This window comes from Coregonus lavaretus (assembly GCF_964263955.1).
Source record: "Coregonus lavaretus genome assembly, contig: HAP1_SCAFFOLD_2004, whole genome shotgun sequence".
Lineage (NCBI taxonomy): Eukaryota > Metazoa > Chordata > Actinopteri > Salmoniformes > Salmonidae > Coregonus > Coregonus lavaretus.
The window spans coordinates 1-72,089 of NW_028161811.1; the positions used below are offsets into that span (position 1 = coordinate 1).

Below are 72,089 nucleotides of genomic sequence, written 5' to 3' on the forward strand. Positions count from 1 at the left end.
TAACAGCCTGCGTTGAGCTGATATTTCCATAACTCATTATAATGTCACTCAGTAAATTGTGCTTATAATATACAAATGATACAGAAACACATCAAAACATCCAATATAATATATGTGGCTAACCCAGATGCTCTATTATACAGTGGGGGAAAAAAGTATTTAGTCAGCCACCAATTGTGCACCAATTGTGCAAGTTCTCCCACGGCAGGTAGCTTAGTGGTTAAGAGCGTTGTGCCAGTAACCGAAAGGTCGCTGGTTCTAATCCCCGAGCCGACTAGGTGAAAAATCTGTCGATGTGCCCTTGAGCAAGGCACTTAACCCTAATTGCTCCTGTAAGTCGCTCTGGATAAGAGCGTCTGCTAAATGACCAATTATTTTATTATTAAAAAGATGAGAGAGGCCTGTAATTTTCATCATAGGTACACGTCAACTATGACAGACAAAATGAGAAAAAAAAATCCAGAAAATCACATTGTAGGATTTGTAATGAATTTATTTGCAAATTATGGTGGAAAATAAGTATTTGGTCAATAACAAAAGTTTCTCAATACTTTGTTATATACCCTTTGTTGGCAATGACACAGGTCAAACGTTTCTGTAAGTCTTCACAAGGTTTTCACACACTGTTGCTGGTATTTTGGCCCATTCCTCCATGCAGATCTCCTCTAGAGCAGTGATGATTTGGGGCTGTCGCTGGGCAACACGGACTTTCAACTCCCTCCAAAGATTTTCTATGGGGTAGGAGATCTGGAGACTGGCTAGGCCACGCCAGGACCTTGAAATGCTTCTTACGAAGACACTCCTTCGTTGCCCGGGCGGTGTGTTTGGGATCATTGTCATGCTGAAAGACCCAGCCACGTTTCATCTTCAATGCCCTTGCTGATGGAAGGAGGTTTTCACTCAAAATCTCACGATACATGGCCCCATTCATTCTTTCCTTTACACGGATCAGTCGTCCTGGCCCCTTTGCAGAAAAACAGCCCCAAAGCATGATGTTTCCACCCCCATGCTTCACAGTAGGTATGGTGTTCTTTGGATGCAACTCAGCATTCTTTGTCCTCCAAACACGACGAGTTGAGTTTTTACCAAAAAGTTATATTTTGGTTTCATCTGACCATATGACATTCTCCCAATCCTCTTCTGGATCATCCAAAAGCACTCTAGCAAACTTCAGACGGGCCTGGACATGTACTGGCTTAAGCAGGGGGACACGTCTGGCACTGCAGGATTTGAGTCCCTGGCGGCGTAGTGTGTTACTGATGGTAGGCTTTGTTACTTTGGTCCCAGCTCTCTGCAGGTCATTCACTAGGCCCCCCCGTGTGGTTCTGGGATTTTTGCTCACCATTCTTGTGATCATTTTGACCCCACGGGGTGAGATCTTGCATGGAGCCCCAGATCGAGGGAGATTATCAGTGGTCTTGTATGTCTTCCATTTCCTAATAATTGCTCCCACAGTTGATTTCTTCAAACCAAGCTGCTTACCTATTGCAGATTCAGTCTTCCCAGCCTGGTGCAGGTCTACACTTTTGTTTCTGGTGTCCTTTGACAGCTCTTTTGTCTTGGCCATAGTGGAGTTTGGAGTGTGACTGTTTGAGGTTGTGGACATGTGTCTTTTTTACTGATAACAAGTTCAAACAGGTGCCATTAATACAGGTAACGAGTGGAGGACAGAGGAGCCTCTTAAAGAAGAAGTTACAGGTCTGTGAGAGCCAGAAATCTTGCTTGTTTGTAGGTGACCAAATACTTATTTTCCACCATAATTTGCAAATAAATTTATAAAAAATCCTACAATGTGATTTTCTGGATTTGTTTCTTTTTAAGTGGGAGAACTTGCACAATTGGTGGCTCACTAAATACTTTTTTTCCCCACTGTACTCTATGGGCGAATCTGGAGAATCTCCATTGAAAATGCTTTTAGGCCAGACCTGCAGTAGCCTTCATCTGCTTGGGAAACCGGCCCTATATGCACTGAGTATGCACCAGTACACCATTTACAAACCATTCCCTACACATTACAAACTGTTCCAGGGACTTTTGAGTGACTTCATAACTTATTGCCACAACAGTTCATATCTGGGTGAATAGATCTTCTGGTGAATAACACAACAGTGTCAGTACCTGATGAAAGCTCACTGGCATACTCAAACAGGAAGTGAAACCTCTTTCCTACTGTGTGGTGTGTGTGTGTTTTCCTCTATGAGTTGCTCCATGTTGACAGGGCCCTGACACTCCCTATGATCTCCCTGTCAGGTGTCTCCTCTGCTGCGATCAGTAAGGACGAGAGGCCCCTCTCTTCCCAGACACCCACAGGACTGCCTGACTGGCATACTAATGAACCCCAATGGGTACAGAAAGGAGACCTGCACTGAAGACACACAGTGGCGATGCATCACGTGGGGGCAGGTGGGCCGAGGACCCACCAAAATGCCGGAGATTTGCATGCAATTCTGTTATTTAATGTCACAACAATATACTGCATCATATCAGTTAGCAAACAATTTATTTTATTTTTTAAATGGCTTGATCTAATAAAGCATATGCGGTTACTTTCCCATTGTATTATCACTTTCCCATTGTATTTTGGTTTTGGTACATTTTTGTTGAGTAAGGCAGCTCCAAAATGCAGCTATTTCAGTCTCGCTGAGAGGAGAGAGAGGAGAGAGAGGATAGAGAGAGAGGAGAGAGAGGAAAGAGAGGGAGAGAGAGGAACGAGAGAGAGAGGAGAGAGAGGAGAGAGAGAGGAGAGAGAGGAGAGAGAGAGAGAGGGAGGAGAGAGGAGAGAGAGGAGAGAGAGAGAGAGAGAGAGAGAGAGAGAGAGAGAGAGAGAGAGAGAGAGAGAGAGAGAGAGCAGAGAGAGAGAGAGCAGAGAGAGAGGAGGACCTGCACTAAACACACACAGCCAAAAGAGCAGAGAGAGAGGAGAGAGAGGAGAGTGGGGAGAGAGAGGAGAGAGAGGAAAGAGAGAGGAGAGAGGCGAGAGAGAGGTGAGAGAGAGGGGAGAGAGAGGAGAGAGGCGAGAGAGAGGGGAGAGAGAAGGACCTGCACTGAAGACACAGCCAAAAGAGGAGAGTATACTGTATATATAGAGAGGACATGTATCAAGCATCTCAGAGTCGGAGTACTGATCTAGGCTCAGTTTTTCCCTGTCCATGTAATCTTATTCTTTGTGATCTAAAAGGGAGAACTGATCCTTAATTAGCTCTCCTACTCTTAGGTGCTTGATAAATCCAGTCCCTGGACAGTACACTAAGGAGAGAGAAAATACACTCACCATAAGAATATCCTAAACTCCTAAAACATAACTATAACTAATTATAACTCCAATATAACAACAAACTCTAAGTGTCTGTGTTTATGGCTGTACAATAGACAGCTGATTGGTTATTTAGGAGGTCCCAGTGGTCCTCCACACCAGACAGTTAGACTGGGCTGGTCTCATAACAATGCATAGACTACCCTCATTAACATTTCATAGTCTTCTACTCAATTAACCACCAATAGGAATTGACAGAACACTTGGCTGACAGTTACAGTGTCATAACCAGGAAATGTTAATATAATAATAATAATAATAATGTTCTGGTCTGGGTGCTCTGCTATGAGGGTTGACACAGTTAGATGAGGGTAACTGGGAGTGGACACACATGGAAAGATACACACACGCGCACACGCGCGCACACACACACACGCACACACACACACGCACACGCACACACACCCACACACGCACACGCACACACACACACACACACACACACACACACACACACACACACACACACACACACACACACACACACACACACACACACACACACCAGTAATTAGGGCAGCAGACTCATCAAGTCTGTGTCCCAGATCCAAATGGCATCCTATTCCCTATGGAGTGCACTACTTTTGACTAGGGCCAATAGGGTAGTGCAAGTAGTGCACTATATAGGGAATAGTGTGCCATTTGGGATGCATGCCAAGCCTCATCCATATTCATGAGGTGTAGGGGTAACACATCACCTACCACACGTATTTTAATTGCAAATCCAGACGGACAAAGCAGACTTTAATTGAACTATTCTTCAGTGTGTCGCCGCAGATAATTTGTGACTAGACACAGTTTTCAGTAGGAGGGGAGGGCGTGTGTGTGTGTGTGTGTGTGTGTACTAATGTTGGAACGTTACTTTAGCTGAAACTGTACACTGAACAATGGGACTGTTTGGGTCCTCCAGAGATTGTATAGATTCTCCAGACAGACTCTATGTTCAGTATGTAGGACAGCAGCCAGCCCTGTTGACTCCAACACCAATCTTACACCAGACAGATAAGGATCTTGCTCTCTCAATTCAATGGGGCTTTACATTGTTTACATTGCCAAAGCAAGTGAAATAAACAATTAACAAAAGTGAGCAGACACAAAACAATATAAACCAAAAACGATTCAAATTGAACAGTAAATATTGGACTCAAAAAGGTTTAAATAAGACAGACAAGTGTTATATTATCAGCTATGTACAGTGTTTTAGAAATGTGCAACTCTCTCTCTCTCTCTCTATGTCTTACCGTCTTTGCCCTCATCTTTGTTGTGTTTCTTCAGCCACTCAATGTTCTTCCTGATGGCTTCCAAGTAGAGCTCAGACTTGCCTGGGTGATCTAAAAGAGAGAGGGAGGGAAGGAGAGAGAGAGAGATAGAGAGAAAGAGAGTGAGAGAAAGAGAGGGAGAGAGGGAGAAAGAAAAAAAGAAAGAGAGAAAGGAGAGAGAGAGAGAGAGATAGAGAGAGAGCGGGAGAGGCAGAGACAGAGACAGAGACAGAGGGACAGAGAGAGAGAGAGAAAGAGAAAAAGTGTTAGTGTGTTCTCAGATGACCTATCAGAGATGGTAGATTAGATCAGCACTGGCGAAGCAGAGCAGAGATTTAACTCTGCTGCACTTCCTGCATCGAACAGCAGCCATTTTGGGTCTATATTACAGTTTTAACCCTCCCGTTGTCCTAGGGTCAAAATGACCCGCCACTGTGTTGAACCAACTTTATTTAATTTTTATATTTTTGGGATTATTTGTGAGAAGGAGGCAGTGATACTTTCTTTAAAGTCTCACTGCCTCCTTCTCACAAATGATCCCCCAAAATTAAAAATTAAATAAAGTTGATTCAACACAGTGGCGGGTCATTTTGACCCTAGGACAACGGGAGGGTTAAAGCAGCCATTTTAGGTCCATATTACATTCTTATATAGGAGCCATTTTGGGTCTATATTACAGTCTTATAGCAGACATTTTGGGTCTATATTACAGTCTCATGTTGCCCTCAAATGCTCCTCGCAAGTGGGAAATACGAGGTTCCAACTGGGTTATAACCACTTGAACGACCCTCACAAGTTCGGCATTCAGTGTGTATATTACAGTCTTATAGCAGCCATTTTGTAGATATAGTAATGTACTAACTGAGGTGCGTTCAACAAGGGAAATAGTTTGCGAACGTTGGCTAATGTTAGCTAACATATTCCATTTGTTTTGTGTTAGGCACGACTGTTCGCTAACGTTAGCTAACAGTCTGAGAAGATAGTGTGCGGCGAACGTAAGTGTCTGTTTCGTGTCTTAACTGCCTCTAAAAATAATCAAGTGGCCATATAGACGTTCTACTATATTTAGTAGCAATAGCTAAGTCATTTTCAGTTTGAATATTGTCGCTAAAAGCCAGAGTAATCCTTACAAAAAGTAGCTGTTTGATGTTTCATGGTAACATTTTGAAATGTTCATTCAAATCATTCAACTGAAAGTGTTACTCTGGCAACATGTTCGCTGCAAACAGAAGCCTTGTTGAACTCGCCTCTGGTCTCGGTGGACGGCGCTTCTTCCTTGGTTGAGTCTTTCAGGTTCTCATACTCCTTCTGCATCTTGGCCGCCTCTGCCTTGGTGTTGTCATCGTCCTCTGGGGTCTTCCCTGCAACACAGACACAACAACAGTCAGTTACCACCAACCCAACTCAACCCGACTAAACCCAACCCAACTCAACCCCAACCCCACCACACCCGACCCAACCCCACCACACCCGACCCAACCCCACCAACCCCAACCCAATCCAACTCAACCCAACCCCACCACACCCAACTCAACCCAACCCCACTACATCCAACCCAACTCAACTCAACTCAACCCAACCCAACCCTAACCCCACCACACCCAACTCAACCATCCCAACCCAACCCCAACCCCACCACACCCAACTCAACCATCCCAACCCAACCACACCACACCCAACTCAGCCCAACCCCACCACACCTAACCCAACACAAACTTAAAGGGGAAGTTCAGTATTACACGACCTGCCTGAGCAAAGTACCCTTACCTTAACCTTACATTTACCTTAACCTTTCCCTTAACTATACATCAAAATAAAAAACAAAGAAGGGAATAATGAGAAGTACATCGACTGGGCAATATTTACCTGACACTAGTCACCGAGCCACCGTGAGGTCAATCAGGTGGAATGATATGAGGAGGACAGGTGACTGGGTGATATTTACCTGTAGGTGTGATGATGCCAGGTTTCCCCAGTGTTTTCCCCAGCTTGTTCTTGGTCTGCAGAGCGATCATAGCATCCAGGTTCTCTACAGGAGGATAGACATATAGAGGTTAGACAGGTCTCCACAACACCACTCATTCAGTACACAGTCTATATTCTCTATTTCTCCGTTCCTCTTTTTCCTTCCTTCTATTTCTCCCCTGCTCCACCTCTCTCCTCTCTTTCCACAGCACTACCCATTATTTCCTATCTTCTCTATTTCTGTTCCTCTCTGTCTTTCCTATCTCTTCTACACTCCCATTTCTCCTTTTCATTCCAGAACACCACTCATTATACTATGAGGGTCCTGATTCCAGAAACCCGCTCATTATACTATGAGGGTCCTGATTCCAGAACACTGCTCATTATACTATGAGGGACCTGATTCCAGAACCGCTCGTTATACTATGAGGGAGGGTCCTGATTCATCTATTCAACAGACACTCCACGTCTAGTAACCAGCTGAACTGTCCAGTTGATACTAAATACAGCTGTTCTGTGAAACGGCCAGTTCAGAGAGCGCTCTCTCTCTCTCTCTCTCTCTCTCTCTCTCTCTCTCTCTCTCTCTCTCCCTCTCTCTCTCTCTCTCTCTACTGTAGAGATGGCTCTGTGTCACAGCCCCCGTGTCCTGCTGTTAGTGACCTTTACCCCCCCCCTCTCTATCTCTCTCTCTCTCTCTCTCTCTCTATCTTTCTCTCTCTCCTTTATCTCCCTAAGGCATATCAGTTGTGTGTAACAGAGGTGACTCATCCCTATCCACAATCACGGGTCACTGCGGACACAATGGCCCGTTGCCTGGCAACCCATAATTCCATCCCCACGTCTCCACGGAACCTAAACATAATGTCGTCGGGGTTGCCAAGGAAACCCCCGTCTATTACGTAATGTATTCAATTTGGTCTTTATTATCAGTGTGTGTTATCTTTGTCCTGCTGTCTAAACGACACTAGTCACCGAGCCACCGTCAAGTCAATCAGCTGGAAGGATATGAAAAGGACACGTCACTCAATAGCAACGCACATAGATACACCGCAACATGACGCACCAGGGTAAAGTAGAGCCATATATAGCTGGAGATCTCAATACATGACTCTGGAGATTGTCTAACTAACATTACCGGTGTAATGTATGTAAGTGTCTCTAAAAGGGTCTCCAGAAATGTTGTGATGACAATAAATGAGGTGGTATCTGCTTTGTAGGGTATTGGTGATGTTGGTGTTGTGTGAGGTTCTCAGCAGGAAGCACAGCGCAGGAGATCAATAGGTCAATAACTGATCAGAGGTTATTACCGGAAGTATTGATTGGTTGTGTTAAATGTTGTATGTATGGACCTGGGTGGCTGGGATCTGTTATTGTGGTGGGGCACGCACACACACACATACACACACACACACACACACACACACAAATAGACACAAAAACATTCTCTCTCTGTTTCTCTCTACACAATCACTACTCCAGCACAACAGAATATCTAAAAAGGTTCCACTGCCTATCATTTCAATTCAATGACAGAAAACTTAAATACCTGTCTGTCTGTCTATTTGTCTGTCGGTTACTCACACTCAGCCAAAATGTCACAGAAAGATAAGAAAAAGATGCAAACAGAACATCACAGTGTGTGTGTGTGTGTGTGTGTGTGTGTGTGTGTGTGTGTGTGTGTGTGTGTGTGTGTGTGTGTGTGTGTGTGTGACCCTCATAAATCTGTAAAAGCGAGGGTCGTTCCTGTGACATTTATCTGTCTGAACAGAGGCACTATGCTCCACTGCACAAACAGATAACACACACACACACACACACACACACACACACACACACACACACACCCACTACCACCACCAACAGTCAAGTCACATCCTGGATATAAGCTGTGACATAGATAAAAATCTCTGATATATAGATGATTAACTGATATGTGTTTTACCAAGGTAGTATATAGATGTTATTATATAGATAATAATCTGTTTTACCAAGATAGGAGACTCCCTCTTCAGGTGTGATGGTTCCATATTTCACCATCATCTTGACAAAGTCAATCAGAGTCTTCATGATAGTGATCAGAGTCTCTCTCTCCTGGGCGTCTTGTTCTGGAAACATCACACACACACACACACACACACACACACACACACACACACACACACACACACACACACACACACACACACACACACACACACACACACACAGGTGTGTTTGTTTGTGTGTGCATGTGGTGTTTGTGTGTGAGAGAGAGCTGGCATGCTTGGGTATGTTTGTGTGTGCATGTGTGTGTATGTGTGTATGTGTGTGTGTGTGTGTGTATGTGTGTGTGTGTGTGTGTGTGTGTGTGTGTGTGTGTGTGTGTGTGTGTGTGTGTATCTGTATTCCTACCTGAGTCTAGACTCTTTAGCAGATGGTAGAAGTTGGGGAAGTACTGAAGGTCCTGAAGACCATCCTCTGGGCTCAACTCATTTCCCTCATTTCTCTCTCCCTCGCTCCTCTCCTCCTCCTCCCGTTCTCCCTCGCTCCTCTCCTCCTCCTCCCGTTCTCCCTCGTTAACTCTATCCCAGGTGTTATCCACTGTGTCATCAATGGCCGCCTGATCTTCATCATCTTCTTCATCGTACCGACGGTTGGGGGACCCAGTAACATCCTGGGAGGAGAGAGGAAGAGAGTTAGACAGCATCATCATCACCGTCACCATCACCACCGTCACCATCACCATCACCATCGTCACCATCACCATCACCATACCAGTGTCTGATGGGAGGCATTCTGAGAATCGAAAAATTCTCAAATGTTGTGCAACTAAATTGGCCTTGTATTTAATTGAATTTAGCCTTATCCCAGATCGTACCATGCTAGCGTCGGGATTATCGTCATCCTGGTCACCCCGGGTTATGGGATAGTCCACTCCCAGGTCCTCGATCTCATTGTTCTTTGCGTTCTTCGTGATGAGGTCCTGAAGAGCCTCGGCTACCTCGTATTCCAGACTGTCTGCCTGGCTGTCTGTTATCTGGTGGAGGAAAGGAGGTTGAGAGGGAGGGATCGAGAGAGCGAGAGCAGGAGAGGGAAAGAAAGATAGAGAGAGAGCAGAGAAAGAGAGAGCGAGAGAGAGAGAGAAAGCAGAGAGAGAGAGAGAGAGAGAGAGAGAGAGAGAGAGAGAGAGAGAGAGAGAGAGAGAGAGAGAGAGAGAGAGAGAGAGAGAGAGAGAGAGAGAGAGAGAGAGAGAGAGAGAGAGAGCAAGCTCTTCAGTAAGTGCATCACTCACTATAAGAGGGGGATTCCATGAATCAACCCCACTGTGAACTGTTAATCACAGTCTCTGATTCACACAACTACACACATACACCAGAAACAGGCTGGCCATAGGGAAGTTCAGGCAAATGCCAGATGGACTCGTCCATCTTTAGCCCAGTGGGCTGGTCTAAATTGGGTTTTGTTTTGGCAGAATTATCATTATTTGACCAATAATGGGGGCCTTGAGGGAAACAATGGGCTGTGTTAGTAATGCCCAGGCCGATTTATGGTCCCGGTCCGTCCCTGACTTACAGTGTCCATCAGGGTTGGGATCATGAAATGTTTTATTCAGTCAATTCAGGCAGTAAAATAAACATTTCATTCCAATTCCAATTTTTCTCAATGCTTCCCTATGAGATTTTTGTTTTACAATTGAATTTCAGTTTACTTCCTGAACTGACTGAATTGAAAAGTAATTGATCCCAAACCTGATATCCATTTGAGGGAAGGCCAGAAACATTGACTATCACACAAGAACGTTTTGGGAGCCATTTCTGTCTTCTGTTTTTGCCAGACAGCTGGACCTACCAGGCCCAGTTTGAGCAGCTTGGAGACAATCCTGTCAAACACCCCTCTGTCGTCCTCCTCGTAGATCTTAGTAGCGATCTTCTGGACGATGTCTTCAGCCGTTAGAGGGGTACCATCCACCTGCCTGAAGCTCTCTGGGTCATCTGCAATCACAACCAAGGACACGACAATATAAAAACACCTATGTGGTTGTGTGTTTGAGTTTGTGTGTGTGTGTCCCACTGGGTGCAACACAGATCTGTCAGTTATGAATGAGCTGCAGGCTCCTCTCCTCTCCTCTCCTCTCCTCTCCTCTCCTCTCCTCTCCTCTCCTCTCCTCTCCTCTCCTCTCCTCTCCTCTCCTCTCCTCTCCTCTCCTCTCCTCTCCTCTGCTCTCCTCTCCTCTCCTCTCCTCTCCTCTCCTCTCCTCTCCTCTCCTAAATCTTTCTGTGCTCACTAGGTTTATCCCTGTGCCAGTATGACTCTTATGTAACAAACTAAAACGCTGAGACTTAAGGCTGTATGTAGCAGTAGCAGACCAGGAGACAGATGGCCAGCACACACACACACACACACACACACACACACACACACACACACACACACACACACACATTGCAAATAGTCCAACAGCAACAACTCTCAAGTTATGAAACTGAAAATAACTCAACCAGGTTTAGCTGAATCGTCACTACGTTAACATCACAGTACTTGTTTTCCTCTGCCTCTAAATAATATAAGAGAAGGGGTGTATCTGAGCCATATAGACCCCATACAGAGAGGATGTGTTGTGTGATCATACACAACAAAACAAGCTAAACTAGGTAGAACTCAACACTCAACAGTACATGTTCATAACAGTTCACTACAGGTCATTCTCTTTCTTTAGATCAAATAAAAGATGTGCCTCCAGGCTGATCTACTGAGAATACGGTATTCAGGCTGATCTACTGAGAACACAGTATCCAGGCTGATCTACTGAGAATACGGTATCCAGACTGATCTACTGAGAATACGGTATCCAGGCTGATCTACTGAGAATATGGTATCCAGACTGATCTACTGAGAATATGGTATCCAGGTTGATCTACTGAGAATATGGTATAACTGATGAGGTGCCTTAGTTTCAGAGCCAACAGCAGTACAGTACAGTAGAGTAGAGTACAGTACAGTAGAGTACAGTAGAGTACAATAGAGTAGAGTAGAGTAGAGTACAGTACAGTACAGTACAGTACAGTACAATACAATACAGTAGAGTAGAGTATAGTAGAGTAGAGTACAGTACAGTACAGTACAGTACAGTACAGTAGAGTACAATACAATACAGTAGAGTAGAGTAGAGTAGAGTAGAGTACAGTACAGTACAGTAGAGTACAATACAGTAGAGTACAGTACAGTAGAGTAGAGTAGAGTACAGTAGAGTACAGTAGAGTACAGTACATTAGAGTACAGTAGAGTACATATGAGGCTATTTTTTCATACACTAAGAATATAACCTTGACCCAGATCCTGAGAGGAGAGAGACTTGGGGTCAGACCATAATGTCTCTATTCCCTTTATAGTGCACTACTCTTGACTAGGGTTCATACAGCTCTTGTCAAAAGTAGTGCACTACATAGGAAATAGGGTGCCATTTGGGATGCAACCCATCAGCTCCTCTGAGAGGATCAAGAGGGGCCCCCTGATTGAATACTTCACATAAATCCTTCCATATAGATTCCATTCTTTGAAGTGATCTGATCTGACATGACTGGATAGGTGAAAACCATGTATTGGGGCCTGTGCATTCACCTGTCCGACCATGTTAGATCAGTGATTAGGTGAAGGAAGGGAAGAAGGAAGGAAGGATTCAAGACGTATTTGAACAATGCCCTTCTTTTCTGTATGGTACCTGACATTTGACCCCAAGTCTAAAACAGTAGTTAACTGCTTCCCCGGAACTAGGTCGAGATTAAATACTGAGTCTGTGAGAGACGGGCTGTGTCCCAAATGGCACCATATTCCCTATTTTATACACTAGTAGTGCACTATATAGGGGATAGGGTGCCATTTGGGAGGTACTAAGTGTCTATAGTCTCCTGTAGCGATGGAGGAAGAGGATTTAAGGCTTGTAGCTTAGCCTTAGCACTTCCACTGTCTCAGCCAACAGCCTGGGGAGAGATAATCCTCTCTCTCTCTCTCTCTCACTCTCTCACAGCAGCGCAGGGCCTCAGACCTGACCTCACTATAGAGGGATCAGACACAGGGAAGAGCCCTATCAGACACACAGGCTCAGAGCCAACAGGCCCAGACAGGACAGGAAAAAAGACAAAGACAGGGACCCTTTGTCTACCTGGAACCACCAGAACAGCTTTGTTTAGAAACATTCAGATTTGGTCTATAGGTCAACCATAGTTATATACAGTAAAGAGTCAGTCCAAGAGTCTGTCCAAGAGGCCATTAATGTAACATTCGGTCTGGTTAGGGACAGAAGACAAAGTCAAATACCCCTAATAGGTTCACAATATAGTCTAATAGCTCACTGAGCTTAAAGGCATAACCTTGCGGAGATAATGATAGTCGTACTTGCTGTAGTACATTCATAAACAGACTAAACTAGATACCTTGGTACTAACTGTAGAATAAACAGACTAAACTAGATACCTTGGTACTTGCTGTAGAATAAACAGACTAAACTAGATACCTTGGTACTTGCTGTAGAATAAACAGACTAAACTAGATACCTTGGTACTTACTGTAGAATAAACAGACTAAACTAGATACCTTGGTACTTACTGTAGAATAAACAGACTAAACTAGATACCTTGGTACTTACTGTAGAATAAACAGACTAAACTAGATACCTTGGTACTTGCTGTTTTCCATCTTGGTTGAGTCATAGTCTTCGGCTAGCCGGCGGTTCTTGGTGGAATCTGATTCATCTGGGAAGTAAGGCTCCTCCTCCAGGCTCTCTCTGACTGGTGTCTCATTGGTCTCTTTTGACCTTTGACCTTCGGCCAGGGACTTGAGCAGAGTGAAGTCATCGTTCTCTTGCTCTGGCTCCGCCTCCTTCACCTCTTTAGGCTCCGCAGCAGATTTGGTGTCTGAGGGGGAGAGGGAAATATTTAAGAAGCTATACGAAGCTTCTGCCTCTGGGGTTGCTCCTCTTGAGCCAAAAGGAGTCCATTCTATGGAGAGAAATATTGTCCAGAAAGGGCACACCTACCCTCACCCCATACATTGTTAGCCTAAAACTGAGGATTTGTGTGTTTTCATCAACTAAACTTCCATAGTGTGTCTTTAAATAGAGAAGCCAGCAGCCAAACCACCTTGTATCACTCTGCTGGCTTTCCTCTACAGCTAAGCAGGGTTGGGCCTGGCTGGCTTTCCTCTGCAGCTAAGCAGGGTTGGGCCTGGCTGGCTTTCCTCTGCAGCTAAGCAGGGTTGGGCCTGGCTGGCTTTCCTCTGCAGCTAAGCAGGGTTGGGCCTTGCTGGCTTTCCTCTGCAGCTAAGCAGGGTTGGGCCTGGCTGGCTTTCCTCTGCAGCTAAGCAGGGTTGGGCCTTGCTGGCTTTCCTCTGCAGCTAAGCAGGGATGGGCCTGGCTGGCTTTCCTCTGCAGCTAAGCAGGGTTGGGCCTGGCTGGCGTTCCTCTGCAGCTAAGCAGGGTTGGGCCTGGCTGGCTTTCCTCTGCAGCTAAGCAGGGTTGGGCCTGGCTGGCTTTCCTCTGCAGCTAAGCAGGGTTGGGCCTGGCTGGCTTTCCTCTGCAGCTAAGCAGGGTTGGGCCTGGCTGGCTTTCCTCTGCAGCTAAGCAGGGTTGGGCCTGGCTGGCTTTCCTCTGCAGCTAAGCAGGGTTGGGCCTTGCTGGCTTTCCTCTGCAGCTAAGCAGGGTTGGGCCTGGTCAACCCCTAGATGGGAGACCACAAGGACTAGTGAAATTCAGGGTCCATATTCATAAAACATCTGGGAATAGGAGTGCTGATCTAGGATCAGTTTTGCCTTTTAGATTATAATGAATAGACACTTTATGATTTATTTTTATTTTTTATTTTACCTTTATTTAACCAGATAAGCCAGTTGAGAAAAAGTTCTCATTTACAACTGCGACCTGGCCAAGATAAAGCAAAGCAGTGCGATAAAAACAACAACACAGAGTTACATATGGGGTAAACAAAACATAAAGTCAAAAATACAACAGAAAATATATATACAGTGTGTGCAAATATAGCAAGTTATGGAGGTAAGGCAATAAATACGCCATAGTGCAAAATAATTACAATTAGTATTAACACTGGAATGATAGATGTGCAAGAGATGATGTGCAAATAGAGATACTGGGGTGCAAATGAGCAAAATAAATAACAATATGGGGATGAGGTAGTTGGGTGGGCTAATTTCAGATGGGCTGTGTACAGGTGCAGTGATCGTTAAGGTGCTCTGACAACTGATGCTTAAAGTTAGTGAGGGAAATAAGAGTCTCCAGCTTCAGAGATTTTTGCAATTCGTTCCAGTCATTGGCAGCAGAGAACTGGAAGGAATGGCGGCCAAAGGAGGTGTTGGCTTTGGGGATGACCAGTGAGATATACCTGCCGGAGCGCATACTACGGGTGGGTGTTGCTATGGTGACCAATGAGCTAAGATAAGGCGGGGATTTGCCTAGCAGTGATTTATAGATGACCTGGAGCCAGTGGGTTTGGCGACGAATATGTAGTGAATACGGGGCCTGAGCCACGGACTGCAGTAGGTGGTCTTGGAACCGTTTATTTTATTATGATCCCTATTAGTTGTTGCACATGTAGCAGCTACTCTTCCTGGGGTCCACACAAAACATAAAATACATGTATAGGGTGTCCAATCAAAAACACACATTTTAATATGTTAACTGTGTAGATAATTGTCTAAGAAAACCAATGGTCCAAACATTATGTCTCTATAATAATCCGTTTAAAGGTTATTGGAGTTTTTACCCTTGTAGGATGGCCAAAATTAAGGTGACTGAAACAATGGAGCCAGAGAAAGAAAGTGGTCAAACATCAGGAAAATGGCATCGCGTCAGCTAGGCTGGATTCTGTGCATGAATTAAGGCTACTGGCTACTTGACAGGCTCACTTTCCTGTTGAACTAGTCATCTTTCTTCTCCAATCCACAGGACATAAAACAATATAGAGGTAAGATGGATATAGATTTTGAGACATGACATGTAGTATTTTCATATCTTAGTATACGCTTTTCATATTAATTCGAAATTCCTGTTCTCACAAAAACAAGCATATCTCTGTGAAATGTCAATGAAGCACTGAGCGTATACCAAGCTTTTTATTTTCAGCCTTTTACATTAAATTCAGCTTGTGGCTAATTTTGCTTTTTGTGACCGGTGGAAACAACTTTCAAGACGATGACCACAAATTACAAAATACTACCTGCCCCACAGTTTGGGAACCACTGTGTTAGAGAAAGACCCCACTGAACGATTAAAACATGAATAATCATATTTGTATTGGTAAAATTAATGTAATTAATTTAACATAAGGAAGTTAAATTTGATCAGCAAAGCGAGTTTTCACCAACTCTGGGCTGAGTGGGTGGACACCCTACACAGTACAGAACAGTTAAAGGTAAGAACAACACCAGACCATACTGCATTATATTGAAAAATAAACAGTTATATATTGTGAAGACACCAAGAGACAACAAAAATATTTCTGACACACTATTCACATATACTGTACATATTCAAATGTATGTAATAACAATACTGATTGATTGGCTGTGAAGTATCCGCTTACCTGCAGAGTCCACTGCAGCTTTCACATCATCTGCCTCTGCAATCTGTGGAAAAGAACATAAACAGTGTAAACATTTATTTATTTGTTTACTTTTGCTCCAGTCTGGTTTGATATGACGTTGTTGACGTTTGAGAACTCTCCCCTCCATAAAGTTTATTTGACATAATATTAGTTGGGAGATAGCACCGTGGATAGTTTAGAGAGAGAGAGAGAGAGAGAGAGAGAGAGACAGAGAGAGAGAGAGAAGGAGAAAGAGAGAAAGAAAGAGAGAGAGAGAGAGAGAGAGAGAGAGAGAGAGAGAGAGAGAGAGAGAGAGAGAGAGAGAGAGAGAGAGAGAGAGAGAGATAGTTTACCTGCTCCTGGATAGGTCTCTCCTCAGTCAGTTGTCTGTTGTAAACTACAGCTTTATCTGCAGGGAAAATAAAACCACATAATAATAATAATAATAATAATAATAATAAAAATAATAATAATCATTATCATCATCCTCATCATCATCCTTATCGTCTTCATCATCATCATCATCACCACCATTCACTATCACATCTTCTGAGACATCTAAAAGTTGTCATTTAGGTAGAAACAAATGTAGGACCAGCTAACCTGACTGCTTCAAATCATAACCTTAACTTGTGAAAAACCGATCTTAAATCAGTGTCTAAAGGCAACTTTCTCCTATGAACCACAGAGAAAACCACTGACTTGAATTTGAGGGGTACAACATCATCAGGGTATTTTTAAGTTATGCCTGCTTGGTCATGTGGGGCTAGTGTATTCATTTAATTTGTTTAATTTAGGTTCATGTGGTTTATTGATGAGAAAGAGGGTATAGTCTATGGCTACAGTGAGTCCCAACTCCCGACCCAACAGGACACAGCAGCGTCATAATCGGTTTAACAAACAAAAGATTAAACTGCGTTGGAAATAAAACGCAATCAGCCTTACGTCGCATGCAACCGACACACGTCAAAACCTCTTTGTTGTTATTTTACTGCTCTATTTCACTGTTATTTCCTGCTCTATTTTTACTTGAATTTGCGTTTTATAATGTTTAAATATCCTTTACAACGTCTTTAAAGGTTTTAAATATAGCCTAGGCCTAGTTAAAATGCACTTTAAAAGTGGGCTATAGGCCTAGCAAACTAAAAATATTCACACAAACCAGTCACTACAGATGTAGGCTACAAGCAGGCCATGCACTCACCATCCTCGGCAGGCGTGGGGAAAGCAGAAATCTGGGAGACAGTCACAGCAAAAATCCCGAGCAGGAGAACTCCCATTCCTTTTGACGCCATTCTGAAATAAATATCCAGGCTGTAGGCTATTTTCCGGTAGATTACACCCGGTCCTAGCTCTTGTGGGTGTTGTGTTGTGTGGATGGTCCACCCGGCGATAGCGGTCACAAACTGCTGGATGTTTGGACAGCTCCGCTCTTCCCTGCTGGTGGTGCTGAAACTGAAAACCGGGCTGCGCTCTGACTGTACCCGCTCTGGCTGTTCCTCGGGCGGGGAGGGGCTCTCCAAATCTCCACTCTCCTCTGGTGCTGATGGAGCTGTTAACAAGCCGCGGTGCTGAAAGCAGGACACTTGCTATAATTAACACGAGATAGATAAACTGCCAGGCTCGTAGTCTCTAAGCTCCGTGTGAGCTCTAACGAACTCACCTGCCGTATGCCGATGGTAGCAACCCGAAACAACACGATCTCTCTTTCTCTCTCTCTCTCGCTCTCTCTCTCCCTCTCTCACTCTCTCTGCCGGACCAAACCGTGGAGGAGGAGAGCGAAATGAGTATCCGCCTCTGATCGTGCGTCCTGCACTGTACGCCTTAGCTTTTTATAACCGATCTCTACTGTGGGCTGTCCCATTTTGCCCCCCGTTGGAATAAGATACAGACATACATACACAACAAGTCAACATGGTTGTGCCCAGAGCAGCGTTGTGTTTCAGATGTGTTCCATGTTCCCTAGCCCCAGTTCATCTCCTGCTTTATGATCCTTATGCTTCAGATGAATATACATGATGTCTGCTGACTGGACAGAGCTCTCTTACTGGGACTAAAGCTTTGAGCAGGGTGAACATACTGTGCAGAGTGGGTTATCATTTGTTCATTGAGGAACAGCACACACACACACTTTGTAAAAGACAATTGCTATATGCTCAGGGTATTGTTATGTGTGTGTGTGTGTGTGTGTGTGTGTGTGTGTGTGTGTGTGTGTGTGTGTGTGTGTCTGTCTCTGTCTGTCTGTCTGTCTGTCTGTCTGTCTGTCTGTCTGTCCTACCTCAGTGCAGTGGCCCTTATCTCATTCTCTCTCACCTGCTCTACCCTTTCACTATCTCCTCTCTTTCTCTCTCTCCACTTTCACTGCTCTCCTATTGATTACACCTGATCTCCCCTCCCACCCCCACACCCTGTAATCTGATCTAGCCCCTGAGCTGCAGTACTCTCTTTAGTAGTCACTGCATGACAATACTCACAGACACATATAACACAAACCAAACACCCATACAAACCATAAAGTCAACAAACCATACAGTCATACACAGAATGTCAACTCACTAGTCTTCCTATTACAGTTTATACTGCAGTTATCACCTTTTATCCATCCTACTGCAGTTATCACCTTTTATCCATCCTACTGCAGTCATCACCTTTTATCCATCCTACTGCAGTCATCACCTTTTATCCATACTACTGCAGTTATCACCTTTATCCATCCTACTGCAGTTATCACCTTTTATCCATCCTACTGCAGTTATCACATTTGATCCATACTACTGCAGTCATCACCTTTTATCTATACTACTGCAGTTATCACCTTTATCCATCCTACTGCAGTTATAACCCTTTATCCATCCTACTACAGTTATCACCTTTTATCCATCCTACTGCAGTCATCACCTTTTATCCATCCTACTGCAGTCATCACCGTTTATCCATCCTACTGCAGTCATCACCTTTTATCCATCCTACTGCAGTCATCGCCTTTTATCCATCCTACTGCAGTTATCACCTTTTATCCATACTACTGCAGTTATCACCTTTTATCCACCCTACTGCAGTCATCACCTTTTATCCATCCTACTGCAGTCATCACCTTTTATCCATCCTACTGCAGTTATCACCTTTTATCCATCCTACTGCAGTTATCACCTTTTATCCATCCTACTGCAGTTATCACCTTTTATCCATCCTACTGCAGTTATCACCTTTTGGACTACATACTGTTGATAGGACTGTTCTCTTGTTTTGGATTCTGGAACAGAGTGGGTGTGTTTTCTCTCCTCTTTGCAGTGTGTTATGGGATGCGTGCCACCCTTCCCAGGAGGACTATAGTGTTTCCTGTTTCTGTTTCCTGCCTGTCTCAGTAGTCTCACATCACCACTAACCACAGCCAATACATTACTGGCTCTGGGACTGAGATGGGGATTCTATCTCAGAGGAGGAGAGGAATGAGAGGAGGAAGATAAATAAGAAAAGGAGGAGAAGGTAGAGGAGGGAGATGAGAGAAAGGAGGCAGACAAAGAAGAGTTGTAGGAGGTAGATGAGGAGCAGGAGGTAGATGAGAAGAGATGGAAGAAGAGGACTGGTTCCCAACATGATGATGTTCTTCCTCTCTACAGCACGATACATATTGAAGCTTAGCTACCATGTCCCTTTGATCAGTGTGTGTCTACTGCCCTCTAGTGTGCTTTATGTCAGTGTCAGAAGGCCCTGCGTTTCCTGTAGTCCAAGCCAGCAGTCCACAGAGAATGGGGGTGACACTGTTCATTATGTGACATTCAGTATGGATGAGGTATGGAGCATGAGTCACTCAGTGACAGTCTGCATACTGAATGTGTACTGCTGAATGTGTACTGTTGAATGTGTACTGCTGTATGAGTACTGCTGAATGTGTACTACTGAATGTGTACTGCTGAATGTGTACTGCTGAATGTGTACTGCTGAATGTGTACTGCTGAATGTGTACTGCTGAATGTGTACTGTTCATTATGATTATGGGGTTATAGAGATACATGTTTCAAATGTTGCTCTGGGGTGCCACAGTACATGTAATACTATATATGTAATACTTTATATGTATTGTGATCATGTTTTATATACTTAATAAAATCTGTTTCCTGTTCCTTTTACTTGCCTGTCTCAGCAGTCAGTTTGTGTCCCAAATGTTATCCTATTCTGCTCTGAGATTGGTATGGTGGAACTCTGAGGGTTAGTCTCAAACGATACCCCACTACACCTCATAATATAGTGCATTGCATTTTACCAGATCACATAGCACCATGATGTAGAGCACTGTTCTCTACCAGGAAGTTGCAAAAACTGTTGAGTTCTTAGATATATGCTCCTGAGACCCAGCAATTTTTGTCCTCTCTAGTGGACATCAGTTCTTGGTCATTATCTCTGAGGCCATACAAACCACTGTATTAAGTGTGGAGGTGTGACCTTGACAACGTTATCTTCCTGGTTCTTTAAAAAAATGTCTACCATCAAAGTTAGCACATTTTATGGACATTTGAAAAGTGTTTGTAGTTATTAATTATATATATTTTTTCAAATTGTTTCTAGTAAGTAAATATCTTAGGAATAGTTAAGTGAGTTTTCAGGAATGTGTAATATTTTCACCTTAAATCAGAGCTTATCAAGAAATGTCCTCTGTAGTGGACAGCCTGATGCCGCCACCATGTTTTCCACCTACTCTACCCATTGACTGGAACGAATTGCAAAAATCTCTGAAGCTGGAGACTCTTATCTCCCTTAATAACTTTAAGCATCAGTTGTCAGAGCACCTTACCGATCACTGCACCTGTACACAGCCCATCCGAAATTAGCCCACCCAACTACCTCATCCCTATATTGTTATTTATTTTGCTCTTTTGCACCCCAGTATCTCTATTTGCACATAATCTCTTGCACATCTAGCATTCCAGTGTTAATACTATTGTAATTATTCTGCACTATAGCCTATTTATTGCCTTACCTCCATAACTTGCTACATTTGCACACACTGTATATATATTTTCTGTTGTATTTTCTGACTTTATGTTTTTTTTTTTTACCCCATATGTAACTCTGTTGTTTTTATTGCACTACTTTGCTTTATCTTGGCCAGGTCGCAGTTGTAAATGAGAACCTGTTCTCAACTGGCTTACCTGGTTAAATAAAGGTGAAATAAAAAATATAAATAAATTGACTGTAATGTAAATGTTTTCGTGTTTATGTCCTAATGACCACTACAAAGGACAATTTTGCACTTTTCTTGGTAAGATGTTTTTTTCTTCTTCACAAAAGCACTTATGTTATGTAAAATAAAATATTACAAAAAAACTATTTTTTTCGGGTCTCAGCAGGATATGCATAGACGTATAATTCGTCATTTTCTATAGACGTAAGTACCAGTAGGCACCACTTGATAATAGTCAGCACATCATAAAAAAACAAAAAATCATGTAAATATGATCTGAAAAATGATTGTAAGTGATGTGTATTTCCTAACATGAAGATGTACTTTTCCCTCTACAGCGCCACAGCCCATCTACCACGTCCCTTTGATCAATGTGTGTCTACTGCCCTCTAGTGTTAACTTGAAGTCAGTGCGATAGATCAGGATAGTTCAGGAGTTTCACTTTCACTTTTGGAGACGAAAGCAAAGATTATGATAACTACCCAAGATAGAAAAGCAATGTTGTTTACATTGGGAGCCAATAAATCACAGTGGACAGAACGGCAAGGTGGTGGGTAGAGCCAAGCACAAGATAGCGAGATCCTATTGGCTAATTTTAGGACGTATTTGTGTTCCACTTGACTTCCTCTTATCACCATATTTGGTGGTGAGCAGAAGCCCTCACTAGATGCTTCAGATTTCTACCCCATGTGATAATAATAATAATAATAATAATAATAATAATAATAATATGCCATTTAGCAGACGCTTTTATCCAAAGCGATTTACAGTCATGCGTGCATACATTTTTTTGTGTGTATGGGTGGTCCCGGGGATCGAACCCATTACCTTGGCGTTACAAGCGCCGTGCTCTACCAGCTGAGCTACAGAGGACCTATCTGGGTTTCTCCTTTCATCTGTGACCATTCCTGCCTTGCAGTGGAAGCACGTTATTTTATTCCTCATTCTTCCTGCCTTTCCCCAAAGTCCATCTTGAAACTAGGTCCTTCTCAGTTGTGTTCTGCGTGCAAAGTGAAAGTTAAGAACTGACTGTAAACTTGAGTATCAGGCAGTGTAGAGTTTCAGTTGATCTTTGTTCCTATCTCCCTTTATGTTTACATGGATAAATTGTCCCAATCCAACCGGAACTTTCAAATGTTACTCTCTCACTCCAGCCCATACTTTAAACTATATTGTGATAAAGTTGACATACTTAAGAGAGTCTGTCTGTCTTTAATCTCAGGGTAAAGAGGTCATCATGATGACTGGGCCAGGTTGTTTGTGTGTGACTCTCCTGCTTCTCCTGCACAGAGCAGACTCTGGTACAGTACCCTCACATTCTGTCTTTGTGTGTGTTTGTGTATGTGTGTGTGTATGTGTGTGTGTGTGTGTGTGATAGTGTACATAATCCTGACCAGCACTGGTATATGATGATCACAACATGATAGTTGTTGTGACACATCAGTACCTGAGTATGACTTGCACCAACATGTGTCTTTAGTGAGGTTTGTACAATCTGAATGGTTGATTCTCTCTCCAGAAAGTTTTGAGGTTCTTGGTCCGACTCGTGCCATTGCTGCTGTGGCTGGTGATGACATCATTCTGCCCTGTTACATCAAACCCAACATCAGCGCTGAGAACATGAGAGTTGACTGGTTCAGATTCAACCTCCCAGTCAATCAGTCAAATACTCAAGTCCATCTCTACCAAGATGGCAGAGACAAATACCATGATCAGATCCGCTCCTACGAGGGAAGGACATCATTGTTTAAAGAGGAACTGAAAAAGGGAAACACCTCTTTGAAACTGACCAGGGTACAAGGCACTGACGATGGACTTAACAAATGTCTTGTTCAGTCTAAGACCCATTATGATGATGGCACCATTCAGGTCTACATAAGAGGTACATTTCTTTCCCCATATATACAACAACCCACAGCGAAGTGTTTCCAATCTCAGCAGTACTTCATGTCCAGTCTCCCTTTGTGTCTGTAGCTATAGGATCCAAGCCAGAGGTTTCCATTGAGGGACAGAAAGAAGGAGGGATGGGTCTGCTGTGTGTATCTAAAGGCTGGTTCCCTGAGCCTGAGTTGGAGTGGCTGGACAGTGAAGGGGTCACTCTGTCTGCTGGACCTTCAGAGACAGACAGGGACTATAAGGGGTTCTACATAGTCAAACTAAAGACCATTGTAAAGGAGACTGACACCAACCACTTTACCTGCAGACTCAGACAGAGGCAGCTCAATGAGCAGATTAAGATGGAGACAGAGTTTCACATCTCTAGTGAGTTGCACAACATCATATTATTGTTTAGCTGATATGAAACACTTTTAATGTTTTATATGCTTTTGTATTACAAAGGCTGAGTAATAATGAAACATAAATAGGACAATTGGATACAAGTTTGTCGACATTTTAAGAACACTAAAGTATTCTAATGTCAAAATGAAATGTTGGTTTTGTAGATCCAGCTTTATGCCTCCACCCCAAATGAATGGAAAACCAGGAAATGAGATGGTTCTCAAATGTTCCATTCATTTGGCATTGAGGCATATTGCTGGATCTACACAACTGATGTCATGGGATGTGGTTTCATTTTGACATTAGTCTGCATGAGGTCTGTAAAAGTTTGACAAATCATTCTTTATGAGCGAAATGTCCCTTCAATTTTATTATTTGGTAGCAGTGGTAAGCATGTCACTGATCTCAGTTGATTTGTGTCTTGCAGGTGAGCTGATCCTTGTTCACACAGACACATGGAGAGTGGCCTTTGCAGTGATTGTCTCTCTGAGCATTGTCCTTGTGGTCATATTAGCTTTCACCATCTGGCGCTGGAATCGTTTGTCCAATGACTACGGTAATAGAAAACTAATTAAAGAGTTTATTTGACTGAATGTAAATGTTTTACAGTGCAGTTTCCAGAGTGGCATACACAAGGAGTTGGGTACTAGAACCGAAAGCTTGCTAGTTCGATTCCCTGAGCTGACAAGGTGAAACAAATCAGTTGATCTACCCTTGAGCAAGGCACTTAACCCTAATTGCTCCAGGGTCATCATCAATCTGATCCCTGGCCATGACCCCACTCTCCGAGAGTATCTCAGAGAGAGTTGGGATATGCAAAAAACACATTTCCATTTCACACCTCACACTCGTACAGGTTAACCACTTGTACATGCAGTGAAACAGTACAAATACAAAAAAACCCCTATTTGACCTTTAGAATTAAAAAGCTGTGATGAGGTGTGAATGAAGGAGTCAGGCGCAGGAGGTAAAACGTCCAGAGTTTATTCCGTTTACATAAATAAAACGCTCCCAGCGTGAAAACGAAACTAATACAAGGGAAAATATTCCACCTTGGCAAGTACAAATAGAAGAGTAGCTCAACCGAGCTCCTCGCTCTCACAATAAACAATCACTCACAAAGACAAGGGGAACACTTATATACATACTAATTAGGGGAATGAGCACCAGGTGTGTGTGATTGACAAGACAAGACATGACAAGTGGAGTGATGAGAATGGGATCGGCAGTAGTTAGTAAGCCGGTGACGATGAACACCGAAACCTGCCCGAACAAGGAGGGGAGGCAGCCTCGGCGGAAGTCGTGACAAAAGCAGACATTGGTCAGATACTGTACATGTGTATTTAAGGATTTTGTATTTTTTAAAAATCTATGTATAGGGCAAACCCATTTTTATTTGAAACAACTTTCTCTACAAAAATGCTAGATTATTTAATATAAGGTTTCTTTAAATCACAGTGTGTGGTTTCTGAATCACATCAGTGTAATTGGCTCCTTCATGGAAAGGACTTTGTCAAAAAACATCTTGAGTAGGTCCTTTTGTGAACTGTTATCTATTTTCATGCCTCCAGATGCATCCAAAACTAAACACAGTCAAGAGCTAGGTAAGTAATGTCAAACATGCAGTTCTCCTCCATAAATGGAACTTTGTCAGAGAAAACACTGAGATTCTTGCGTTCATTAAGGATGTTCTCTCTAATGTCTGTTTCTTTTTTATGTCTGCAGTTAAAGATGAACACAGCCTTGAGTTGAGTTAGTAGTGTCCAACAGTCCTATGCACGTGTTAAACTCATTCCACAGAGGGCCAAGTGTCTGTGGGTTTTCACTCCTCCCTTGTACTTGATTGATTAATTAAGCTAATTGATTAGTAAGAAACTCCCCTCACCTGGTTGTCTAGGTCCTTAATTGAAAGGCAAACTAAAAACCAGCAGACACTAGTCCCTCCATGGAATGAGTTTAACACTCCTGGTCCTGTGCATCAGTGTGTCATATGTTCAGATTTTAATAATTGTCTTCTCCATGGATGTGAGATGTGTTCATTAAGGATGTTCACGCTAACTGTTCTCTTTTTATGTCTGCAGAAAAAGTTCAAGATGACAAGGATTGTAGGCTGAGTAAGTTGTGTCCAACACTCCTTTGCATCAATGTCTTTTTTTTTTTACTCCCAATTATATTGGGATCCCAAACAACAATTGGAGACAAACAATCCCCATTACATGAATGTTACAGAAATGGATGCTAGTACAGCTAGTTTCATGGATTTAAAATCCTTACATATTTGACATTGTTTTTTTATCACATTGTTTTCACTGTCCCCATCCCCCTGTCAACAATTAATTTCATTATTCACCTTTAAGAATGCTTTAATTGACTTTAATTATTCTGTTTGTCTGTAGAGATACTCACTGATCAGCTGGGTAAGTAGGAGATATACATGATGCATTACTAGACCATTATGGTCAATATACAATATATATTCTCAGGAACACTGTTCCTACAGAGCTAACTTCCTATAGGTTTTTCAATCCAACCTTAGTTGTAACTGACCTCATTCAACTTATCAACCAGCTAATTATTAGAATCAGGTGCACTAGATTAGGGTTGGAGTGAAAACCTACATGATGGTAGCCCTCCAGGAACAGGGTTGGAGAGCCCTTTTCTAAGGGCTTACAATATGCATTGTGCAAATAGCACAAAGATGAGTCATAATTATGTAGTAAAATATAACTGTATTGGAATTAATTTTTACTCACTGCGATGGCAATGTTCAGAACAATAATTATATTTTGTTGTATTAAAACATGTTCACACTTGAATGAACTGGAATTATAATTGGTTTTATTTGTTGAATTTACCCACAGATTTTGTAAACATGAAGGGGTGTCCAGGTAAATTAATGACACTGAATTTGATTTAAAATATATTTGATGTCTTCATATCATATTTTTGTTGTTTGTAGGTATACTACAGTATATTATGGTAGAGTGATGTATTTTTACAGCCATGTCACTTTGGATATGTATCTGGTGCTGAACTTGAATTTAAAAAAAATATCCCTCACCTTATCATTAAAGTCTGGAGATTAAGAGAGGGAGATTTGTCATCATGTTCCATAGTTTCCACAAATCTGACAAGCTCTTTCTCTATATTCTAGAATTTGAAACCATCAGAAGACATGCAGGTCAGTGTGATCTACTCTCCAGTCCACCCACCTAGAGTTTCACATGAATATTAATATCTTCACATAGCGGTATTACTTGAAATAACATGATGACACATTCATATCTACAGTATACTTATGTTGTTATCAATAACAACCTATAGGCTACATATGTCTACAGTAATGTACTGTACATTAAGTCCTGCAGTAAAATATTGTCCCCCATATTGATGTTATTTTCTTCTCATTTTTATAGACTATTTTTCACTTCACAGTGGATGTGACTCTAGACCCAGATACAGCACATCACTATACATGTGTCCTAGAGTAATGGACTGAGCAGTAAAATGCCGTCCCCCATATTGATATTTATTTAATTATTCTAATAAAGTGTGTTTCTCTCCATAGTGGATGTGACTTTAGACCCAGATACAGCACATCCCCAGCTCATCCTGTCTGAAGACAGGAAACAAGTGAGATGTGGAAACGGAAATCAGAAGTCCCCTGGCAACCCAGAGAGGTTTGATGAAGTTCACTATGTCCTGGGAAAGGAAGGTTTCTCCTCAGGGAGATTGTACTATGAGGTGCAGGTGGAGGGGAAGACTGGGTGGACTTTAGGAGTGGTCAGCAAGTCCATCAACAGGAAGAGGATGATTCACCTGAAACCTGACAATGGATACTGGACTGTGTGGCTGAGGGATGGAGAGTACAAGGCTCTTACTGGGCCCTCTGTCCCCCTCTCCCGGAGGGAACCCCAGAAGGTGGGGGTGTTTGTGGATTATGAGGAGGGTCAGGTCTCCTTCTATAATGTGGAGGCCAGTTCTCATATCTACTCATTCCCTGGCTGCACCTTCACTGAGAAACTCGATCCATTATTTTATTCTGGTACTATTGGTAACTCAGCCCCACTGGTCATCACTCCTGTAGTGGGGCTGAGTCCTGTCCCTGACTGACTGTTTTATGCCAAACATTGAAGTACTGTGTGTGTGTGTGTTACTCACATTCTGAATGAATTGCAATGTGTTTATCACTATATGATTATACTAACAGAGAGGAAATTCACCTTGTATAATTTCTGCTGAATGTCATCCTTTTGTGGTGGCAGAATTTGGGGTGAGCTGTTGTAACTTCTCAAGGGATATGTTCTGTGTTGGACTGTGATGTTATGCCTTTCATATACTCCTGGTACGTCTGCACTCTAACACAAGGCCATTGTGTTCTGGAACTGTTGCTTGTATAAATAACTGTTGTGTAACAATATGATTGTATTGTCACCTCCCACTATATAAGGGACATGTAACCATTTACTCTTGGAGCTCTTCCCTGTGAAATCAGAGACAGATCTCCCTCGCAACTGCTTGATTAAATATGTTTTTATTATACAATTATATGGTCTATGCCTTAATCTTTGGATTGAGTTTTCCACAACATTTGGTGCTGTGACCCAGATGAGAGCGACCTGACTTTTTTTATCTGTTTCGCTTGGCTTGGACCCAGACATCCCTCTGGCCACAACTATAAAAGGTAAGAGACTGTAGTGTATGGAGAATTATGACTTTGCTAATGTTTTAAGTGGAACCTGAGAGGATGTTTATTCAGTTTCAGAGGGAGCCGTTTTAGAGTGACACCTCATAGAACAGAGGGAGTCTGTGTGTTGTAGACAGGGGATTGGACAGTAGAGGGAGCCACCCATATTTTTGTAAAGATTATAAGTATGGGCTAGAGACAAAGAACATTAGAACAGACTTATTCTTTTGGGACTCTGTTCTCCGGATGCTATAGACATCTGTAAACTTATGCTGAAATCTTGTGATCAAAGCTCAGTATAAGCGGACTCCTTTGTTACAGCATAATTAGCCACATTAACTCGACACTACAAGACCTTATTAAAAATTATTTGTGAGGGACTGTCTGTTTTCCAGCCGAGCCTTAATGGTGAAATATCTCTTGTCCTCCTCATCCACAAAATGTTGGGGCTCAATTTGGCTGAACTATTTTCCTATAATAATGAATCTGGCCAGTGAACTGGTTCAGAGGATCTAAGTAAAATGATCTAGAGAGTAAATCTAAGGAAACTGATTTACATTGTCTCCAATAGTAGGGATTGGCTTTCCAATAATCACATGAAAATACTGTTGGATCAGTATAAGTAGGAATTGGATAGCCTACATTTGAACACTGCAGTAGCAGTGTTAACTAATTATTATAATATATGTATAATTGGTTTGCACACATGAGTTGGATAAGGAAGTAAAAATTGTTTTTACGTATGTTTTCAGACCCTTTGCTATGAGACTCGAAATTGAGCTCAGGTGCATCCTGTTTCCATTGATCATCCATGAGATGTTTCTACAACTTGATTGGAGTCCACCTGTGGTAAATTCAACTGATTGGATATGATTTGGAAAGGCACACACCTGTCTATATAAGGTCCCACAGTTGACAGTGCATGTCAGAGCAAAAACCAAGCCATGAGCTCCGAGACAGGATTGTGTCGAGGCACACATCTGGGGAAGGGTACAAAAACATTTCTGCAGCATTGAAGGTCCCCAAGAACACAGTGGCCTCCATCATTCTTAAATGAAAGTTTAGAACCACCAAGAGTCTTCCTAGAGCTGGCCGCCCGGCCAAACTGAACAATCGGGGGAGAAGGGCCTTGGTCAGGGAGGTAACCAAGAACCCGATGGTCACTCTGACAGAGCTCTAGAGTTCCTCTGTGGAGACCGGATAACCTTCCAGAAGGACAACCATCTCTGCAGCACTCCAACAATAAGGCCTTTATGGTAGAGTGGCCAGACAGAAGCCACTCCTCAGTAAAAGGCACATGACAGCCCGCTTGGAGTTTGCCAAAAGGCACCTAAAGACTCGCAGACCATGAGAAACAAGATTCTCTGGTCTGATGAAACCAAGATTGAACTCTTTGGCCTGAATGCCAAGCGTCACATCTGAAACCTGGCACCATCCCTACTGTGAAGCATGGTGGTGGCAGCATCATGCTGTGGGGATGTTTTTCAGCGGCAGGGACAGGGAAAGATGAACGGAGGAAAGTACAGAGAGATCCTTGATGAAAACCTGCTCCAGAGCTCTCAGGACCTCAAACTTCCAACAGGACAATGACCCTAAGCACACAGCCAAGACAACACAGGAGTGGCTTTGGGACAAGTCTCTGAATGTCCTTGAGTGGCCCAGCCACATCCCGGACTTCAACGCGATCGAACATCTTCTGAGAAACCTAAGCCTGTAACGTAACAAAATGTGGAAAAAGTCAAGGGGTCTGAATACTTTCAAAATGCACTGTATGTGTACAATGGGTTACTAGAGAGAAAACAATATAAATAAAAATGATATACAACTTGTTCACCCACACGTAGACGTACGTAAGTGGTGTATAAAGTCATCTGGTAACTGTTCAGAGTGGTTCCCTTATGGATCAGTTGATAAAGATCAGGTTAAAGCTCTATCTAAAGGGTCTGGGACATAAAGTCTCAGACAAAGAATGGTGCATTTTCTATGTTTATAGGCTACATATGTCTACAGTAAAGTCCTGCAGTAAAATAACTTCCCCATATTTATGTTAAAAAAAATATATATATATATATACATATATATAATAAAGTGGATGTTTCTCGCCACAGTGGATGTGACTCTAGACCCAGATACAGCAAATCCCACTTTCATCCTGTCTGAAGATAGGAAACAAGTTAGAAATGGAGACGTATGCCAGCATCTCTCTGACAACCCAGAGAGGTTTGATACTTGTGTCAGTGTCCTGGGAAAGGAAGGTTTCTCCACAGGGAGATTTAACATGGGAGTAAAGGGAGTACCCTACGTCTGTACCCTACTCGAGGGTGTGGTCATATTAAGCCACGCTTCACCGTGAATCGATGAGTCATAAAACCCAGAAACGGTTCCAATAGTTTTTTCACCATTAATTTTTCCATCTGGGATTTTAGAACTACTTCATATAAGGTCTGTGTTTCGTGTAGGCTTACCCTGGAGTGACGTTTTGATAACCATTCAAATCTCTTTCGGACAAGGTAACTTTTATCAATAATTAGCATTGCAATTTATTTTGAGTAAATTGAGGCGAATATATTGATAAAACTCACCTTGTCCGAGAGAGAATTACACGGCTATCAAAATGTCACACCAAGGTAAGCCTACACCAAACACACAATTCATTGAATGTTTTTGTAAACCATTGGAACCATTTCTGTGTTTTTATGGTTATTATGATGTGTCCACTGTGGCAGACAATGGCACCCTATTCCCCATAGACTCTGGTCAAAGTAGTGCACTATATACGGAAAAGGGTGCGATTTGGGACGTGGGGGAGGAGGAGAGGGGAGGGGAAGAGAAGAGTGGACACCCTATTCCCTATGGCAGTGGTTCTCCTCTGGGACCCCCAGATGTTTCACCATTTTGTTGTAGCTCTGAACTATTTCACCTAACTCACTTATTCAAGGGGTTGATTTTTAGTTGACAAGTTGAATCAGGTGTGCTAGCTCTGGACTAGATCAAATACATGGAACAGCTGGGGGTCCCTGAGGAGATGTTTGAGAAACACTGTCCTAAGGGCTATGGTAAAGAATAGTGCATCAGTGCCATTTGGGATGCTATAAGAATGGCTCCTCGTGAGGTCCCTGAGACAGAGACCAGTGTGGGCAGACTGTGTTTTATCCATTCTTCATCACTGGGTATTTATATCCCACACCACCTGTGTGCTGTGGCAGGGTGTGTCTGTCTGTCTGTCATATCCCTCAGTGCAGTGGGCCTTGTCTCTTTTTCTCTCCCCTGGTCTACCCTTTCTCTGTCTCCTCTCTTTTCACTCTTTCCTCTCTTTCACTGTCCTCTCCTTCACTGTCTCCTCTTTCACTGTGTCCTCTCTTTCACTGTCCTCTCCTTCACTGTCTCCTCTTTCACTGTGTCCTCTCTTTCACTGTCCTCTCTTTCACTGTCTCCTCTTTCACTGTGTCCTCTCTTTCACTGTCCTCTCTTTCACTGTCCTCTCTTTCACTACCTCCTCTCTTTCTCGGTCTCCCGAGATTTACTGTGTTAGTTTGAATGGCTTCCTTATTTGATATAATTAAGGCTCTAGATTGCATGAAATGGCTAATACAGTTGAAATCTGAAGTTTACATTTACATTTTTACATTTACATTTACGTCATTTAGCAGACGCTCTTATCCAGAGCGACTTACAAATGGGTGCATTCACCCTATAGCCAGTGGGATAACCACTTTACAATTGTATTTTTTGTTTTTATATATATTTTTTTTAGGGGGGGGGGGGGGGGGGGGGGGGGGGGAGGGGGGGACACTTAGGTTGGAGTCATTAAAACTCGTTTTTCAACCACTCCACAAATTTCTTGTTAACAACCTATAGTTTTGGCAAGTCGGTTAGGACATCTACTTTGTGCATGACACAAGTAATTTTTCCAACAATTCTTTACAGACAGATTATTTCACTTATAATTCACTGTATCACAATTCCAGTGGGTCAGAAGTTTACATACACTAAATTGACTGTGCCTGTAAACACCTTGGAAAATTCCAGAAAATGATGTCATGGCTTTAGAAGCTTCTGATAGGCTAATTGACATAATTTGAGTCAATTGGAGGTGTACCTGTGGATGTATTTCAAGTCCTACCTTCAAACTCAGTGCCTCTTTGCTTGACATAATGGGAAAATCAAAAGAAATCAGCCAAGACCTCAGAAAAAATATTGTTGACCTCCGCAAGTCTGGTTCATCCTTGTGAGCAATTTCCAAATGCCTGAAGGTACCACGTTCATCTGTACAAACAATAGTACGCAAGTATAAACACCATGGGACCACGCAGCCATCATACCGCTCAGGAAGGAAACGTGTTCTGTCTCCTAGAGATGAACGTACATTGGTGCGAAAAGTGCAAATCAATCCCAGAACAACAGCAAAGGACCTTGTGAAGATGCTGGAGGAAACAGGTACAAAAGTATCTATGTCCACAGTAAAACGAGTCCTGTATCGACATAACCTGAAAGGCTGCTCAGCAAGGAAGAAGCCACTGCTCCAAAACCGCCATAAAAAAGCCCGACTACGGTTTGCAACTGCACATGGGGACAAAGATCGTACTTTTTGGAGAAATGTCCTCTGGTCTGATGAAACAAAAATAGAACTGTTTGGCCATAATGACCATCGTTATGTTTGGAGGAAAGAGGGGAAGGCTTGCAAGCCGAAGAGCACCATCCCAACTGTGAAGCACAGGGGTGGCAGCATCATGCTGTGGGGGTGCTTTGCTGCAGGAGGGACTGGTGCACTTCACAAAATAGATGGCATCATGAGGAAGGAAAATGATGTGGATATATTGAAGCAACATCTCAAGACATCAGTCAGGAAGTTAAAGCTTGGTCACAAATGGGTCTTCCAAATGGACAATGACCCCAAGCATACTTCCAAAGTTGTGGCAAAACTGCTTAAGGACAACAAAGTCAAGGTATTGGAGTGGCCATCACAAAGCCCTGACCTCAATCCTATAGAAAATTTGTGGGCAGAACTGAAAAAGCGTGTGCGAGCAAGGAGGCCTACAAACCTGACTCAGTTACACCAGCTCTGTCAGGAGGAATGGGCCAAAATTCACCCAACTTATGGTGGGAAGCTTGTGGAAGGCAACCCGAAACGTTTGACCCAAGTTAAACAATTTAAAGGCAATGCTGCCAAATACTAATTGAGTGTATGTAAACTTCTGACCCACTGGGAATGTGATGAAAGAAATAAAAGCTGAAATAAATCATTATCTCTACTGTTATTCTGACATTTCACATTCTTAAAATAAAGTGGTGATCCTAACTGACCTAAAACAGGGAATTTGTACTAGGATTAAATGCAAGGAATTGTGAAAAACTGAGTTCAAATGTATTTGGCTAAGGTGTATGTAAACTTCCGACTTCCACTGTACATTCCACATTTCCCAACAACCCCCTCTAAAGTCAATAATAACAATAGTAATGGTAATCATGATATAATGATTGTTATCTTTATTACATTATTTATATCATTAAATGATATGTAGACAAAAGTATTACACGTAAACCAACATTTGTTCATGTCCTGTCACACACACATGAAAGGGTACTTCAGACAGGTCCCAATGTGATTGGTGGGTAGAGAATCCACAAAAGGTGGAGAACCTCTGTTATAGAACACAAACCAAACACTGATACAAACCATACAGTCATACACAGAATATCAACTCACTAGTTCCTATTCCATTTGATCAACCCTACTGCAGTTATCACCTTTTATCCATACTACTGTAGTCATCACCTTTTATCCATACTACTGTAGTCATCACCTTTTATCCATACTACTGTAGTCATCACCTTTTATCCATACTACTGTAGTCATCACCTTTTATCCATCCTACTGCAGTTCTCACCTTTTATCAAACCTACTGCAGTTCTCACCTTCTGGACTACATACTGTAGATAGGCCTATTCTCTTGTTTTGGAGTCTGGAACAGAGTGGGTGTGTTTTCTCCTCTCCTCTTTGCAGTGTGTTATGGGATGCGTGCCACCCACTTCAGGTGGACTATAGTATTTCCTGTTTCTGTTTCCCGCCTGTCTCAGCAGTCTGACATCACAACTAACCACTGCCAACACACAGACCCAGAGACATACATTTAGAATATAGCTCATATACCCTTCCACACTACTGACCTGAGACAAGATGAACACAGCTGTACTGGGCTGGCCTGGTTATACGTTTAACCTGGTCTTGTCCATCACGGTTCCAGAAACTATGTGGAAGGTAAATATCAGAGCCAGCCCATTAGAGTTCGGTTTGGCCCAATAGTGTTAAAAGTGTAATACTGTATACTGTACTGCTCTGAGACTGGTATGGTAGAACACTCAGGGTTAATGTCAAATGATAACCTACTACACCTCATAATATAGTGCACTGCATTTGTCCAGATCAAATAGCAACATGATGTAGAGCACCGTTCGGTTACCGTATCAAGCAGTTGCCAAATATGTAGGTATCATGACGTACTAGTCAGTAGTACCACATTATTTCTTATTAATACGAGCTGAAATAGGATAAAATAACTAGTTTTTATTTTCTAACATGATCATGTGCTTTCCCCTCTACAGCACCACAGCCTATCTGCCATGACCAAAGATGGTGGATAAATAAAGATAATAAAGATAGTCCACTCAGGCCGTTTACCATTGAAAAAAATGGTCAGTTCCGGTCTACTTAAGGGGGTGGCTCTCCCATTGACACCAATGCGATAGCAGCTGGGTCTGGTTTACTTAGTTCATTGACTTCCATTGAAAAAATAAATTAGGGAGTGGGATGTCTCACTTCCTCTTCCGTCTCTGCAATGACATGTCACTGTGATCAGTGTGTGTCTACTGCCTTGTAGTGTTAACTTGATGTCATTATTACAGTTTCTTAAACTGTTGTTTTTTTAAATCAGAAACTCTAAAATACTTTTCTGTTACAATCTAAAACGATGTTGTTGAATAAATACGTGTATACGTTGCTATGTCTTTAAATGTATTTTCTAAAATCTTTCACATCCAGTCTGAGGAGGTACAGGGTAAGGGCAATCGCTTGCATCTATATCACAGGTGGCTGGTGGCACATTAATTTGGGAGGACCGGCTCATAGTAATGGCTGGAACGGAATTCATGGAATGGTCTCAAACACATCAAAGACCTGGTTTCCATGTTGATACCATTCCATTTACTCCATTGCAGCCATTATTATGAGCCGTCCTCCCATTACCAGCCTCCTGTGATCTCTATGTGCGACATCTTAGTGTAGCCAGTTTGTCCCAGTTTTGTTTCTAGAAACTATGCCACCTCTCACCTACTTCCTCATACGTTAACTCAAGTCAAGCCATGTTAACTCAAGCTGATTAAAGTTTGGATTCCATCTCATCTACAAGAATAACAAGTATATCAAGTTATGGTGCAAGCTACTTCCCTGCCTTGCAGTAGACACACCAGATTAATTTTTTCTCCAGTCTTTCCCCATGGACAAGCGAGCTTTAAGCCCTCCTCAATTGTGATCTGCATGTATCTAATTGTAAGTATTATTTGTATATCTGTTTAAAGCTGTCAGGGATAATAGAGCTAATGGGAGAAATGCTTTATTCTAATAAATCCCCACAATTAATGTTGATTGATGGCAATAACTGTGTGTGAGAACCAGACAGGCTAAAGTTTCAGTTACCTTTGGTCCCGTCTCCCTTTACCTTACCTTACCTTAATAAAAGTTTTACATATTTTAGAAAGTCTGTCTTAAGTAGTCTTCTGTCTTTGGTCTCAGGTGATTAAATAGCAAATCCATACCATACCATATGCTCCATAAAATAGCCTACTTTGAATTACATTGAGGGTCTAGGGCTCAGGATCTTTATGATAGATATACAGTATGTAATCTTCTCTTTCAGAAATGATGTGGACTTGGACAGACTGTCTCTGTGTTACTCTCCTGCTTCTCCTCCAAAGAGCAGGCTCTGGTAGAGTGACCTCACATGTTCTTTGAGTGTGTGTGTGTTTGTGTATGAACAATGTGAGGATTTGCATGAACGATGGGTACAGTTTGCACTTTTGGTACCAGGCTATTCCATTGGCAACCAAGCTAAATCAAGCAAACCTTGAGTATTTGAGCCAGGTTTGATGTTTATCTTTAGTGTGGTCTGTTAAAGTCTGAATGGGACTAACAGCTGATGATGTGCACGGTCGTTTTATTTTTCTTTCCAGAGAAGTTTGAGGTTCTTGGTACGACTCGTGCCATTGTTGCTGTGGCTGGTGATGACATCATTCTGCCCTGTTACATCAAACTCAACATCAGCGCTGAGGACATGAGAGTTGACTGGTTCAGAGTCAACCTCCCAGACCATCAGTCAAACATTCGAGTCCATCTCTACCAAGATGGCAGAGACAAATACCATGATCAGATCCGCTCCTACGAGGGAAGGACATCATTGTTTAAAGAGGAACTGAAGAAGGGCAACACCTCTTTGAAACTGACCAGAGTACAAGGCACTGACAATGGACTTTACAAATGTCTTGTTGAGTCTAAGACCCATTATGATGATGCCACTATTCAAGTCCACATAAGAGGTACATTTATTTCCCCATATATACAACAACCCACAGCGAAGTGTTTCCAATCTCAGCAGTACTTCATCTCCAGTCTCCCTTTGTGTCTGTAGCTATAGGATCCAAGCCAGAGGTTTCCATTGAGGGACAGAAAGAAGGAGGGATGGGTCTGCTGTGTGTATCTAAAGGCTGGTTCCCTGAGCCTGAGTTGGAGTGGCTGGACAGTGAAGGTGTCACTCTGTCTGCTGGACCTTCAGAGACAGACAGGGACTATAAGGGGTTCTACATAGTCAAACTAAAGACCACTGTAAAGGAGACTGACACCAACCGCTTTACCTGCAGACTCAGACAGAGGCAACTCAGTGAGCAGATCAACATGGAGACAGAGTTTCACATCTCTAGTGAGTTGCACAACATCATATTATTGTTTAGCTGATATGAAACACTTTTCATGTTTTATATGCTTTTGTATTACAAAGGCTGAGTAATAATGAAACATAAATAGAACAATTGGATACAAGTTTGTCAACATTTTTAGAACACTAAAGTATTCTAATGTCAAAATGAAATGTTGGTTTTGTAGATCCAGCTTTATGCCTCCACCCCAAATGAATGGAAAAGATATGCACAAAATAAACCTGGAAAACCAGGAAATGAGATGGTTCTCAAATGTTCCATTCATTTGTCATTGAGGCATATTGCTGGATCTACACAACTGATGTCATGGGATGTGGTTTCATTTTGACATTAGTCTGCATTTGAGGTCTGTAAAAGTTTGACAAATCATTCGTTATGAGTGAAATGTCCCTTCAATTTTATTATTTGGTAGCAGTGGTAAGCATGTCACTGATCTCAGTTGATTTGTGTCTTGCAGGTGAGCGGATCCTTGTTCACACAGACACATGGAGAGTGGCCTTTGCAGTGATTGTCTCTCTGAGCATTGTCCTTGTGGTCATATTAGCTTTCACCATCTGGCGCTGGAAACATTTGTGCAATGACTACGGTAATAGAAAACTGATTAAAGAGTTTATTTGACTGAATGTAAATGTTTTACAGTTCAGTTTCCAGAGTGGCATACACAAGGAGTTGGGTACTAGAACCGAAAGCTTGCTAGTTCGATTCCCTGAGCCGACAAGGTGAAACAAATCAGTTGATCTACCCTTGAGCAAGGCACTTAACCCTAATTGCTCCAGGGTCGTCATCAATCTGATCCCTGGCCATGACCCCACTCTCCGAGAGTATCTCAGGGAGAGTTGGGATATGCAAAAAACACATTTCCATTTCACACCTCACACTCGTACAGGTTAACCACTTGTACATGCAGTGAAACAGGACACATATAAGAACCCCCCATTTGACCTTTAGAATTAAAAAGCTGTGACGAGGTGTGAATAAAGGAGTCAGGCGCAGGAGGTAAAACACCGAAGTCCAGAGTTTATTACGTTTACATAAATCAAACGCTCCCAGCGTGAAAACGTAACTATAACAAGGGAAAACATTCCACCTTAGCAAGTACAAACAGAAGAGTAGCTCAACCGAGCTACTCGCTCTCACAATAAACAATCACTCACAAAGACAATGGGAACAGAGGGAACACTTAGTGGGGGAAAAAAGTATTTAGTCAGCCACCAATTGTGCAAGTTCTCCCACTTAAAAAGATGAGAGAGGCCTGTAATTTTCATCATAGGTACACGTCAACTATGACAGACTAATTGAGGGAAAAAAATCCAGAAAATCACATTATAGGATTTTTAATGAATTTATTTGCAAATTATGGTGGAAAATAAGTATTTGGTCACCTACAAACAAGCAAGATTTCTGGCTCTCACAGACCTGTAACTTCTTCTTTAAGAGGCTCCTCTGTCCTCCACTCGTTACCTGTATTAATGGCACCTGTTTGAACTTGTTATCAGTATAAAAGACACCTGTCCACAACCTCAAACAGTCACACTCCAAACTCCACTATGGCCAAGACCAAAGAGCTGTCAAAGGACACCAGAAACAAAATTGTAGACCTGCACCAGGCTGGGAAGACTGAACCTGCAATAGGTAAGCAGCTTGGTTTGAAGAAATCAACTGTGGGAGCAATTATTAGGAAATGGAAGACATACAAGACCACTGATAATCTCCCTCGATCTGGGGCTCCACACAAGATCTCACCCCGTGGGGTCAAAATGATCACAAGAACGGTAAGCAAAAATCCCAGAACCGCACGGGGGGACCTAGTGAATGACCTGCAGAGAGCTGGGACCAAAGTAACAAAGCCTACCATCAGTAACACACTACGCCGCCAGGGACTCCTGCAGTGCCAGACGTGTCCCCCTGCTTAAGCCAGTACATGTCCAGGCCCGTCTGAAGTTTGCTAGAGTGCATTTGGATGATCCAGAAGAGGATTGGGAGAATGTCATATGGTCAGATGAAACCAAAATATAACTTTTTGGTAAAAACCCAACTCGTCGTGTTTGGAGGACAAAGAATGCTGAGTTGCATCCAAAGAACACCATACCTACTGTGAAGCATGGGGGTGGAAACATCATGCTTTGGGGCTGTTTTTCTGCAAAGGGACCAGGACGACTGATCCGTGTAAAGGAAAGAATGAATGGGGCCATGTATCGTGAGATTTTGAGTGAATACCTCCTTCCATCAGCAAGGGCATTGAAGATGAAAAGTGGCTGGGTCTTTCAGCATGACAATGATCCCAAACACACCGCCCGGGCAACAAAGGAGTGGCTTCGTAAGAAGCATTTCAAGGTCCTGGAGTGGCCTAGCCAGTCTCCAGATCTCAACCCCATAGAAAATCTTTGGAGGGAGTTGAAAGTCCGTGTTGCCCAGCGACAGCCCCAAAACATCACTGCTCTAGAGGAGATCTGCATGGAGGAATGGGCCAAAATACCAGCAACAGTGTGTGAAAACCTTGTGAAGACTTACAGAAAACGTTTGACCTGTGTCATTGCCAACAAAGGGTATATAACAAAGTATTGAGAAACTTTTGTTATTGACCAAATACTTATTTTCCACCATAATTTCCAAATAAATTCATAAAAAGTCCTACAATGTGATTTTCTGGAATTTTTTTCTCAATTTGTCTGTCATAGTTGACGTGTACCTATGATGAAAATTACAGGCCTCTCATCTTTTTAAGTGGGAGAACTTGCACAATTGGTGGATGACTAAACACTTTTTCCCCCCACTGTATACACATACTAATTAGGGGAATGAGCACCAGGTGTGTGTGATTGACATGACAAGTGGAGTGATGAGAATGGGATCGGCAGTAGTTAGTAAGCCGGTGACGATGAACACCGAAACCTGCCCGAACAAGGAGGGGAGGCAGCCTCGGCGGAAGTCGTGACAAAAGCAGACATTGGTCAGATACTGTACATGTGTATTTAAAAATGTATAGGGCAAACCCATTTTTATTTGAAACAACTTTCTCCACAAAAATGCTAGATTATTTAATATAAGGTTTCTTTAAATCACAGTGTGTGGTTTCTGAATCACATCAGTGTAATTGGCTCCTTCATGGAAAGGACTTTGTCAAAAAACGTATTGAGTAGGTCCTTTTATGGAACTTTATGTCTGCAGATGTACCCAAAACTAAACACAGTCAAGCGCTAGGTAAGTAATGTCTTATGTCAAACATGCAGTTCTCCTCCATAAATGGAACTTTGTCAGAGAAAACACTGAGGTTCTTGTGTTCATTAAGGATGTTCTCTCTAATGTCTGTTTCTTTTTTATGTCTGCAGAGCAAGGTAAAGATAAACACAGCCTTGAGTTGAGTTAGTAGTGTCCAACAGTCCTATGCACGTGTTAAACTCATTCCACAGAGGGCTGAGTGTCTGCAGGTTTTCACTCCTCCCTTGTACTTGATTGATGAATTAAGGTAATTGATTAGTAAGAAACTCCCCTCACCTGGTTGTCTAGGTCCTTAATTGAAAGGCAAACTAAAAACCAGCAGACACTAGGCCCTCCATGGAATGAGTTTAACACTCCTGGTCCTGTGCATCAGTGTGTCATATGTTCAGATTTTAATAATTGTCTTCTCCATGGATGTGAGATGTGTTCATTAAGGATGTTCACGCTAACTGTTCTCTTTTTATGTCTGCAGAAAAAGTTCAAGATGACAAGGATCGTAGGCTGAGTAAGTTGTGTCCAACACTCCTTTGCATCAATGTGTCATTTTTTTTTTTTACTCCCAATTATATTGGGATCCCAAACAACAATTGGAGACAAACAATTCCCAACCCATGAATATGTTACAGAAATGGATGCTAGTCCAACAGCTAGTTTCATGGATTTAAAATCCTTACATATTTGACATTGTTTTTTATCACATTGTTTTCACTGTCCCCATCCCCCTGTCAACAATTAATTTAATTATTCACCTTTAAGAATGCTTTAATTGACTTGAATTATTCTGTTTGTCTGTAGAGATACTCACTGATCAGCTGGGTAAGTAGGAGATATACATGATGCATTACTAGACCATTATGGTCAATATACAATATATACAATACATATTCTCAGGAACACTGTTCCTACAGAGCTAACTTCCTATAGGTTTTTCGATCCAACCTTAGTTGTAACTGACCTCATTCAACTTATCAACCAGCTAATTATTAGAATCAGGTGCACTAGATTAGGGTTGGAGTGAAAACCTACATGATGGTAGCCCTCCAGGAACAGGGTTGGAGAGCCCTTTTCTAAGGGCTTACAATATGCATTGTGCAAATAGCACAAAGATTAGTCATAATTATGTAGTAAAATATAACTGTATTGGAATTAATTTGTACTCACCGCGATGGCAATGTTCAGAACAATAATTATATTTAGTTGTATTAAAACATGTTCACACTTTAATGAAATGGAATTATAATTGGTTTTATTTGTTGAATTTACCCACAGATTTGGTAAACATGAAGGGGTGTCCAGGTAAATTAATGACACTGAATTGGATTTAAAATATATTTGATGTCTTCATATCATATTTTTGTTGTTTGTAGGTATACTACAGTGTATTATGGTAGAGTGATGTATTTTTACACCATGTCACTTTGGATATGCATCTGGTTCTGAACTTGAATTAAAAAAATTATCCCTCACCTTATCATTAAAGTTTGGAGATTAGGAGAGGGAGATTTGTCATCATGTTACCATAGTTTCCCCAAATCTGACAAGCTCTTTCTCTATATTCTAGAATTTGAAACCATCAGAAGACATGCAGGTCAGTGTGATGTACTCTCCAGTCCACCCACCTAGAGTTTCACATGAATATTAATATCTTCACATACCGGTATTACTTGAAATAACATGATCACACATTCATATCTACAGTATACTTATGTTGTTATCAATAACAACCTATAGGCTACATATGTCTACAGTAATGTACTGTACATTAAGTCCTGCAGTAAAATATTGTCCCCCATATTGATGTTATTTTCTTATTATTTTTATAGACTATTTTTCACTTCACAGTGGATGTGACTCTAGACCCAGATACAGCACATCACTATACATGTGTCCTAGAGTAATGGACTGAGCAGTAAAATGCCGTCCCCCATATTGATATTTATTTAATTATTCTAATAAAGTGTGTGTTTCTCTCCATAGTGGATGTGACTCTAGACCCAGATACAGCACATCATAACCTCATCCTGTCAGAAGACAGGAAACAAGTTAAACGTATAACAAAACAAGAGAGGTTTGATAAAGTTCACTATGTCCTGGGAAAGGAAGGTTTCTCCTCAGGGAGATTCTACTATGAGGTGCAGGTGGAGGGGAAGACTGGGTGGACTTTAGGAGTGGTCAGAGAGTCCATCAACATGAAGAATGACTTTTACCTGAAACCTGACAATGGATGCTGGACTGTGTGGCTGAGGAAAGGAAAGTACAAGGCTCTTACTTGGCCCTCTGTCCCCCTCTCCCTGAGAGAGATGCCCCAGAAGGTGGGGGTGTTTGTGGATTATGAGGAGGGTCAGGTCTCCTTCTACAATGTGGAGGCCAGGTCTCATATCTACTCTTTCACTGGCTACACCTTCACTGAGAAACTTTATCCATTATTTTATTCTGATACTATTTATAACAGGTCACTGGTCATCACTCCTGTAGATGTCACTGACTGACTGTTTTATACCAAACATTGAAATACTGTGTGTGTGTGTTACTCACAGTCTGAATGAATTGGAATGTGTTTATCACTATATGATTATACTAACAGAGAGGAAATTCACCTTGTATAATTTATGCTGAATGTCATCCTTTTGTGGTGGCAGAATTTGGGGTGAGCTGTTGTAACTTCTCAAGGGATATGTTCTATGTTGGACTGTGATGTTATGCCTTTCATAGACTCCTGGTATGTCTGCACTCTAACACAAGGCCATTGTGTTCTGGAACTGTTGCTTGTATAAATAACTGTTGTGTAACAATATGATTGTATTGTCACCTCCCACTATATAAGGGACATGTAACCATTTATTCTTTGAACTCATCCCTGTGAAATCAGAGACAGATCTCCCTCGCAACTGCTTGATTAAAGATTTTTCTATTATACAATTATATAGTCTATGCCTTAATCTTTGGATTGAGTTTTCCACAACATTTGGTGCTGTGACCCAGATGAGAGCAACCTGACTTTTTGATCTGTTTCGCTCGGATTGGAACCAGACATCCCTCTGCCACAACTAAACAAGGTAAGAGACCTTATTCAAAAGTCTCTGTAAGTGACTGTCTGATTTCCAGCCGAGCCTTACATTTACATTTACATTTTAGTGATTTAGCAGACGCTCTTATCCAGAGCGACTTACATGAGCAATTAGGGTTAAGTGCCTTGCTTAAGGGCACATCGACAGATTTTTCACCTAGTCGGCTCAGGGATTAGAACCAGCGACCTTTCAGTTACTGGCACAACGCTCTAAGCTACCTGCCGCCTTAATGGTGAAATATCTCTTGTCCTCCTCATCCACAACATTATTGGGTTCAATTTGGCTGAACTATTTTCCTATAATAATGAATCTGGCGGGTGAACTAATTCAGAGGATCTAAGGAAATTGATCCAGAGAGTAAATCTAAGGAAACTGATTTACATTGTATCCAAAAGTAGGGATTTGTTTTCCTATAATCACATGAAAATACTGTTGGATCAGTATATAAGTAGGAATTGGATAGCCTACATTTGAATACTGCAGTAGCAGGAATTGAATAGCCTGCAAGTAGGAATTGGATAGTCTGCAAGTAGGATTTGGATAGCCTACAATTAACTAATTATTATAATATATGTATAATTGGTTTGCACACATGAGTTGGATAAGGAAGTAAAACAAATTGTTTTTATGTATGTATTCAGACCCTTTGCTATGGGACACGAAATTGAGCTCAGGTGCATCCTGTTTCCATTGATCATCCATGAGATGTTTCTACAACTTGATTGGAGTCCTCTGTGGTAAATTCAACTGATTGGACATGATTTGGAAAGGCACACACCTGTCTATATAAGGTCCCACAGTTGACAGTGCATGTCAGAGCAAAAACCAAGCCATGAGCTCCGAGACAGGATTGTGTCGAGGCACAAATCTGGGGAAGGGTACCAAAAAATGTCTGCAGCATTGAAGGTCCCCAAGAACACAGTGGCCTCCATCATTCTTAAATGAAAGTTTAGAACCACCAAGACTCTTCCTAGAGCTGGCCGCCCAGCCAAATTGAGCAATCGGGGGAGAAGGGCCTTGGTCAGGGAGGTGACCAAGAACCCGATGGTCACTCTGACAGAGCTCCAGAGTTCCTCTGTGGAGATTGGAGAACCTTCCAGAAGGACAACCATCTATGCAGCACTCCACCAATAAGGCCTTTATGGTAGAGTAGCCAGACAGAAGCCACTCCTCAGTAAAAGGCACATGACAGCCCGCTTGGAGTTTGCCAAAAGGCACCTAAAGACTCTCAGACCATGAGAAACAAGATTCTCTGGTCTGATGAAACCAAGATTGAACTCTTTGGCCTGAATACCAAGCATCACATCTGGAGGAAACCTGACACCATCCCTACTGTGAAGCATGGTGGTGGCAGCATCATGCTTTGGGGATGTTTTTTAATGGCAGGGACAGGGAGAGTAGTCAGGATCGAGTGAAAGATGAACAGAGGAAAGTACAGAGAGATCCTTGATGAAAACCTGCTCCAGAGCTATCAGGACCTCAGACTTCCAACAGGACAATGACCCTAAGCACACAGCCAAGACAACGTATGAGTGGCTTTGGGACAAGTCTCTGAATGTCCTTGAGTGGCCCAGCCACATCCCGGACTTGAACGCGATCGAACATCTCCGGAAGAAACCTGAAAATAGCTGTGCGGCGATGCTCCCCATCCAACCTGATAGAGCTTGAGAGGATCTGCAGAGAAGAATGGGAGAAAACCCCAAATACAGGTGTGCCAAGCTTGTAGCGTTATACCCAAGAAGACTCGAGGCTGCAATCGCTACCAAAGGTGCTTCAACAAAGTAATGAGTAAAGTGTCTGTATACTTATCTAAATGTGATACATTTGCAGACATTTCTAAAAACCTGTTTTTGCTTTGTCATTATGGGGCATTGTGTGTAGATTGATGAGGGGAAAAAAACAATTATTCCATTTTAGAATAAGCCTGTAACGTAACAAAATGTGGAAAAAGTCAAGGGGTCTCAATACTTTCAAAATGCACTATGTGTATAATGGGTTACGAGAGAAAACAATATAAAATAAATGTATACACAACTTGTTCACCCACACATAGACGTACGTAAGTGGTGTATAAAGTAATCTGAGAAATGTTCAGAGTGGTTCCCTTATGGATCAACTGATAAATATCAGGTTAAAGCTCTATCTAAAGGGTCTGGGACATAAGTCTCAGACAAAGATTGGCGCATTTTATATGTTTATAGGCTACATATGTCTACAGTAATGTACTGTGCAGCAAGTCCTGCAGTAAAATAACTTCCCCATATTTGTTTTTTATTTATTTTTATCATTCTAATAAAGTGTATGTTTCTCTCCTCAGTGGACGTGACTCTAGACCCTGATACAGCACATCCCACTCTCATCCTGTCACGGTTTCGGCCGAGGCTGCCTCTCTTCCTTGCTCGGGCAGGCTTCGGCGGTCGTCGTCTCCGGAGTACTAGCTGCCACCGTTGTATGTTTCGATGTTCGTTTGGATTTGTCTTGATGTTGTACACCTGTTTTCGTTTAGCGTTCATTATTGTCCTATAAGTTCTCGTTGTGTTTGTCAGGTGTTGTGTGTGATTGAACTTGCTGTCGTGTTTGTGCGCTACTGTTGGTTGTCTGTGCTTGGTTGTTTTCCTCCACTGTTTGGGAGGGTTCTCGCACATGTTAGTGCGCATTTTGTTTTACGCCTGTGTGCGTATTTTCTCGCCTCCGGGCTTTTTGGCTCGTGTTCTAAGTGATTGTTCACTAAAGTCTTTTGGACTAAGTTTCTGCGTCCTGCGCCTGATTCCTGCACCACACCCACCTACAGCACCTACTGACAGAATCACACACCCAAGATGGAATCAGCAGTTGCCGCAGCAGCACCTGAGTCTCTGGAGGAGCGGGTCCACGAGCAGAACGACCAGATCCTACGTATCGGGACCGCCCTTCAGGACGTGATCAACACGCTTCAACGCTGGGAGACCAGAGGGACACCCACCCCTCCACCTTCCGTGGCATCACCATCGGCCAGTCAGCCCATACAAGCTCCGGAACTCAGGGGAATTCGGCTCTCGCTCCCGAGGGCATATGATGGGACCGCTGCCGGGTGTCAGGGCTTCCTTCTACAGGTGGAGCTCTACCTGGCCACCGTACACCCGGCGCCCTCGGGACACGAGAGCGTGTCCGCCCTCATCTCCTGTCTCACCGGCAAGGCGTTGGAATGGGCCAACGCCGAGTGGAGGAGAATAGACGCCTCCACTATCACCTACTCAGAGTTCTCCCGCCGCTTCAGGGCTGTGTTTGACCATCCATGGAGTGGTCTGCCCAGTGTGTGGGGCGATGTTAAGGTCTTTCCGTGGGGGCTACCTCGGTGGAGAGTCCAAACCAGGTGCCCGCATTGCACATTTCCCCCGAGTATGAGGATTTGGCTATTGTGTTCAGTAAGTCGAGGGCGACGCAGTTACCTCCTCATAGGCAGGGAGATTGTGCGATAGACCTCCAGGCAGGAGCTGCGCTCCCACGGAGCCATGTGTATCCTCTGTCTCAAGAGGAGAAGAGAGCTATGGAGACTTACATAGACAAATCTCTGAGACAAGGATACATACGGCCATCCACTTCCCCTGCGTCCTCGAGTTTCTTTTTTGTGAAGAAGAAGGATGGAGGGTTACGCCCGTGCATTGATTACCGTAGTCTCAATCAGATCACGGGGAAGTACAGTTATCCACTTCCTCTGATTGCGACCATGACGGAGTCATTGCACGGGGCGCGTTTCTTTGCAAAATTAGATCTCAGGAGTGCCTACAACTTCGGTACGCATTAGAGAGGGCGATGAATGGAAGACAGCGTTTAGTACCACCTCGGGTCATTACGAGTATCTTGTCATGCCATACGGGTTGATGAACGCTCCTTCAGTTTTCCAATCATTCGTGGATGAGATCTTCAGGGACATGCAGGGGCAGGGGGTGGTTGTGTACATAGATGACATTCTTGTGTACTCGTCTACCCGAGTCGAGCATGTGGCCCTGGTGCGCCGTGTGTTGAGGAGGCTGTTGGAGCACGACCTGTATGTCAAGGCAGAGAAATGTCTGTTCTTCCAGGAGTCGATCTCCTTTTTGGGTTATCAGTTGTCTGCGTCAGGGATGAAGATGGAAGTTGACCGGGTGTCAGCCGTGCGTAATTGGCAGACTCCAACCACTGTTAAAGAGGTGCAGCAGTTTTTGGGGTTTGCAAATTACTACCGGAGGTTTATCCGGGGTTTTGGACAGGTGGCAGCTCCCATAACGTCTCTTTTGAAGGGGGGTCCGGTGCGTTTGCAGTGGTCAGCCGAGGCGGACAGGGCTTTTGGGAGACTGAAGGACCTGTTTACTTCGGCTCCGGTGCTGGCGCATCCGGATCCCGCTTTACCATTTCAGGTAGAGGTGGACGCATCAGAGGCCGGTATAGGGGCCGTGCTTTCGCAACGGTCCGGCACGCCACCTAAACTCCGCCCCTGTGCTTTTTATTCCAAAAAGCTCAGTCCGGCGGAGCGAAATTATGACGTAGGGGACAGGGAGCTGTTAGCCGTGGTACAGGCCCTAAAGGTGTGGAGGCATTGGCTTGAGGGGGCTCAACACCCTTTTCTCATTTTGACTGACCACCGTAACCTGGAGTACATCCGGGCAGCTAGGAGACTGAACCCTCGCCAGGCGCGGTGGAACATGTTTTTAGCCCGGTTCGTATTTAAGATCACGTACATCCCTGGGTCACAGAACGGTAAGGCAGACGCACTGTCTCGGCGGTATGACATGGAGGAGAGGTCCGTGGAGCCCACTCCCATACTGCCGGAGTCTTGTCTGGTGGCACCGGTAGTGTGGGAGGTCGATGCTGAAATCGAGCGGGCGTTGCGCACCGACCCTAGTCCTCCTCAATGCCCGGATGGTCGGACGTACGTCCCGCTCGAGGTTCGGGATCGATTGATATATTGGGCTCACACGTCACCCTCCTCTGGACATCCTGGTATTGGCCGGACAGTGCACTGCCTTAGTTCTAAGTACTGGTGGCCCACGTTAGCCAGGGATGTGAGGGTTTATGTCTCCTCCTGCTCGGTGTGCGCCCAGTGTAAGGCGCCTAGACATCTGCCTAGGGGTAAGTTACAACCCCTGCCCGTTCCACAACGACCATGGTCTCACCTCTCGGTGGACTTCATCACTGACCTTCCCCCCTCGCAGGGGAATAATACTATACTGGTCGTTGTGGACCGGTTCTCTAAGGCCTGTCGTTTGCTCCCTATGCCGGGCCTTCCTACTGCCCTACAGACCGCCGAAGCTCTATTCACCCACGTTTTCCGGCACTACGGGGTACCCAAGGATATTGTGTCTGATCGAGGTCCCCAGTTCACCTCCAGAGTCTGGAGAGCTTTTATGGAGCGTTTGGGGGTCTCGGTGAGCCTTACCTCGGGTTACCATCCTGAGAGTAATGGGCAGGTGGAACGCGTTAACCAGGATGTGGGTAGGTTTCTTAGATCATACTGCCAGGGCCGGCCGGAGGAGTGGGCACGGTATGTTCCCTGGGCAGAAATGGCCCAGAATTCCCTACGCCACTCCTCAACTAACCTAACCCCTTTCCAATGTGTGTTAGGTTACCAGCCGGTTCTGGCACCTTGGCAGCAGAGCCAGATCAAGGCTCCTGCGGTGGATGAGTGGGTGCGGCGCTCGGAGGAGACGTGGAACGCTGCACACGTCCACCTGCAGTGGGCCATCCGTCGTCAGAAGGAGAGCGCCGATCTCCACCGCAGTGAGGGGCCGGTGTACGCACCTGGTGATTGAGTCTGGCTCTCTACCAGAAACCTGCCCCTCCGCCTGCCCTGCCGGAAACTGGGTCGGCAGTTTGTGGGGCCGTTTAAAGTCCTGAGAAGATTGAACGAGGTGTGTTACAGATTACAACTGCCTAGTGACTATCGTATTAACCCCTCGTTCCATGTGTCTCTTCTCAGGCCTGTGGTAGCTGGTCCACTCCAGGAAGATGAGATCAGAGAGACTCCTCCGCCCCCATTGGACATCGAGGGGGCACCGGCGTACACCGTGCGGTCCATCTTGGATTCGAGACGTCGGATGGGGGGTCTCCAATATCTCGTGGAGTGGGAGGGGTACGGCCCGGAGGAACGGTGCTGGGTGCCGAGGAGAGACATTTTGGACCCGTCTCTCCTGACAGAATTCCACCGTAGTCACCCGACGCGCCCTGCTCCGCGTCCTCCTGGTCGTCCCCGAGGCCGCGCGTCAAGGGGGGGGTACTGTCACGGTTTCGGCCGAGGCTGCCTCTCTTCCTTGCTCGGGCAGGCTTCGGCGGTCGTCGTCTCCGGAGTACTAGCTGCCACCGTTGTATGTTTCGATGTTCGTTTGGTTTTGTCTTGATGTTGTACACCTGTTTTCGTTTAGCGTTCATTATTGTCCTATAAGTTCTCGTTGTGTTTGTCAGGTGTTGTGTGTGATTGAACTTGCTGTCGTGTTTGTGCGCTACTGTTGGTTGTCTGTGCTTGGTTGTTTTCCTCCACTGTTTGGGAGGGTTCTCGCACATGTTAGTGCGCATTTTGTTTTACGCCTGTGTGCGTATTTTCTCGCCTCCGGGCTTTTTGGCTCGTGTTCTAAGTGATTGTTCACTAAAGTCTTTTGGACTAAGTTTCTGCGTCCTGCGCCTGATTCCTGCACCACACCCACCTACAGCACCTACTGACACATTCTGTCTGAAGACGGGAAACAAGTTAGATATGGAGACGTACGGCAGCATCTTCCTGACAACCCAGAAGCCCCAGAAGGTGGGGGTGTTTGTGGATTATGAGGAGGGTCAAGTCTCCTTCTACAGTGTGGAGTCCAGGTCTCATAAATATTATTTCACTGGCGAAAAGTTTACAGAGAAACTCTATTCATACTTTGGCCCGTCTTAATGATGGTGGTAAAAGCTCAGCCTCACTGACCATCACTCCTGCAGATGTCACTGACTTTGTGTGTGTGCATGTCAGACTAGCAAAATTGTGTGTGTGTGTTTGTGTGCATATGTGTGCGTGTGCGAGCATATGTGACTGTGCGTACGTGTGTTTGTCTAAAAGTGCATGTTCATGAGTGTGTTACTCACAGTTTGAATTAATTATAGTATACTAACATAGAGGAAATTCACACCTTATATCATTTCTGCTGAATGTCATCCTATGGTTTCCATGTTGTCTTCATGTAACCTTATTATACAGTATGTCAGCCTAATGTATTGACATATTCTGAACATCAGTCGGGTCATATTAAACCTATATGAACTTAAATGGGCTTCATTCAAACTTGAAATACAATGTAAATGTATAAATTATGTATAAATTACTTTGTCAACTGTAAAACACCATGAATCAAATCATTCTGAAGTATTGGCTGTCGTTTGTGAAGTAGAGTAATTAACTTCTCAAAAAGGCCGCTCCTGATTGGCTGTGACATGCGTTGGTCTTTCTCAGAGGGCCTATCAGATCTGTTCTAACATAACATAACATAAATGACTAATTCAGGCTGGAGCTAAATCAGGAAGAGACAATATCATAATCAATCAATCACCAATCAATCAACTCTTGTCACAGTCCTGGAGTGGTCTGGGAGGGCTAGTGTGTCTCTGTGTGTATATTTATAGACTGTGTCCAATGTGTGGTAAGCTACTGAGTGTCAGTTCCTAAGCATCTGCGTCAATGCTCATCTGATGTCCTGATATAATATATGCCATTTAGCAGACTCTTTTATCTAAAGCGACTTAAAGTCATGAGTGCATACATTTTACATATGGGTGGTCCCTGGAATCAAACCCACTCCCATGCTGTTACAAGCACCATGCTACCTATAGGCCCCAACCTATAGCTCTGTAGAAAGGAATGAATATGTTTCAAGAACAAGGTGAAAGATGCTCTTTTCTTTTCCCCTAAACACAGAGATCCACAGAACATTTAAACACAGCAGCTATACAGCAATAGAGTATATCACTCTATAGTACAAATGGCACCCTATTCCCTACACAGTGCACTATGGGCCCTGGTCTGGTCAAAAGTAGTACACTATATAGGCAATAGGGTGCAATTTGGGACGTAGTCCAAGTATCTGTAGAGACAGTTATGATGTTGTTCCACTTTCCTGCCACTAGAGGTCGCAGGTCTCCTCTGATATTGGCTGTCCCAAATTGAACACCACAGTATAGATACACAGGGCGAAGCGTGGCTTAACGTGACCACACCCCCGAGTAGGATACAGAGGTAGGGTACTCCCATTACTCCCATGTAATTAGCCTAACTTTGGCATCATCCTAAGCAAACTACTGACACTTTTTTGTCATTTCAATAAACGTTTTCAGCGGCGTCACGTGTCTTTATTAACATACTTGGCTGTCACAACAACAAATGATTTGCATGATACTTATTTTGCCACTCTAATGTGTTACCCGACCTGCTAACACTGACAGTAAAGCGAGTAAAGCTGTTGCATTATACTGACTGTCACGAACTCTGATGCGGATGTGGTGCGAATCAATAGCAGGACACAGGAGCTCAGAAAATCCAAAAATCATAACACGGGTCAAACAACCCGGAGGCGAAACATACGCCACAGTGCGTAAAACACTCCCAAACCGAACTGCGCACGAACAATAGTGCGACGGTAAAACAAAGAGAGTCTAGCCAACAGCACTGCACCAAATGACAGGAAAACAATTACACACAACACATGACAAACAAATGGAACTATATATAGGGTACATAATCACACTAACAGGGAACAGGTGCACAACAACTAGACAAAACCAAACGAACATCGAAAACATCCAACGGTGGCAGCTAGTACTCCGGAGACGACGACCGCCGAAGCCTGCCCGAGCAAGGAGGAGGAGCAGCCTCGGCCGAAACCGTGACACTGACCTGCTAACACTGACAGTAAAGCCAGTAAAGCTGTTGCATTATACTGACCTGATAACACTGACAGTAAAGCTCTTGCATTATACTAACGTCACTGTTTATTTACACCCTAGCTTTTTTTACGGTTAACTGACATTATTTGTCTGGCTAGCGAGAGAAGTCAATCTTGATCTAATTCACAGGTCTTAGATATGCCTCGTAACTTCTTTGCCTGCCCTTGAACGGTCTAGGTATTTAGAAAAGTTGATTCTTGTTGGCTTGCCTATATGTCCTTTCAACTTGCCGGAGACCAGCTGTGAAGACAACCCTAACAAATGTCCCAAAGTAGCCTATGGCGATATCTACACCTGCTTGGTAGAATCTCCAGGTTTACACCGGCAATACACATAGCGATTTAGATACAAACAAGTGTTAGCTAGCGAACACACAAATGTATCGAGGGCGAGTAGCCGGAGCCCACAGCTTTCCATTACCATCATGGTGTATAGCCTGAAACCATGAGGTTCGTCTAACCTGGTGTAGTATCTGAAAGTCTATGATTTTGCTGACGTTTGCAAATGGTGTGATAGATGAACTTTACTCTGCTTTGCTGAAACATCTGGAAAGCATTACTACATAGGCTTCTTGGAATAGAGGACATTTGTGTGTGTGTCTGTGTGTGTGTGTATATTTATAGATATGTGGAGGCCAGGGATTGGTCTATCAAAAACCACCCATCTTATGTTACATAGGATATAAATTCCATGTTTTGAACAAAGGACGGGGAGAATAACATATTAGAGATTGGGTCAGTTGTTCTCCGGACTTCTGCAGGAGTCTGTAAATTGATACTGTAATCTTTGATGTAATAAACCATTATAATCAAGGACAGTGTCAGCGGATTTCTTGTCATCACAGCATATCAGCATCGTTGTCTCGACACCACACTGGTCCTTGGGCAGTTGATGAATCTTAATTTGGTGGTCTTTTCTCCTACTATTGTTCAAGCAAAATGGTACGCAACACCTTTTCGGCATCTTAACTATAAAAGCAGGGTTAGTTAGCTAAATGGGTGCCATTTGGGATACTATAAGAATGGCTCCTCGTGAGGTCACTGAGACAGAGACCAGTGTGGGCAGACTGTGTTTTATCCATTCATTATTACTGGGTATTTATATCCCACATGTTCTGTGTGCTGTGGCAGGGTGTGTCTCTCTGTCTGTCATATCCCTCAGTGGGCCTTCTCTTTATCCTCTACCCTGGTCTCCCCTCTTTCATTGACTCCTCTTTCACTGACTCCTCTCTTTGCTTTACTTTTTTAGATTTACTGTGTTAGTTTGAATGGCTTCCTTACTTGACATAATTAAGGCTCTAGATTGCATGAAATGGCTAATAAATTCCAAATTACACAAAAGGTTGAGAACCTCTGGTATAGAACATAAACCAGACACTGATACAAACCATACAGTCATACACAGAATGTCAACTCACTGGTCTTCCTATTCCATTTAATCAACCCTACTGCAGTTATCACCTTTTGGACTACATACTGTAGATGGGACTGTTCTCTTGTTTTGGAGGCTGGAACAGAGTGGGAATGATTTCTCCTCTCCTCGTTGCAGTGTGTTATGGGATGCGTGTCACCGTCTCCAGGAGGACTATAGTGTTTCCTGTTTCCTGCCTGTCTCAGCAGGCTCACATCACCACTAACCACGGCCAACACGTAGACCCAGAGACATATACAGTTGAAGTCGGAAGTTTACATACTTAGGTTGGAGTCATTAAAACTAGTTTTTCAACCACTCCACACATTTCTTGTTAACAAACTATAGTTTTGGCAAGTCGGTTAGGACATCTACTTTGTGCATGACACAAGTCAATTTTCCAACAATTATTTACAGACAGATTATTTCACTGTATCACAATTCCAGTGGGTCAGAAGTTTACATACACTCAATTAGTATTTGGTGGCATTGCCTTTAAATTGTTTAACTTGGGTCAAACATTTTGGGTTGCCTTCCACAAGCTTCCCACAATAAGTTGGGTGAATTTTGGCCCATTCTTCCTGACAGAGATGGTGTAACTGAGTCAGGTAGGTAGGCCTCCTTGCTCGCACACGCTTTTTCAGTTCTGCCCACTCATTTTCTATAGGATTGAGGTCAGGGCTTTGTGATGGCCACTCCAATACATTTACTTTGTTGTCCTTAAGCCATTTTGCTACAACTTTGGAAGTATGCTTGTGGTCACTGTCCATTTGGAAAACCCATTTGCGACCAAGCTTTAACTTCCTGACTGATGTCTTGAGATGTTGCTTCAATATATCCACATAATTTTCCTTCCTCATGATGCCATCTATTTTGTGAAGTGCACCAGTCCCTCCTGCAGCAAAGCACCCCCACAGCATGATGCTGCCACCCCCATGCTTCACGGTTGGGATGGTGTTGTTCGGCTTGCAAGCTGCCCCCTTTCTCCTCCAAACATAACGATGGTCATTATGGCCAAACAGTTCTATTTTTGCTTCATCAGACCAGAGGACATTTCTCCAAAAAGTACGATCTTTGTCCCCATGTGCAGTTGCAAACCGTAGTCTGGCTTTTTTATGGCGGTTTTGGAGCAGTGGCTTCTTCCTTGCTGAGCGGCCTTTCAGGTTATGTCGATATAGGACTCATTTTACTGTGGATATAAACTCAGCAAAAAAATAAACGTCCCTTTTTCAGGACCCTGTCTTTCAAAGATAATTTGTAAAAATCCAAATAACTTCAAAGATCTTCATTGTAAAGGGTTTAAACACTGTTTCCCATGCTTGTTCAATGAACCATAAACAATTAATGAACATGCACCTATGGAACGGTCGTTAAGACATTAACAGCTTACAGACGGTAGGCAATTAAGGTCACAGTTATGAAAACTTAGGACACTAAAGAGGCTTTTCTACTGAAGACAGATGGGGTCCCTGCTCATCTGCGTGAACGTGCCTTAGGCATGCTACAAGGAGCCATGAGGACTGCAGATGTGGCCAGGGCAATAAATTGCAATGTCTGTACTGTGAGACGCCTAAGACAGCGCTACAGGGATTTGGTTTATCGTCGAAGGAATGAGCGTTACACCGAGGCCTGTACTCTGGAGCGGGATCGATTTGGAGGTGGAGGGTCCGTCATGGTCTGGGGCGGTGTGTCACAGCATCATCGGACTGAGCTTGTTGTCATTGCAGGCAATCTCAACGCTGTGCGTTACAGGGAAGACATCCTCCCTCATGTGGTACCCTTCCTGCAGGCTCATCCTGACATGACCCTCCAGCAACAGCCATAATGCTCATTCTGTGTGTGATTTCCTGCAAGACAGGAATGTCAGTGTTCTGCCATGGCCAGCGAAGAGCCCGGATCTCAATCCCATTGAGCATGTCTGGGACCTGTTGGATCGTTGGGTGAGGGCTAGGGCCATTCCCCCCAGAAATATCAGGGAACTTGCAGGTGCCTTGGTGGAAGAATGGGGTAACATCTCACAGCAAGAACTGGCAAATATGTTGCAGTCCATGAGGAGGAGATGCACTGCAGTACTTAATGCAGCTGGTGGCCACACCAGATACTGACTGTTACTTTTGATTTTGACCCCCCCTTTGTTCAGGGACACATTATTCCATTTATGTTAGTCACATGTCTGTGGAACTTGTTCAGTTTATGGCTCAGTTGTTGAATCTTGTTAAGTTCATACAAATATTTACACATGTTAAGTTTGCTGAAAATAAACGCTTAGATACTTTTGTACCTGTTTCCTCCAGCATCTTCACAAGGGCCTTTGCTGTTGTTCTGGGATCGATTTGCACTTTTCGCACCAAAGTACGTTCATCTCTAGGAGACAGAACGCGTCTCCTTCCTGAGCTGTATGATGGCTGCGTGGTCCCAAGGTGTTTATACTTGCGTACTATTGTTTGTACAGATGAACGTGGTACCTTCAGGCGTTTGGAAATTGCTCCCAAGGATGAACCAGACTTGTGGAGGTCTACACATTTTTTCTGAGGTCTTGGCTGATTCCTTTTGATTTTCCCATGATGTCAAGCAAAGAGACACTGAGTTTTAAGGTAGGCCTTGAAATACATCCACAGGTACACCTCCAATTGACTCAAATTATGTCAATTAGCCTATCAGAAGCTTCTAAAGCCATGACATCATTTTCTGGAATTTTCCAAGCTGTTTAAAGGCACAGTCAACTTAGTGTATGTAAACTTCTGACCCACTGGAATTTTGATACAGTGAATTATAAGTGAAATAATCTGTCTGTAAACAATTGTTGGAAAAATTACTTGTGTCATACACAAAGTAGATGTCCTAACCAACTTGCCAAAACTATAGTTTGTTAACAAGAAATGTGTGGAGTGGTTGAAAAACGAGTTTTAATGACTCCAACCTAAGTGTATGTAAACTTCCGACTTCAACTGTAAGTTTGTTGACATGTTTAGAACACTAAAGTATTGTAATGTCAAACTGAAACCACGTTGGTTTTGTAGATCCAGCTATATGCCTTCACCCCAAATGAATGGAAAAGATAAGCACAAAATTAAACCAGGAAAACCAGGACATTAGATGGTGCTCATCTTTCCATTAATTTGTCATTGAGGCATATTGCTGGATCTACACAACTGATGTCATGGGATGTGGTTTCATTTTGACATTAGTTTACATTTTAGGTCTGTAAACATCTGACAAAACATTATTTATGAGTGAAATGTCCCTTTAATACTATTATTTGGTAGCAGTTGTAAACATGTCACAGATCTCAGTTTATTTGTGCCTTGCTGTCACGGTTTCGGCCGAGGCTGCCTCTCTTCCTTGTTCGGGCAGGCTTCGGCGTTCGTTGTCTCCGGAATTCTAGCTGCCATCGTTGCATGTTTCTATGTTCGTTTGCTTTTGTCTGTTTGTTGTGACACCTGTTATCGTTTTGGTTAATTAGCGTCCTATAAGTTACTCGTTGTGTTTGTCCAGTGTTGTGTGTGATTGCTTTATTGTCTGTCGTGCGTTACTGGACGTGTTTACATTATTCGCTCGGTTGAGCTATCTCTCCACTGTGTTGGAGCATTTTACGCACCTGTGTAGTGCGCCCGTTTGTTTTTATTCCGCCTACGTGCGGAGTTTCGCCTTCGGGCCAGTTTGTTCATTTTCCCTTGTGGAATTTCCCTAAAGTCTTTTGGACTGTACTTCGGTGTCCTGCGCTTGATTCCACCACTACACCCACCTACAGCATCACTGACAAAATCACACACCTTCAAGAATGGAATCAGCAGGAGCCGCAGCAGCCCAGGCGACGCTGGAGGACAGGGTCCGAGAACAGAGTGACCAGATCCTGCAGATGGGGTCCGCACTGCAGGAGGTGATCACCACCATCCGAGGCTGGGGGACTCCTCCACCGCCATCCTCTCTGCCCGCACCATCGGCAAGTCAGCCCATTCCCGCTCCGGAAGCCAGAGGAGTTCGACTCTCGCTCCCGAGGGCCTACGATGGGACCGCGGCCGGGTGTCAGGGATTCCTTCTCCAGGTGGAGCTTTACCTGGCCACCGTGCACCCGGCGCCTTCGGGACATGAGAGCGTGTCCGCCCTGATCTCCTGCCTTTCCGGGAAGGCGTTGGAATGGGCCAACGCAGAGTGGAGGAGGATCGACGCGGACACCATCACCTACGACGAGTTCTCCCGCCGCTTCATGGCGGTGTTCGACCATCCCCCGGAGGGGAAAGTGGCGGGGGAGCGTCTGGTCTTCCTCCGGCAGGGGAAGAGGAGTGTCCAGGAGTTCGCCTTAGAATTCCGTACTCTAGCGGCGGATGCAGGGTGGAATGAGCGGGCTCTCAGCGATCACTACAGATGTAGTCTACGCGAGGACGTCCGTAGGGAGCTGGCCTGTAGGGACACCAGCCTCTCGTTCGACCAGTTGGTCGACATGTCCATCAGGCTGGATAACCTGCTAGCTACCCGCGGACGTTCCGAGGGGGGTCCGTCCATTTCACCCTCCAGCGCCTCCGAGCCGTGCCCCATGGAGCTCGGGGGCGCTGGCGCTAGAGAGAGGAGGGGTCGGCTTACGAGGGGGTCCATCTCCTGCACCAACTGTGGTCGGGGAGGACACACCGCGGCTAGGTGCTGGGGATGGCCTCCTAGGGGAGACGACGACAGGTCCCGCACTGGGGAGTCCTTCCAGGTGAGTAGGCGCCCCACTCACCCAGAGCTCTCTGTTGCACATTTCTGTATACCTGTGCGTTTCCCACAGGTAGCACCTCATTCCCAGCATAACGCGCAGGTAGATTCAGGCAAGTTTTGTTTAGCCTTAGGGATCCCCTGTCTCCCTGTTGATGTCCCTTTCCCCGTTCATGCCCTAGATAGCCGTCCGTTGGGTGCGGGCTTGATCAGGGAGGTCACTGCGCCACTTAGGATGTGTGCGCAGGGGGGTCATCAGGAGATGATTCAGCTATTTCTGATCGACTCGCCTGCGTATCCGGTGGTGCTGGGCATGCCCTGGTTGAGTACCCATAACCCATCTATTTCATGGCAGGAGAGGGCTCTGATGGAGTGGTCTGCCCAGTGTGTGGGTCGATGTTTGGGCGTTTCCGTAGGGGCTACCTCGGTGGAGAGTCCAAACCAGGTGCCCGCATTGCACGTTCCCCCTGAGTATGGGGATTTGGCTATTGCGTTTAGTAAGTCGAGGGCGACGCAGTTGCCGCCCCATAGGCAGGGAGATTGTGCGATAGACCTCCAGGCAGGAGCTGCGCTCCCACGGAGCCATGTGTATCCTCTGTCTCAGGAGGAGAAGAAAGCTATGGAGACTTACATAGACGAATCTCTGAGACAAGGATACATACGGCCTTCCACTTCCCCTGCGTCCTCGAGTTTCTTTTTTGTGAAGAAAAAGGATGGTGGGTTACGCCCGTGCATCGATTACCGTGGTCTCAATCAGATCACGGTGAAGTACAGTTATCCACTCCCGCTGATTGCGACCATGACGGAGTCATTGCATGGGGTGCGTTTCTTCACTAAATTAGATCTCAGGAGCGCGTACAACTTGGTGCGCATCAGGGAGGGCGATGAATGGAAGACAGCGTTTAGTACCACCTCGGGCCATTACGAGTATCTTGTCATGCCATACGGGTTGATGAACGCTCCGTCAGTTTTCCAATCATTCGTGGATGAGATCTTCAGGGACATGCAGGGGCAGGGGGTGGTTGTGTACATAGATGACATTCTCGTGTACTCGCCTACCCGAGTCGAGCATGTGGCCCTGGTGCGCAGAGTGTTGCGGAGGCTGGTGGAGCACGACCTGTATGTTAAGGCAGAGAAGTGTCTGTTTTTCCAGGAGTCGGTCTCCTTTTTGGGGTATCAGTTGTCTGCGTCAGGGGTGAAGATGGAGGTAGACCGGGTGTCAGCCGTGCGTAATTGGCAAACACCAACCACTGTGAAGGAGGTGCAGCAGTTTTTGGGGTTTGCGAATTACTACCGGAGGTTTATCCGGGGTTTTGGACAGGTGGCAGCTCCCATCACTTCTCTTTTGAAGGGGGGTCCGGTGCGTCTGCAGTGGTCTGCCGAGGCGGACAGGGCGTTTGGGAGGCTGAAGGACCTGTTTACCTCGGCCACGGTGCTGGCGCATCCGGATCCCTCTTTGCCATTTCAGGTAGAGGTGGACGCGTCTGAGGCCGGTATAGGAGCCGTGCTTTCACAACGGTCAGGCGCGCCACCTAAACTCCGCCCCTGTGCTTTTTATTCTAAGAAGCTCAGTCCGGCGGAGCGAAACTATGACGTAGGGGACAGGGAGCTGTTAGCCGTTGTACAGGCCCTAAATGTGTGGAGGCACTGGCTTGAGGGGGCTCAACACCCTTTCCTCATTTTGACGGACCACCGTAACCTGGAGTACATCCGGGCAGCGAGGAGGCTGAACCCTCGCCAGGCAAGATGGAATATGTTTTTGACCCGGTTTACATTTAAGATCACGTACATCCCTGGGTCACAGAACGGTAAGGCAGATGCGCTGTCTCGGCGGTATGACACGGAGGAGAGGTCCGTGGAGCCCACTCCCATACTGCCGGAGTCGTGTCTGGTGGCACCGGTAGTGTGGGAGGTTGATGCTGAGCTCGAGCGGGCGTTACGCACCGACCCTAGTCCACCGCAATGCCCGGAGGGTCGGAAGTACGTTCCGCTCGAGGTTTGGGATCGATTGATCTATTGGGCTCACACGTCACCCTCCTCTGGACACCCTGGTATCGGCCGGACAGTGCACTGTCTTAGTGCCAAGTACTGGTGGCCCACGTTGGCAAGGGATGTGAGGGTTTATGTTTCCTCCTGCTCGGTGTGCGCCCAGTGTAAGGCGCCTAGACATCTGCCTAGGGGTAAGTTACTACCCCTGCCCGTTCCACAACGACCATGGTCTCACCTCTCGGTGGATTTCCTTACTGACCTTCCTCCTTCACAGGGAAATACCACTATACTGGTCGTTGTGGACCGGTTTTCTAAGGCCTGTCGTCTGCTCCCCATGCCGGGCCTTCCTACTGCCCTGCAAACTGCCGAAGCACTATTCACCCATGTGTTCCGGCACTACGGGGTACCCGAGGATATTGTGTCTGATCTTGTGTCTGATCTAATATGACCTTGTGGTCATATTAGCTTTCACCATCTGGTGCTGGAATAGTTTGTGCAATGACTACGGTAATAGAAAACTGATTAAAGAGTTTATTTGACTGAATGTAAATGTTTTACAGTGCAGTTTACAGAGTGGCATACACAAGGAGTTGGGTGACAAAATCAGTTGAGATACCCTTGAGCAAAGCAGAGCAAAACATCTTGAGTAGGTCCTTTTGTGGACCTTTCCTCTAACTGTTATCTATTTACAAGCCTCCAGATGCATCCAAAGCTAAACAGTCAAGAGCTAGGTAAGTAATGTCTTACTGTCAAACATGCAGTTCTCCTCCATAAATGGAACTTTGTCAGAGAAAACACTGAGGTTCTTGTGTTCATTAAGGCTGATCTCTCTAATGTCTGTTTCTTTTTTATGTCTGCAGTTAAAGATGAACACAATCTTCAGTTGAGTTAGTAGTGTTCAACAGTCCTATGCACGTGGCAAACTCATTCCACAGAGGGCCAAGTGTCTGTGGGTATTTTCACTCCTCCCTTGTACTTGATTGATGAATTAAGGTCAATGATTAGTAAAGGACTCCCCCCACCTGGTTGTCTAGGTCTTAATTGAAAGGTAAAACCAGCAGACACTAGGCCCTCCATGGAATGAGTTTAACACTCCTGGTACTATGCATCAATGTGTAATATGTTTATATTTTAATAATGGTCTTCTCCATGGATGTGAGATGTGTTCATTAAGGATGTTCACGCTAACTGTTCTCTTTTTATGTCTGCAGAGAATGTTCAAGATGGCAACAGTAAGTTGTGTCCAACATCTTATGCATCAATATGTCAAACAACAATTGGAGACAAACAATTCCCAACCCATGAATATGTTACAGAAATGGATGCTAGTACAACAGCTAGTTTCATTGATTTTAAATCCTTACATATTTGACATAGTTTATCACATTGTTTTCACTGTCCTCATCCCCCTGTCAACAATTAATTTAATGAATTATTCACTGTTAAGAATGCTTTAATTGACTTTAATTATTATGTTTGTCTGCAGAGATACTCACTGATCAGCTGGGTAAGTAGCTGCTATACACAATGCATTACTTGACCCTTATGGTCAATATACAATACATACATGTATATTTGAAAGCAGGGCTCTCCAACCCTGTTCCTGCAGAGCGACCCTGTAGGTTTTCGATCCAACCTTAGTTTTAACTAAACTGATTCAACTTATCAACCAGCTAATTATTAAAATCAGTCTCACTAGAGTTGGAGTGAAAACCTACAGGACAGTAGCTCTCCAGGAACAGAGTTGGAGAGCCCTGTTCTGAGGGTTTACAATTTCCATTGTGCAAATATGCAAATAGCACAAAGATTAGTCATAATTATGTAGTAAAATATCACTGTATTGGAATTATTTTATGTTCACACCAAGAATGCTATTTTGTTTAATTATTTTATTTGAACATGTTCACAGTTTAACAGGAATTATAATTTGTTTCCTTTACCCACATATTTTGTAAACATGAAAGGGAGTCCAGGTAAATTAATGACACTGAATTATATTTAAAATAGATTAGATCACTTCATATTGTTGTTTGCAGGTATACTGTATTATGGAAGAGTGATGTATTTTTACACATTGTCACTTAGCATATGTGTTTGGTTCTGAATGTCCATAAAATAATATCAATCTCACCATATAAATAAAGTTTAGAGATGGAGATTTGTCATCATTCTCCAAGTGCACCATACAGTATACACTACTGTAACATTATATTACCATAGTTTCTGGTATCCCCCAAATCTGACAAACTCTTTCTCTATATTCTAGAACTTGAAATCATCAGAAAACATGCAGGTCAGTGTGTAATACTCTCCATTCCACCCACCTAGAGTTTCACATGAATATCTTCACGTACCGCTATTACATGAAATATCACACATTCACATCTGCAATATACTGTATGTTGTTATCAATAACAACATATAGGCTACATATGTCTACAGTAATGTACTGTGCATTAAGTCCTGCAGTAATATGTAGTCCCCATATTTATGTTTGTTTTTCAAAATGATTCTAATGAATTGTATGTTTCTCTCCACAGTGGATGTGACTCTAGACCCTGATACAGCACATCCCAAACTCATCCTGTCTGAAGACGGGAAACAAGTTAGATATGGAGACGTACAGCAGCATCTTCCTGACAACCCAGAGAGGTTTGATACTTGTGTCATTGTCCTGGGAAAGGAGGGTTTCTTCTCAGGGAGATTCTAATACGAGGTGCAGGTGAAGGGGAAGACTGGGTGGACTCTAGGAGTGGCCACAGTCTATCAACAGGAAGGGGAAGATTACACTGAGCCCTGGGAATGGATATTGGACTGTGTGGCTGAGGAATGGAGAGTACTGGGCTCTCTCTGTCCCCCTCTCCCTGAGAGAGAAGCCACAGAAGGTGGGGGTGTTTGTGGATTATGAGGAGGGTCACGTCTCCTTCTACAATGTGGAGGCCAGGTCTCATATCTACTCTTTCACTGGCTACACCTTCACTGAGAAACTTTATCCATACTTTTACCCCGGTCTTAATGATGGTGGTAAAAACTCAGCCCCACTGGTCATCACTCCTGTAGATATCACTGACTGACTGACTTTCATATTAAACATTGAAATACTGTTAACATATGTGTGTTTGCATGTCAGACTAGCAAAATTGTGTGTGGATGTGTGTGTGTGTGTATACCTGTGCGTGTGCGAACATATGTCAGTGTGCGTACATGCGTGTTTATATGTGTGCGTGTGTGAGCATATGTGAGTGTGCGTACATGCGTGTTTGTCTGCATGTGCATAAGTGTGTTACTCACAGGTTTATTATAGAATACCTACAGAGAGGAAATTCACACCTTGTATCATTTATGCTGAATGTCATCCTATGGTTTCCATGTTGTCTTAATGTAGCCTTATTATACAGTATGTCAGCCTAATGTATTGACATTCTGAACATCAGTCTGGTCATATTAAACCTATATGAACTTAAATGGGCTTCATTTAAACTTGAAATAAAATGTAAATCAAACTTGTCAACATATAAATGACTTTGTCAATCGTAAAACTCCCTGAATCAAATCATTCTGAAGTATTGGCTATTGTTGGTGAAGTAGAGCAATTAACTACTCAAAAAGACGCTCCTGATTGGCTGTGACATGTTGGTCTTTCTCAAAGGGCCTATCAGATCTGTTCTAACTCAGGTCACTTAACATAAATGACAAATTCAGGCTGGAGCTAAATCAGGAAGACACAACATAATTAATCAATCACCAATCAATCAACTCTGGACACAGTCCTGAAGAGGGTCTGGGAGGGCTAGTGTGTGTGTGTCCGTGTGTGTGTATTTATAGACTGTGTCTAATGTGTGGTAAGATACTTAGTGTCAGTTCCTCAGCATCCGTGTCATTGCTCATCTGATGTCCTGGTCCTTACCCCAAAAGCTCTGTAGACAGTATTGAATTAATATGTATAAGCAATATGGTCAATAGTTTGTATTTCCCAGCACATCATTGGGATATACATGATGATGTGCTTTTCCCTCTATAACACAACATCCTATCTGCCATGACCAAAGATAGTGGATATAATAAATGAAGATAGTTCACTCAGGCCATTTACCATTTAACATTTATTGTAGAAAAATCCACCCAAAACCACTCATTCCTATAAATTACAGTGTTAAATAAGATAACTATATTTTTTGTGAACAAATGTTTATTTTTAGCTTAATAATTAGTTGAAAAACGTTGTGGAAATCTGTTGCAGCTCAAGTCGACTACAAAATCCACAATGCAATGCTCTCTCTATGGGCTGGCTGGCTAGCTAGCAAACGTAGCTACACACAGTAATACCGAAGACAATGTCAGCATGTGAAGTAGCTAGTTAGCTGTAAAATTGCCTAAAGAAATTGCACTATCAATTTAGGAGTCTACAATCTCACCATATAAAATGTAAATGTAAATTATATTCAACCTGCAGATTGATGTGCCTCACAGAGTGGAGTCAACGGCAGATATACTTTTAAGGAGATGGGAAACTCTATTGGAATCACATTAACACCCATTGTGTATGTTGCCCATGCTACGACAATGTGCCACGCTGTGCATTCTGGGCAATTCTGGGATAAGGAGAGCTCTCCTTCAAGGAGTGAATGGGAGTCAATTGGGTGCTAGCTCAAAAACCCAACATGAGCATGAATTTTGTCAACAAGAAGTACAACATTACAAATCTTTTCAGAAATGTGAGATAATTAACCTCTACGGGATCGGTGTCACGTATACGGGATGGTTGAGCTAACGTGCGCTAATGTGATTAGCATGACTGTTATAAGTGACAGCAAACTTTCCAGGACATGGATATGTCTTATATGGGCAGAAAGCTTAAATTCCGGTTAATCTAACTGCACTGTCCAATTTACAGTAGCTATTACAGTCAAAGAATACCATGCTATTGTTTGAGGAGAGTGCAAAACAACAAAAAACATCACGGCAACTGGTTTGAACATTCACCTCTGAAGGTAAATAATGTACTTACATTCAGTAATTTGTCATTCTAAGGGTCCCAGAGAGAAAATGTAGCATTTGTTTGATAAAGTCAATTTTTATATTCAAATGTAGGAACTGGGTTCCACAGTTTGAACCCCTGCTGTATCTGGCTCCACACCCACCCCGCCTGGTCATCTAGATGTGGGAAAGTTAGTGTATAAGCTAATGATCCATCGTGTATGACATTCCTGGGAGTGTGTAAACTTACATTTTGTATTACCATATCATTTTTGTATGTTCTCTATAGTTATGTACTTGAAAATGTATCAATTGACCATTTCGGCACATTTGGGCAGACTTGATACAAAATAGTCCAGTATTACAATGCTTCACTGGATCAATCTGAAACGTTGCACACAAACTGCTGCCATCTAGTGGCCAAACTGTAATATTATATTGTGGCCTTTCTCTTGCATTTTAAAGATGATGTCATTTTTTTTTTCCAGATCTAATGTGTTATATTCTCCTAAATTATTTTAACATTTCCACAAACTTCAAAGTGAATATGCGTATCCTTGCTTCAGGTCCTGAGCTACAGGCAGTTAGATTTGGGTATGTCATTTTAGGCGAAAATTAAGAGGTTAACTTGATATCTGTAATATTATATGGCGTTGGAATCGTGACATTCCGTAATTGCAAGGAAAATATGTTTCTCAACTCATACCCTGACTTTGAGAAGGGATTGCGTGATGATAAGTTTAGCAACTGCATGGCTCCTATATGGGGATTCCTATATCCTTTCTCTAATATCTCTGGCAACAGCCCCATGCACCCTGGACTGAAGAGGAAGACAAATAGTAGAAATGTGCTAGACCCTCTGTTAAATTACACATTTCTCAAGGTAAGAATATCGCAAAAATAAGATCAATGGCTCATTCGAGAGAAGACAACCTCCCGTGTTATGACATCGGCCAGTTTTGAAATCTGACATGTATGATACAGTTGAAGTTGGAAGTTTACATACACTTAGGTTGGAGTCATTAAAACTTGTTTTTCAACCACTCCACTAATTTCTTGTTAACAAACTATAGTTTTGGCAAGTCGGTTAGGACATCTACTTTGTGCATGACACAAGTAATTTTTCCAACAATTGTTTACAGACAGATTATTCACTTATAATTCACTGTATCACAATTCCAGGGGTAAAAAGTTTACATACACTAAGTTGACTGTGCCTATAAACAGCTTGGAAAATTCCAAAAAATGATGTCATGGCTTTAGAAGCATCTGATAGGCTAATTTACATAATTTGAGTCAATTGGAGGTGTACCTGTGGATGTATTTCAAGGCCTACCTTCAAATTCAGTGCCTCTTTGCTTGACATCATGGGAAAATCAAAAGAAATCAGCCAAGACCTCAGATAAAAGATTGTAGACCTCCACAAGTCAGGTTCATCCTTGGGAGCAATTTCCAAATGCCTGAAGGTACCACGTTCATCTGTACAAACAATAGTACGCAAGTATAAACACCATGGGACCAAGCAGCCATCATACCGCTCAGGAAGGAGACGCGTTCTGTCTCCTAGAGATGAACGTACTTTGGTGCGAAAAGTGCAAATCAATCCCAGAACAACAGCAAAGGACATTGTGAAGATGCTGGAGGAAACAGGTACAAAAGTATGTATATTCACAGTAAAACGAGTCCTATATCGACATAACCTGAAAGGCCGCTCAGCAAGGAAGAAGCCACTGCTCCAAAACCGCCATAAAAAAGCCAGACTACGGTTTACAACTGCACATGGGGACAAAGATCGTACTTTTGGAGAAATGTCCTCTGGTCTGATGAAACAAAAATAGAACTGTTTGGCCATAATGACCATCGTTATGTTTGGAGGAGAAAGGGGGTTGCTTGCAAGCCGAAGAACACCATCCCAACCGTGAAGCACGGGGGTGGCAGCATCATGCTGTGGGGGTGCTTTGCTGCAGGAGGGACTGGTGCACTTCACAAAATAGATGGCATCATGAGGAAGGAAAATTATGTGGATATATTGAAGCAACATCTCAAGACATCAGTCAGGAAGTTAAAGCTTGGTCACAAATGGGTTTTCCAAATGGACAATGACCCCAAGCATACTTACAAAGTTGTGGCAAAATGGCTTAAGGACAACAAAGTCAAGGTAATGGAGTGGCCATCACAAAGCCCTGACCTCAATCCTATAGAACATTTGTGGGCAGAACTGAAAAAGCGTGTGCGAGTAAGGAGGCCTGCAAACCTGACTCAGTTACACCAGCTGTCAGGAGGAATGGGCCAAAATGTACCCAACTTATTGTGGGAAGCTTGTGGAAGGCTACCCGAAATGTTTGACCCAGGTTAAACAATTTAAAGGCAATGCTACCAAATACTAATTGAGTGTATGTAAACTTCTGACCCACTGGGAATGTGATGAAAGAAAGAAATCATTCTCCCCACTATTATTCTGACATTTTACATTCTTAAAATAAAGTGGTGATCCTAACTGACTTAAGACAGGGAATATTTACTAGGATTAAATGTCAGGAATTGTGAAAAACAGAGTTTAAATGTGTTTGGCTAAGGTGTATGTAAACTTCCGACTTCAACTGTAGATGTATTCACGATATAAAAGTCGTATTCCTATTAACTTCCTGTGTAGTGAGAGCGGCTGTATCACAGTACTACGTCATACCGGACAAATTTCTGCCTGCTTGAACGCCAATAACTCAGATACACATAAAAACATGAAATGACCCAGGGAATCAATAGAACATCACTCAGAGATGCACAAAAAATAAGATAGCGTTCAAAATAGCAGAATCTTTACTTTAAGGAGGTGACTGTCTCACAGACAACAATGCAGCTGGGTGTGGTCCATTTAGTTCATTGACTTCCATTAAAACAGAAAAGATTTGGGAGTGGGATGTCTCTCTTCCTCTTCCGACTTTGCTATGACATGTCCCTATGATCATTGTCTACTGCCCTATAACTTGATGTCAGTGTCAGAAGGCCCTGGTTCTCATTAGCCTAACAACTCACTAAATTCTGTCACAGCTCCAGCCCCTCGCTACATATACAGTCGTGGTCCAAAGTTTTGAGAATGACACAAGTATTGGTCTTCACAAAGTTCGCTGCTTCAGTGTTATGAGATATTTTTGTCAGATGTTACTATGGTATACTGAAGTATAATTACAAGCATTCCATAAGTGTCAAATGCTTTTATTGACAATTACATGAAGTTTATGCAAAGAGTCAATATTTGCAGTGTTGACCCTTCTTTTTCAAGACCTCTGCAATCCGCCCTGGCATGCTGTCAATTAACTTCTGGGCCACATCCTGACTGATGGCAGCCCATTCTTGCATAATTAATGCTTGGAGTTTGTCAGAATTTGTGGGTTTTTGTTTGTCCACCTGCCTCTTGAGGATCGACCACAAGTTCTCAATTGGATTAAGGTCTGGGGAGTTTCCTGGCCATGGACCCAACATGTCGATATTTTGTTCCCGAGCCACTTAGTTGTCACTTTAGCCTTATGGCAAGGTGCTCCATCATGCTGGAAAAGGCATTGGTCGTCACCAAACTGTTCTTGGATGGTTGGGAGAAGTTGCTCTCGGAGGATGTGTTGGTACCATTCTTTATTCATGGCTGTGTTCTTAGGCAAAATTGTGAGTGAGCCCACTCCCTTGGCTGAGAAGCAACCCCACACATGAATGGTCTCAGGATGCTTTACTGTTGGCATGACACAGGACTGATGGTAGCGCTCACCTTGTCTTCTCCGGACAAGGTGTTTTCCGGATGCCCCAAACAATCGGAAAGGGGATTCATCAGAGAAAATGACTTTACCATAGTCCTCAGCAGTCCAATCCCTGTACCTTTTGCAGAATATCAGTCTGTCCCTGATGTTTTTCCTGGAGTGAAGTGGCTTCTTTGCTGCCCTTCTTGACAACAGGCCATCCTCCAAAAGTCTTCACCTCACTGTGCGTGCAGATGCACTCACACCTGCCTGCTGCCATTCCTGAGCAAGCTCTGCACTGGTGGTGCGCCGATCCCGCAGCTGAATCAACTTGCTGGACTTTCTTGGGCGCCCTGATGCCTTCTTCACAACAATTGAACCACTCTCCTTGAAGTTCTTGATGATCCGATAAATTGTTGATTTAGGTGTGATCTTACTAGCAGCAATATCCTTGCCTGTGAAGCCCTTTTTGTGCAAAACAATGATGATGACACGCGTTTCCTTGCAGGTAACCATGGTTAACAGAGGAAGAACAATGTTTTCAAGCACCACCCTCCTTTTAAAGCTTACAGTCTGTTATTCTAACTCAATCAGCATGACAGAGTGATCTTCAGCCTTGTCCTCGTCAACACTCTCACCTGTGTTAACGAGAGAATCACTGACATGATGGCAGCTGGTCCTTTTGTGGCAGGGCTGAAATGCAGTGGAAATGTTTTTTGGGAATTAAGTTCATTTTCATGGCAAAGAGGGACTTTGCAATTAATTGCAATTCATCGGATCACTCTTCATGACATTCTGGAGTATATGCAAATTGCCATCATCAAAACTGAGGCAACAGACTTTGTGAAAATTAGTATTTGTGTCATTCTAAAAACGTTTGACCACGACTGTACTGTATATATAATATGTATCTTTCTGTGGTCCATTGACTCCTGGGCCCTGTAAACTAACTCCATACCCTGGCTGTCTGTCTGTCTCTCTCTCTCTCTCTCTCTCTCTCTCTCTCTCTCTCTCTCTCTCTCTCTCTCTCTCTCTCTCTCTCTCTCTCTCTCTCTCTCTCTCTCTCTCTCTCTCTCTCTCTCTCTCTCTCTCTCTCATACCTTTCCCATGGCACACACCAATTTACTGCCCTTCACACACGTTATCCCTCCTCCAGCCCAAACACTCTCCTCCCGTCCCACAAACGCAGCATTATACCCTTCAAATCAAATCAAATCAAATTTTATTGGTCACATACACATGTTTAGCAGATGTTATTGCGGGTGTAACGAAATGCTTGTGTTTCTAGCTCCAACAGTGCAGTAATATCTAACAATTCACAATACCCACAATACACACAAACCTAAAAGTAAAATAATGGAATTAAAGAATATATAAATACTAGGACGAGCAATGTCGGAGTGGCACTGACTAAAATACAGTACAATAGAATACAGTATATACATATGAGATGAGTAAAGCAAAAATATGTGAACATTATTAAAGTGAATAGTGTTCCTTTATTAAAGTGGCCTGTGATTTCAAGCCTGTGTATATAGGGCAGCAGCCTCTGAGGTGCAGGGTTACATAACCGGATGGAAGCCGCCTAGTGATGGCTATTTAACAGTCTGATGGCCTTGAGATAGAAGCTGTTTTTCAATCTCTTGGTCCCAGCTTTGATGCAGCTGTACTGACCTCGCCTTCTCGATGATAGCGGGGTGAGAAGGCAATGGCTCGGGTGGTTGTTGTCCTTGATGATCTTTTTGGCCTTCCTGTGACATCGGGTGCTGTAGGTGTCCTGGAGGGCAGGTAGTTTGGCCCCGGTGATGCGTGGGGCAGACCGCACCACCCTCTGGAGAGCCCTGCGGTTGCGGGTGGTGCATTTGCCGTACCAGCCGGTGATACAGCCCGACAGGACGCTCTCAATTGTGCATCTGTAGAAGTTTGTGAGGGTTTTAGATGCCAAGCCAAATTGGGGAGGCACTGTTGCTTCTTCTTCACCACACTGTCTGTGTGAAGGGACCATTTCAGATCGTCAGTGATGTGTACACCGAGGAATGTGAAGCTTTCCACCTGCTCCACTGCGGTCCAGTCGACGTGGATAGGGGGGTACTCCCTTTGCTTTTTCCTGAAGTCCGCAATCAGCTCCTTTGTTTTGTTGACATTGAGTGAGAGGTTATTTTCCTGGCACCACCCTCCCAGGGCCCTCACCTCCTCCCTGTAGGCTGTCTCGTCATTGTTGGTAATCAGGCCTACTACTGTTGTGTTGTCTGCAAACACACACACACATATACAGACGAGCTAAATCGTTGGTGTGTGTGTGGCTGTATGCCTGCTTGTGTGAGCATACGTGTGGGTGTGTGTGTGTGTGTGTGCATATGTGTGTGTTGCTCACAGTTTGAATGAATTGTTATGTGTTTATCACTATGGTTATATGTATATAGTATACTAACAGAGAGGAAATTCACCTTGTATAATTTCTGCTGAATGTCATCCTATGGTTTCCATGTTGTCTTCATGTAACCTTATTATACAGTATGTAAGCCTATTGTGTTGACCCATTCTGAACAAGTTTTCCAGTTTTCCAGTTTTAATGTGACATGCACAAGTACAGTGAAATGTCTTTCTTGCAAGAGCTAACCCCAACAATGCAGTAATCAATAACAATGTAGAACAAAAACACACAAGATATAAAAATAAGAAAAACATGATAAAGTAAGTAAGCATACTATATACAGGGTCAGTTCCAATACCATATTTACAACGTGCAGGGATACTGGAGTGATAGAGGTAGATATATATAGGGGTAAGGTGACTAGGCATCAGGATATATGATAAACAGAGTAGCAGCAGTGTATATGCTGGTCC

General features: G+C 43.5%; 3 protein-coding genes and 1 pseudogene across 4 annotated transcripts; 3 read left to right on the forward strand and 1 right to left on the reverse strand.

Annotated features, from left to right (window-relative positions):
* Positions 1-4,554: 4,554 nt before the first annotated feature.
* On the reverse strand, positions 4,555-17,832 carry LOC311120040 (secretogranin-3-like; the record flags this gene model as incomplete). The annotated part of the gene is made up of 11 exons (XM_084194669.1): positions 17,311-17,832; positions 16,460-16,515; positions 16,107-16,149; positions 13,188-13,427; positions 10,366-10,508; positions 9,395-9,553; positions 8,929-9,190; positions 8,526-8,642; positions 6,518-6,601; positions 5,820-5,933; positions 4,555-4,644 (listed from the first exon to the last, which is right to left on the reverse strand). Coding segments are annotated over exons 1-11 (1,399 nt in total), but the record flags the coding sequence as incomplete, so codon positions are not given.
* A 4,687-nt stretch (positions 17,833-22,519) lies between these two features.
* On the forward strand, positions 22,520-27,681 carry LOC311120036 (butyrophilin subfamily 1 member A1-like; the record flags this gene model as incomplete). Its single annotated transcript, XM_084194667.1, has 6 exons — positions 22,520-22,589; positions 22,808-23,170; positions 23,263-23,550; positions 23,996-24,124; positions 26,723-26,749; positions 27,137-27,681. The coding sequence occupies exons 1-6, from the start codon at positions 22,526-22,528 to the stop codon at positions 27,679-27,681; spliced, it is 1,416 nt and encodes a 471-aa protein (XP_084050793.1). The 5' UTR covers positions 22,520-22,525.
* An 8,034-nt stretch (positions 27,682-35,715) lies between these two features.
* Positions 35,716-43,380, forward strand: LOC311120039 (butyrophilin subfamily 1 member A1-like). The gene is made up of 10 exons (XM_084194668.1): positions 35,716-35,801; positions 36,169-36,237; positions 36,482-36,844; positions 36,937-37,224; positions 37,698-37,826; positions 40,932-40,964; positions 41,255-41,275; positions 41,729-41,755; positions 42,021-42,047; positions 42,437-43,380. Exons 2-10 carry the CDS (start codon positions 36,171-36,173, stop codon positions 42,946-42,948), a joined length of 1,467 nt encoding a protein of 488 aa, XP_084050794.1. The 5' UTR covers positions 35,716-35,801; positions 36,169-36,170; the 3' UTR covers positions 42,949-43,380.
* Positions 43,381-46,346: 2,966 nt separating this feature from the next.
* On the forward strand, positions 46,347-63,614 carry LOC311120037 (zinc-binding protein A33-like; annotated as a pseudogene). Its single transcript has 5 exons — positions 46,347-46,521; positions 50,190-50,327; positions 61,752-61,772; positions 62,807-62,833; positions 63,081-63,614. The product of its transcript is annotated as a zinc-binding protein A33-like (transcript).
* Positions 63,615-72,089: the final 8,475 nt, after the last annotated feature.

Coding starts and splice junctions, on each gene's coding strand:
- LOC311120039 (XM_084194668.1), top strand. CDS start 36,171: ATGATGTGGACTTGGACAGACTGTCTCTGTGTTACTCTCCTGCTTCTC. Junction 41,276..41,728: donor GATACTCACTGATCAGCTGG/GTAAGTAGGAGA, acceptor ATTTACCCACAG/ATTTGGTAAACATGAAGGGG. Junction 41,756..42,020: donor AAACATGAAGGGGTGTCCAG/GTAAATTAATGA, acceptor TCTATATTCTAG/AATTTGAAACCATCAGAAGA.